The sequence below is a fragment of the Mobula hypostoma genome, chromosome 26, assembly GCF_963921235.1.
Source record: "Mobula hypostoma chromosome 26, sMobHyp1.1, whole genome shotgun sequence".
NCBI classification, from domain to species: Eukaryota; Metazoa; Chordata; class Chondrichthyes; order Myliobatiformes; family Myliobatidae; genus Mobula; species Mobula hypostoma.
This window is the reverse complement of record NC_086122.1, coordinates 26,969,056-27,041,144: the sequence shown is the minus strand read 5'-3', so window position 1 is coordinate 27,041,144 and position 72,089 is coordinate 26,969,056. Positions and strand designations below refer to the sequence as shown.

The window sequence follows — 72,089 nt, the reverse complement described above, 5'->3', positions numbered from 1 at the left end:
AGATACAAGCAAAATTTAGACATTTTCATATCCCCAATACTACAGAACTGAAATATTCCGCCGTGTATGGTGGGAAAGGCACCATAAGGCCAATCCGAGTGCAATGGGTTTAGGATCTGTTAAGACAATATGCCGGGGAAGACACTCTGTGTGCACTCAGCACAGCAACTGTGTGTGTGTGTGTGTGTGTGTGTGTGTAAATACGCTTGTGTAAGGAGTGTATTTACCGAGTGCTCTCCCTCACAGACATGAAGAGGAAGTTCACTTGGCCTCAACTCCTCAACTAGATGTGTTGCCCAGGTTCTTCATCTTCGGGGGTGCTGAAGCTGGCACATTCCACTCCATCCATCGGGAGTCTGAAGACCAGAATCATGTTTTTCATTACTGACATATGCCATGAAATTTGTTGTTTTGTGGCAGCCATATAGTGCAAACCATAAAAATTACTGAAAGTTTCACAAAATAAATAAATCGTGTAAGAACGGAATAGTGAAATAGAATTCATGGGTTCATGGACCGTTCAGAAATCTCTAACGGAGGGGAAGAAGCTGTCCTTAAAATGCTGTGTGTGGGCTCTTGTACCTCTTCCCTGTTGGTAGTAACGAGAAGAGGGTCATCATCATCGTTATGTGCCGTGTTGAGTGACATAAGCAATCACAGTCTACAACCATCTTTGTTCTTGGTGAATTTTTCTACAGAAGTGATTTGCCATTGCCTTCTTCTGGGCAGTGTCTTTACAAGACAGGTGACCCCAGCCATCATCAATACTCTTCAGAGATCGTCTGCCTGGCGTCAGTGGTCGCGTAACCAGGACTTGTGATATGCACTGGCTGTTCTTACGACAGTCCACCACCTGCTTCCATGGCTTCACGTGACCCTGATCGGGGGGGGGGCGCTGAGTAGGTGCTGCACCTTGCCCACGGGTGAGCTGCAGGCTAACAAAGGGAGGGAGTGCTTTACAGCCCCTTTGGTAGAGACGTATCTCCACCCCATCAACCAGTCCTAGATGGTAAGGGTCTTTAATGATGGATGATGCCTTCTTGAGGCATCGCCTTTTGAAGAAGTCATTGATGTTGGGGAAGGCTATGCCCGTGATGGAGCCCGATGAGTCCACAGCTTTCTGCAGTCTATTTCGACACATTGGATCCTCCATTCCTCCAGAATGCTCTCCACCAGAAAACTGTACAAATCTGCTAGCGTCCTTGGTGTCATACCAAATCTCTTCAAACTCTTTACAAAGTACAGCCACTTGCATGCCCGCATCAATGTACTGGGCCCAGGATAAATCCTCTGAGATGTTGACACCCCAGAATACACGTTTTGCTATTCGACCTACCAGATCGTTCAGCAGCATCAATGAATATGGTGAAATCGTTGACCAGATCAGCTTCAGTAATGGTGGGAGATGCTGGAATCCAGCCAGACGTTCTTTCTTCAGAACCAAGACTTGTACATTGATGAGTCAAAGCACAACGTTTTTTATATATTATGCACTTAAAGTTAAAGAATGACAGAGTTGCTTTCTTGCCTAAGGGTTTTCTTTTACTGCAATCGACATCATCACCAGCTTCTTCTGAAGAGTTGAGGACCGGGTTAGATGCACCATGGTTACATTGAGTGATAGGGCAGCCTTGGGGAGTGGAGTGCTCTTACTTTGGGTATTTTACATGAGTGAATAAATGAAATATAACTTAGAAGACTGTGATTCCAACACAATTCATGATACAACCCACACAAAACAAAAACTGATTTTATCATACAGCACAGAAACAGACCCACTCTGTCCGCAATGACCACCCAGCATCTATTATACAAATCCTATTTACCAGCATACGGTCCATAGACTTCTATGCCTTGAAAATTCGAGTGTTTCTCCAGATACTTCTTAAGAATTGGGTAAGTGTCTGCCTCTGCCACCCTCTCAGCAGTGCATTCCAAAGCAACACATACTAAATGCTGGAGGGAATCAGCAGGTCAGGCAGCATCTATTGAATGAAGAGATGGATAATGTTTTGGAGCAAGACCCTTCTTCAGGTACATTCCAACCTCCAAGTAACTCTAGCTGAAAAAAAATCCTTATATTCCCCCTCTACACCCTCTACTTGCAGACACCCCTGCTATGGGGGAAAGTTTACCACTTCCTATCCTATCTGCGCCTCTGATATTTCTGTACACAACCATTCATTACCCTCTCCCTTTTTCACTCCAAGGACAAGAAGCCCAGCCTATCCAGTATCTCCTCAGCGCCAACATACTCTAATCCAGAGAAAGTCCTGATGGATCAGATTTGCACCCTCTCCAAAGGAATAACATCCTTGCTATTCTGAGACCAAAGCTGTACACATTATCCTTAATGTGGCCTCACCAATATTTTATAAACCTATACGATAACTTCCCTGCTTTTATATTCTATGCTCTGGATAAGGAGAACTAGCATCCTAAATGCTTCTTGACCTCCTATCTAACTGTCGCCATTAATAGGCAGCAATGGTTCTGAGCTGTACAGGCCCCTTCATTGATTGATTAATTGCTACAGCATGGTAACGTGTCATCTAATTGCACCCATGACACCAACTAACCTACTAACCTGTACAACTTTGGAACATGGGAGGAAAGTGGATCACCTGGAAGAAACCCAAGTGGTCACAGAGAGAACGTATAATCTCCTTACATTGTTGTTGCTGTTTCTCTTCACACCTTGCGGCACTTTGTGTGGCATTTTTGCTGTTTCCGTAGCATTTGACTGTGTTTTACGAGGCCGAGTTGCTAGCTTGATGCTCAGCCCAGCGCGGTTGGAGAGCGTGGAAGGAGCCGGCCGGATTCGAACCCGGGACCACTCTCCTCGAAGTCCGGTGCTGATGCCACTACACCACCGGCCAATTACACCCACGAGACCAATTAATCTAATAACCTGTACGTCTTTGGAATATGGGAGGAAACTGGAACACACGGAGGAAACCCACGTAGTCACGGGGAGAACGTACAATCTTCTTACATACAGCGGTGGAATTGAATTTGGGTAGCTATGCTATTTCCCACACTTGATCTCCAATCAACTTTACTGCATTAGGAGAATTCGTGTTTAGTGTAATGTAGCAGAATCCTTCTCTATGTTCCGATAATCTGGGGGAAAAAACTGTTAAAAATAAAGTGAAACCACTTTATTTTGAAGAAAAACAAATCTATTTGTCAGCACATTGGGATTATATGTGTCAACAATATAAGTCCAATCTGTGAGCCCAGCCTCCAGCAGGACCTTGTAGCATTATCCAGACACCACTAGGGTCTGGCACAAGTCCACCGTGTCAAGTTATTTACACTCTGACGCTTTTAGCAAAATTTGATCATACAGGATGAGGCAGCATTGAAACCAATGCAAATGGAAAATCTCAACCTTGGGGCTTTACCGGCTGAAAACACTTGCTTAATAGTACACTCAATGGCCAGAACAAAGCGACCAGGAACACTACAGTCATCAAAACACAAATGACACATCTGTAAATTTGGGCACCTGAAGCTGATTTTCAATAAGAGAAATGTGATTTTTATTTACAGCTATTTGTGCAAGGATGTATAGAATAAATGGAGACAAGGTATCTTTTGAATTGGACAAAGATTTCCTATCAACAGAGAGGCTCCTATTACATACAGTGTATATGCAAGCATGTACCCAGTTAGTTATAGAACATAGAACATAGAATAGTACCGCACAGTACAGGCCTTTCGGCCCACAATGTTGTACCGACCCTCAAACCCTGCATCCCATATAAGCCCCCACCTTAAATGCCTCTATATACCTGTCTAGTAGTCTCTTAAACTTCACTAGTATATCTGCCTCCACCACTGACTCAGGCAGTGCATTCCACGCACCAACCACTCTCTGAGTAAAAAACCTTCCTCTAATATCCCCCTTGAACTTCCCACCCCTCACCTTAAAGCCATGTCCTCTTGTATTGAGCAGTGGTGCCCTGGGGAAGAGGCACTGGCTATCCACTCTATCTATTCCTCTTATTATCTTGTACACCTCTATCATGTCTCCTCTCATCCTCCTTCTCTCCAAAGAGTAAAGCCCTAGCTCCCTTAATCTCTGATCATAATCCATACTCTCTAAACCAGGCAGCATCCTGGTAAATCTCCTCTGTACCCTTTCCAGTGCTTCCACATCCTTCCTCTAGTGAGGTGACACTCTACAAGTGTTGGGTCTTAATAAGATTACCCAATTTAACTATTGGGCCATGTTCCAAATAATTAATTGTCACATGACAGTGAAAAACAGGGAATAATTACCTGGGAATATCATCTAGCCTAATGTTTCAGAGCAGTGGTGGGAGAGTACTGCAGTGCCAGATATATTGTTCTTCAAAGTCTTCAACCAACCCTCCAAGGATATGTGATCTTATTCTGGAGGACAGTACATATTCCACAGATTATTCAAAAACAGGTGGAATGTTGACCAGGATTCTGCCAATGATCAATTCCCAGTCCCACATATTCAAACAAATGGCACCACTTCATGTCTTCCGTTTCGGTGAGATCCTCCTATATACCAAATAGTTGCTATCTGTCTACATGTACGTTACAGCAGCAAAAAAAAAACTCTTCAATGTAATTTATTGCAAGTGAAATTACTTCAGGTATCTTGGAGATGTGATAAGTCATTATATAAACTGTGTTTTTGTTGCTAAATGGACATCTTCTTTTTAATCATCACATTTCCAGAAAGATTAAGAAAATTCTTAGGTTTATCAATTTATGCCTGTAGTAGCCATGTATCTATTTTTTGTCTGATTTTATTTTGTGTTGCACATTTATTATGGGTTTCGGTAACTTGTCACATGGGTTGGGGTGTGGTAGAAGCAAATAAGCATAGTCACATATTCACACTTTGTCTTAGCTATTTTAGTGTACTTGAGAGGGAGTGAGCCAGGGGTAATATTTATTTGTTGGCTGTTTAATTATGCTAATTTGAACACTAATTACTCTTATTTTGTTATATTGCTAATATAGTTTCATTAGTTTTATATTGCTATAATATTGTTTGTCTTTGCTGAATTCATAATAAAGAATCGAATGCAACACACACAAAATGCTGGAGGAACTCAGCAGGCCAGGCAGCATCTATGGAAAAGAGTACAGTTGACGTTTCAGGCCAAGACAATTCATTGGGACTTTGAGTTGTTTGGATTTCCAGCATCTGCAGATTTTCTCTTGTCAAGGATCGAATGTACTTGCCTTGACTTGGAACTCGGTTATTTGGAAGCGCTTCGGACTGTGTCAATTCCCATATCTCTCAGCGGTTTAGGTTTGTTTTTCTGTCACTGCTACAATGTCCATCTGTAACACTGAAAGTGATGGAATCAGGAATGTTTATCCACGTTTTACAAAGCTTTAATTATACAATCAGGATAGATTCCAGATTTTATTATTTTATTTATTTATTGAGATACAGTGCAGAAGAAGCCCTTCTGGCCCTTCGAACCACGCCATCTAGCAATCCCCCAATTTTATCTTCACTTAATCTCACAACAATTTACAACGACCAATTAAACTACCAGCCAGTATGTCTTTGGACTGTGGGAGGAAACTGGAGCATTTAATATCTTTTCCAGTATACAAGTGCAAAGGAGAATGAAATTATTTTTACTTTGGATCCAATGCAGTAAAAAAACACAAAAGATAAAGAACACATTAATAATAAAAAGACAATAAAGATAAATATGTAAGATAGCTTATATACATAATTGATTATACATCCATAAAGTGATGCTAGGCACAGGAGTGCCTGTACATAAGGTGACTGACAGGAAATAATAAAGTAGTGGTGGTTATGGGTGTGGAGGGGTGGGTTACTGGGTGGAGGTGTTGATCAGCCTTACTGCTTGGGGAAAATAACTGTTATTGAGTCTTGTGGCCCTAGCATGGATGCTACATAGCCTCCTTCCATCCATCATTAAGGACCCTCATCACTTAGAACATACCCTCCTCTCATTGCTACCATCAAGGAGAAAGTACAGGAGCCTAAAGACACACACTCAACATTTCAGGAACAGCTTCGTCCCCTCTGCCACCAGATTTCTGAATGGACAATGAACCCATGAACACGACCTATTTTATTTTTGCTCTCATTTTTGCACTGCTTACTTAATTAATGTATATATATGATTGTATTAATTTATTATTGTATTTTATAGATTTTAATTATTATTTATTGCTGCTGCAAAACAAACAAAAAAAATCTCCACATATGCCAGTGATATTAAACCTGATTCTGGTTCTGAATTCTGATTCCTCACTGATGGGAGAGGGATGAACACTCGATGAGCAGGGTTGGGTGGGTGGATGGATGGAATCCTGCATGATGTTATCAGCCCTTTTCTGGCACCTTTCTGTATATATGTTCTTGATGGAGGGCAGACTTCTATGATTGAAATTTGACCTAGTAATTCCTTCAACAAAAAGCTACTTACATATTGTTAGTATCCAGTAATGTTAAGGAACAACAAATAATAAATATATTCCTAAATAATAGTGAAAGTTACCAACTAGTTACTAATCATAAATTTAGCCAGATAAGCCTTCCACCTGTATCTTAGTGTTAGCTAGATCTATGTAGTCAGGCCAAAATTTAGAGACTCTTTCCTATGAGTGGATTTGTTATCCAAAAATATTGTGACATTTCTAAAATGTAGATTTCTTCAAGAAAACAATTCAAGGACATAATATCATTTAGAAACTATTTTTGTTTTTGTTTAATTTATTTAGTAGATGTGTGCTACTCTGGTGGGTGGCTAGGTGGAGATGAGTCTCTACCAAAGGAGGTGTGAGGTGCTCCTTCCCTCCACTAGCCTGCAGGTCACCCTTGGGCAAGGAGTAGCACCTGCTTAGCCCTCCCCCCCCCCAATCAAGGTCATGAGAAGCCATGGGAGCAGGTGGTGGATGGTCGTATGAGCAGCTGGTGCATGTCACAAGTCCTGGTTATGCGACCATTGACGCCAGGCAGACAATCTCAGAACGGTATTGATAATGGCCTGGGGTCACTAGTCTTGTAAAGATACTGCTCAGAAGAAGGAGATGGCAAACCACTTCTGTAGAAAAACTTGCCATGAACAATATGGTCATGGAAAGACCATGATCGCCTACATCATACGACATGGCACATAATGAACGAACAAATGTGCTTCTCTGGGAAAACTATCATTTATTACCCATAAGAAGGTGAAGTTGAGATCCCTTTTTGAGATTGGATGAAGCATCTTCCACATTGTGATCCACTGATAATGACAGAATGGTAATACTCCATGTACGTGTATTCATTTGTGGGAGAGAAAACATTTTCAACTATATTAACATATTTTAAAGAACATTTAATAGCATGAACAATGGTGTGGCCCTGTTGAACCAGCTACTGCCCTTTCTCATCTGTCAGCTATTATTCCCCAGTGAGAACTGCAGAGTGAGCGCAGATGACCCAGAAGGTGGGTTGACTCTGTTTCAATCTCTGGGCGGGGAAGGCATGATCCTTACTTCAGCTTGGGGGCTGGTCTCCCCAGCCCACAGCAATTGCTCCTCACCTGAAGGATAAAGTGACTCCATCAAGCCCGCTCTGGGATGGTCATTGACCTCTGAGACAAACAGCCATTCACCAATCCCACCACTCACTGGATCCCTGGATCAACATATTGGTGCTATAAAGCAGGCGAGACAGTGGCTATATTTCATTAGGAGTGTGAAGAGATTTGGTATGTCACCAAATACACTTGCAAATTTCTATAGATGTACCATAGGTAGCATTCTAGCCACATCACTGGCTGGTATTGGGGGGCTGCTGCACAGGATCACAAGATCACAAGACAAAGGAGCAGATGTAGGCCATTCGGCCCATCGAGTCTGCTCCGCCACTCCACCATGAGCTAAACTATTCTCCCATCTAGTTCCAATTTCCGACTTTTTCCCCATATCCCTTGATACCCTGACTAATTAGATACCTATCAATCTCCTCCTTAAACACCCTCAATGATCGGGCCTCCACAGCTGTATATGGCAACGAATTCCATAAATCCACGACCCTCTGGCTGAAAAAAATTTCTCCTCATCTCTGTTTTAAATGAGTACCCTCTAATTCTAAGACTGTGGCCTCTTGTCCTGGACTCATCCACCAAGGGAAACAGCCTTTCCACATCTACTCTGTCCAACCCTTTCAACATTCGAAATGTTTCTATGAGATCCCCTCTCATTCTTCTATACTCTAACGAATACAGTCCAAGAGCCGACAAACGCTCTTCATATGTTAGCCCCTGCATTCCAGGAATCATCCTCGTAAATCTTCTCTGAACTCTCTCCGACATCAGAACGTCCCTTCTAAGATAGGGGGCCCAAAACTGCACACAATATTCCAAATGAGGTCTCACCAGTGCCCCATAGAGCTTCATCAACACCTCATTACTCTTATACATTATTCCTCTTGAAATGAATGCCAACTAGCATTCGCTTTCCTTACTGCCGATCCAACTTGGTGGTTAACCTTTAGGGTATCCTGCACGAGGACCCCCCAAGTCCCTTTGCACTTACGATTTTTGAATTTTCTCCTCATCTAAATAATAATCTGCCCAATTATTTCTTCTTCCAAAATGTATAACTGTACATTTCTCAATATTGTATCTCACCTGCCATTTCTTTGCCTACTCTCCTAAACTGACCAAGTCTCTCTGCAACCTTTCCGTTTCTTCAACACTTCCTGCTCCTCCACCTATCTTGGTGTCATTCGCAAACTTAGCCACAAAACCATTTAATCCATAATCTAACTCATCGATATGCATTGCAAAAAGTAGCAGCCCCAACAATGACCCCTGCGGAACACCACTAGTAACCAGCAACCAATCAGAATAGGATCCCTTTATTCCCACCCTTTGCTTTCTGCCTTTCAGCCAATGCTCCACCCATTCCAATATCTTTCCTGTAATTCCATGGGCTCTCATCTTATTAAGCAGCCTCTTAAGCGGCACTTTATCGAAGGCCTTTTGAAAATCCAAATACAGGTGTCCCCGGCTTTTCGAACGTTCGCTTTACGAAACCTTACTGTTACGAAAGACCTACATTAGTTCCCTGTTTTCGCTAACAGAAGGTGTTTTCACTGTTACGAAAAAAGGCAGCGCGCGCCCCGAGCAGCCGCTCTCCCCCGGATTCGGAAAGGCATTCTCACCGGCATTGCTTAAACACGTGCCTGTGAGCAGCCATTAGCAAGATGAGTCCTAAGGTATTGGAAAAGCCTAAAAGAACTCGTAAGGGTGTTACACTTATCGTAAAACTGGACATAATTAAGCTTTTCGATCATGGTGAATGAAGTAAGGACAAAGTGAGTTTGGCTTATGGAAGTTGATGAAGATGATGTTGAAGAGGTTTTGGCATCCCATGACCAAGAACTGATAGATGAAGAGCTGATGCAATTGGAAGAGGAGAGAATAACAATCAAAACCGAATGAGTAATGATAAAGTACGACTTTAATTTTGAAAGGGTACGTCGGTTTAGGGCATATTTGCAGGATGGTTTGAGTCCTTACAAAGAACTGTATGATCTAAAAATGCGTGAGGCTAAGCAGTCAAGCAAGCCTTCCACATCAGCCACAGCAGACGACGAACCTCGACCTTCGACATCGAGGCGGGCAGCCATAGGAGAAGATGAACCGCCTGCTCTAATGGAAACAGACGACGAGATGACACCCCAGTGTCCCACCACCCCAACCCCTGGGCCAGGGACAGATAACGATTCGCGGAGAATGCAGTGGTAGCCGGGAGGCACACAGCACATCTTTAAGAAAAAAGCCGAAATAAACATGCTAATTAATTAGGTGCTGCCTGGCACGTAATTGTCGGCCCAGATCAGAGGCGATGTAGTATTCAGGGGGTGATACTTCAAAAAGGCGGCGTCCATCATTAAGGACCCCCACCACCCAGGACATGCCCTCTTCTCATTGCTACCATCAGAGAGCAGATACAGAAGCCTGAAGGCACTCACTCGGTGATTCAAGAACAGCATCTTCCCCTCTGCCATCCGATTTCTGAATGCACATTGAACCCACAAACACCACCTCACTACCTTTTTTCTGCAGTACTTATTTAATTTAACTATTTATATTCATACTGTAATTCACAGGTTTTTTCATCTATTATTATGTATGGCATTGTACTGCTGCCACAAATTTAACAAATTTCACGACATACGCTGACGATATTAAACCTGATTTTGGGTCTCTTCTTTTCAGACTGGGAATCCACGTGACAGATACAGAGAGACAGGAGGGAGTGAACAAGGTAGCACGCAGCACAGATAATCTGGCCAAAAGAATCTGTAAATTGTATTACATAAATCATATTTTTAAATCACCTGCTAATTTGGATTATCTCAAGAACGATTAAACGACAATAATTAAAAAGGTAAAAGATACACTTTCAAATGCACTGAAGCAATTGCATTTACCTCACAATCATAATGATCTGCTTAATTGTGCAAGTATTTCTGCTCCCTGTCATAACTCTCTTATTCTCAGTTGTATACATGCCCATTCTGTGACATCCCTTCAGAACTCTGTGCTAGAGACCCAAACTACAGGGAAAAAAATGCTTTTAGCGATAAGTGAATTAATGCAAACAGTAGGTCACAACTGATCAATAGACCATGCTCTAAAAATTGGTTTCCTTCATCAAAAAAATCTACAGTGAATAATCTAAAAGAAAACTTACTAGCTCTTGAGTTCCAAAAGTGTGGAATAGGAAGGAGAGCTTTCATCAAAATAATTTCAAAATCAGTATAAAAGCGGAAAGAAAATCCTTTTTTTTTGTCATTTCATCCCTGGGAGTTTGAGTTTACAAAAACGCAGCACAGGCTGAACACAGCTCCCAGTTAATTATCTGCCAACACTGTTTATCTTTTCCGTTGTGTTATTTTAATTAATGTCGATTTCCTCCAAGCGAAGCAGCTGTCGTGTAAATAGTGAAATCATGCCATCCCTTCCATGTTCTGGAACTCCTGAGAAGGGACGATTCATAGCCTTTATTTTGTTTCCCTGATGTACGCCGGGGGGGGTGGTCAGATCTCCTCCACCTATCCACTCACTCACAGCACTCACTGACATCCCAGAAACAGAACAACATTACACTTGCTTTTCTAAGAGGAAAAAAAACTTATTTTGTAATTTTATTTAATAGACAAGGAGAGAGATTCATTTCAAAACCCCATTCTCAGCTTAGATCAACTCCCAGGAGGCTGGAGAAGACCGTTCTTTCATTATGTGCCGTGTCGTCTGACGTGGGCAATCCTGGTTTTTCCATGATTATGATTGTTCTTGGCAAATTTTCCTACAGAAGTGATTTGTCAGTGTCTCTTCAAGCTGGATGACCCCAGCCGTTATCAATACTCTTCAGAGATTGTCTGCCTGGCATCAGTGGTCACATAACCAGGACTTGTGATCTGCACCAGCTGCTCATATGACCATCCACCACCTGCTCCCATGGCTCCATATGACCCTGATTGGGGGCTAAGCAGGTGCTACACCTTGCCCAAGGGTGACCTGCATGCTGGCAGAGGGTAGGAGCACCGTACACCTCCTTTTGTAGAGACGTATCTCCACCCCGCCACCCAGATTATGCAGATATACATAAAAATATTAAATTTAAAAAGTCATCTTCAACAACATTGCTCCTTCTCCAGTTTTGTAGGTTCCAAAGTGGCTGATGGAGGCAATCTGGAAACTGAGAACATTACTGCAAGTGGGGGAGGAGATTTTTAAACAGCTGGGGAATGGGTCAGTATGTTTCTTCTGTTGTTTATACTGGGTGTCCATGTGCTTCTAATGAATAGATTTGTGATTCTTAATGCCATCCTGAGAGATGCTTCTTCATTTTAAGGGGGTGGGTGGGTGGGGGTGGGCCAGGGATTCCCATGAAGCCTTTTTCTGGGAAGTTATGAAAACACCTTTGAATTGTTCCTCTGTGCACCTGGTAATCTCTTGCTCTGAATAGAGTGTCTGCTTCAGCTGCCTGGCTTCAGGTGATGTGGCCTGCCCTTTGGAGCAAAGAGCCATCAGTGCTGGGGATATTGGCCTGGGAGAGGACACTGACATTGGTTCCCGAGATATGGAGGATCTTACAGATGTATCTCTCTGGTGCTTTGAAGGGATTCCCGTTTATAGTCCATGTCAGAAGCCAGATCACTGCAGTTGGGTAGATCATTAGCTCGGTGTTGAGTCTGACTTTTTGGTCATCAGATATTCTCTTCCTTATCCAGAGGCCTAGACAGAGTAGATGTGGAAAGGATGTTTCCCATGGTGGGGGAGTCTAGGACAAGAGGGCACAGCCTCAGGATGGAGGGGCGTTCATTTAAAACGGAGACGTGGAGAAATTTCTTTAGCCAGAGGGTGGTGAATTTGTGGAATCAGTTACCACAGGCAGCTGTGAAGGCCAAGTCGTTGGCTGTATTTAAGGCAGAGATTGATAGGTTCTTGACTGGACATGGCATCAAAGGTTACAGGGAAAGGCTGGGGAGTGGGGCTGAGGAGGGGAAAAAAAGGATCAGCCATGATTGAATGGCTGAGCAGACTCAATGGGCCAAATGGCCTAATTCTGCTTCCGGGAATGAGACGGTTAACATATGAGGAATGTTTGTCTGCTCTTGGACTGTATTCCTTGGAGCTTAGAAGAATGAGGGGGGACCTCATAGAAACATTTTGAATGTTGGAAGGCATGGACAGAGTGGATGTGGCAAAGTTGTTTCCCATGATGGGGGAGTCTAGTACGAGAGGGCATGACTTAAGGATTGAAGGGCGCCCATTCAGAACAGAGACGCGAAGAAATTTTTTTAGGCAGAGGGTGGTGAATCTATGGAATTTGTTGCCACGGGCAGCAGTGGAGGCCAAATCATTGGGTGTATTTAAGGCAGAGATTAATAGGTATCTGAGTAGCCAGGACATCAAAGGTTATGGTGAGAAGGCGGGGGAGTGGGACTAAATGGGAGAATGGATCAGCTCATGATAAAATGGCGGAGCAGACTCGATGGGCTGAATGGCCGACTTCTGCTCCTTTGTCTTATGGTCTTATACAGCCACACTGAAGGCAATGGTGAATTTGACTGAGAGGTGTTTCCTCATATGTGAAGTAGCTCACATTATGCAGTGTGTTGTCACATACCTTCATTATTTTGCGGAGGTGTTGTACAAAGGAGGCAGCCTTTGTTCTGTGGATGTTTAGGGTATGGCTCACATATTTGTGTGAGTTAACCTGGAGCTCAGCTTCAGAACATGGACACGTGCAAGATTTGCCTGAGTCCTCCTGCTTGAAGGATGACCCTAACTGAGAGTGGAGGGCGATTCACGTTGAAGATTTTACTATTTGTCACGTAAATGGCCCCATTCTCATGGGAAACAAGTTGGAAGTGAGGTACGGCATTGCAGGAAGAGGGAATGAAGAAGGCACAGCTTTTGTGTGAAGGTACAGGCTTGCTTGACGTCAGTCAGCACCAACATTTGTTGTGTTGGGTACTTCCTTATGATTATTGCTCACTTACTACCAAGTTGGAGATTTAACATGGAGAGAAATTTCTACAGCCAGCTAAATTTTGAATAAGATGTAGCACAAACCTTCTCAATTGATGGAGTCAAAGGCTGTTATGAGGTTTAATAGACCTTGTAAAATGGTTGATGCAACTCTTTGGATTATTCTTGGAGTTGGCATGTCCAATGTGCCTGAAAATGTACAGAATTCACTCCGCCATTCAGGGACAACCCTTCAGCCTCTAGGAGAGGGTAGTTGAGAAGGGCCCTTGCAATGACGTTTCCCTGTTACAGAGCACAAGGAGACCTCTCTATAGATACTACCATTGAATGGTCTCCTGCCTTGATGGTAATCATGAATACAGCATTCCTGAGGCATGTCCTTCTCTTCCCAAATGTAGGAAGTAAGGTTGTGAAGTTGCGGTTGAATTTCCTCCAAGAAAACAGACCAGCTCAGTGGAGTTAACAGAATGGATTAGGTAGTACCACTGCTACTTAACACAGCACAGGTGATGTGGCCATCCTTGCAGCTCAGACTAATCTAACCACGCCGAAACCTGGATGAGTGGAGTATCACTGGGAAGTCTTGTGTCAGTTTCTCTGATGTAAAAGGAGTTCTGGTTATGACAAGATCATGCTCCAACATTGATGCCAGTAGAATGACTGCATCAGATTTCCCTTTCCTCGCTGCCCTTGCCAGCTGTGCAATGCCAGAGGGTTGCAGCTTTTCTGAGCCTGGCAGTAAAGTTGCCCAGGAGGATCAGTTTGTTTTCCTCTGAGAATAGGGCCAAGGTGGCGAAGCATAAGTCCTCCTTGGCCACTCTGTAGCTTCCAGAATATACACTGATGAGGATTCAGCATTGGGGCGTGTATTATATTTAATAACTACTTAAATATGAGTCTCCTCCAAGAGGACCACAATCTTGTCGTTGGGTTTGTGTGCCTATGACTCGGAGATCTATGTTGGCTGGCGTCTGGGCTTTATACTTTGGCTCTTGGTAGGGTCACCAGACAGGTTAATAGTGGTCCACAGGTCCTCCAGGTGTGGGAGTTCAGCTCAGGGCTAACAACGCTGACTGGTCAAGCAAAACGGTAATGGAAACAGCAATGAAGATTCCTTCTACATCTGAGTGCAACGGGATTGCTGAGTCGCCACCCAGGACTTGCAAGATCGACAGCAGTGAAAACCGAGTGGAAGCTCCTGACATAATGAAGGAAACCCTGAACACCGCCAGAGATGGAGGACCTTCATTACTGCCCTAAACACCAGTGGCATAATGGGCAGGAAGTAAGTAAATATTAGTCTATAGACTCCATACTTCAAGGAGAAGGATTTCACTAACTACAAGCAGGAAGCATTGTCTTTTATTGGCTGTTCATGCTGATCTACTCCTTACAGCTATAATGGCTTTTAGCTAGCAGAGTGATTTCAACATCTGGTAGAAAAATATGTTCATTTACCCACAGAGGAGAATCAATAAGGCACTAGACCTGCACATTGTTGATGACCAATTTCAAACCCATGAAGATGGTGCTTTAATTCTATTTTGTCTTTCCAGTAGGTGCTACAGCCACCAATCATCCTGTTCATTGAACTATCTCCTGCCCATTCGGGGCATTGGTGTCAGCATTAAGGTGTCTGAGTGGCCGACCTATTTTATTAGAATGATGTTGAGGTTACAGAGGCATCAAAAATGCACGTCAAGAGAAATTAACCTTTGAAGCCGAGGTGTGGATTAATAAATATCAATGAAAATTCTTTGTGTTACAATAATTAAAAACTCCAGGATCAAGAAAGCAACACAATATACATTAATTCTTTAAATATTACCCAATATTTATTTCACTTAGACAGGAGAGGTTCTTCGAGATGAAGACTTTCCACTTACTGCAAGCAACCATTCATTGCTGCTAGGTCTGCACAGACTTTTATTGATGATACCTGCTGGCCGGCTGCTTACAACCTTAATAGCTCAAAGCTAGCAGAGTGACTTCAACATCTGGCAACATAAAAACTGCTGCTGATCTTGCCAAAGCAGCTAATAAATACAATCAGTAGGTGGTAAACGATTAACTTTCGAGCTTCCTTTTACAATCTAGATTAAATTATTAAAACTAACTCATGTTAGTAACTGGATACTGAACGAGTGCCTGATATTAAATACAAGCTGATTGAAACCTGGAGATTACATTGGATGCCCTTTAATTAATACAAACTGCTATAGACTTTTGCATTTACCCAGATCATTATCTAAAACACAGGAACTTCATACGGGAGAATGAGGTAAAGGACAGGAGCTACAAGGAGGCAGTCACCTAGAATTTGTAGGGAGCATGTATCTGAGTGACTGTCAGGAGAGGGTAAGGGAATAGGCAACCAGTGCAAAGTACCCCTGCCGCCGTTCCCCTCAATAATTAGTGTAACACTTTGGATACTGGTGGAGGGGGATCCTACCAGGGGCCAGTCACAGCGACTGGGTCTTCAGCACTCAGTCTGCCTCAGGAGCACAGAAGGGAACGTGGGAGGGAAAATAGGAGAGCAGCACTTACAACACGCTGGAGGAACTCAGCAGGTCAGGTAGCATCCGTGGAAATGATCGGTCGACGTTTTGGGCCGGAAGCCTTTATCAGGACTGCAAAGGGAAGGGGCAGAGGCCCTATAAAGAAGGTGGGGGGAAGGTGGGAAGGAGACGGCTGGGAGGTTCCAGGTGAAAAACCAGTAAGGGGAAAGATAAAGGGGTGAGGGAGGGGAGGCAGGGAGGGGATAGGCAGGAAAGGTGAAGAAGGAATAGGGGAAAACACAATGGGTAGTAGAAGGAGGCGGAACCATGAGGGAGGTGATAGGCAGCTGGGGGAGGGGACAGAGTGACATAGGGATAGAGGAAAGGAGAGGGAGGAAATTACCGGAAGTAATTCCCTCCCCCTCCCGCCTCCTTCTACTACCCATTGTGCTTTCCCCTATTCTTTCTTCACCTTTCCTGCCTATCATCTCCCTGCTTCCCCTCCCCCACCCCTTTATCTTTCCCTTTACTGGTTTTTCACCTGGTACCTACCTGCCTTCTCCTTCCCACCCTCCCCCCACCTTCCTTATAGGGCCTCTGCTCCTTCCCCCTACAGTCCTGACGAAGGGTTCCAGCCCAAAACATCGACTCATCATTTCCACGGATGCTGCCCGACCTGCGGAGTTCCTCCAGCGTGTTGTGAGTGTTGCTTTGACCCCAGCATCTGCAGAGTATTTTGTGTTTAAAATAGGAGAGCAGTTGTGCTCAGGAATTCCATTCCTAGGGAGACGCAGACAGGAGATCCTATAGATGTGAAAGGATGGTATATTGCCTCCTAGGTGCGAGGGTCAGGGATGTCTCAGAGTGGGTCCCACAGCATTCTAACAGGGGAGGGTGTGCAGCCAGAGTTTGTGGTACATTTTGGTACCAACGCCGTAGATAGGAAAAGAGAAGAGGTCCTGCAGAAAGAATATAGGGAATTAATCAGAAACTCGAAAAGCAGGATTTCCAGGGTAATAATCTCTGGACTGCTACCTGTGCCACATGCCAGTGAGGGAAAGAATAGGATAATCTGGCAGATGAATGCATGGCTAAGGAACTGGTGCAAGAGAGCATTTCTGATCTCTGGAACACTGGGATTTCTTCTGGGGAATGTATGACCTGTAAAAAATGTTGGTTTACACTTGAACAAGAGAGAAACTAATATCCCGGCAAGCAGGTTTGCTGGAGCTGTAGAAAAGGGTTTAAACTAATTTGGCAGGGGGACGGGAACGGGAGTGATAGAGTTGAGGATAGGCAGTCAATGCAATGTGTAGTGAGACTGTGAGGAAGAACAGGCAGATGATAGAGAAAAATTGCAGTCAGTGGGCTGAGTTGAAGTGTAACATGACAAAATTGAAAAGAGTGATGAAGAATGGACTAACGGTGTTATATTTGAATACACGCAGTATATAGAATAAGGTAGATGATCTTGTAGTGCAGTTATGATGTCATGGCTGAAAAAAACATCATAGTCGGGAGCTTAACACCCAAGGATACACATTGTATTGAAAGCACAGACAGATAGGCAGAGGGGACGGGGTGGCTCTTTTGGCAAAAAATAAAATAAAATCCTTCGAATGTTAGATGTAGAAGGATGGCCAAAGGTGGGAGGATAAAGTGTAGGTTAGGGTATGTGTGGGTGTGTGATTAGGTGAAGGGATTTAGAATGTAAGTCTATTGCACACTCCGGAGCAGAAGGTGGCGGTAATGCACCATTAAGCTGGGTGCCAACCGCCGTAAAATAAGATGGAGAGAGAGAGAGCCCCTGATGGGAATTAATTAGAGACCTCCAAGTAGTAGCCAGGATATGGGCTACAAATTACAATGGGAGATAGAAAAAGGCATGTAAAAAGGGAAATATGATAATCATTGGGCATTTCAATATGCTTGTGGATTGGGAAAACCAGGTTGGTGCTGGATCCCAAGACAGGGAATTCGTAGAATGCCCATGAGATTTTTTAGGGCAGATTGTAGTTGAGCCCACTTGGGGAAAGGCAATTCTAGATTGGCTGTTGTGTGATGAACCAGATTTGATCAAGGAGCTTAAGGTAAAGGAACTCTAAGGAGTCAGTGATCATCATATGATAGAATTCACACCATAATTTGAGAGGGAAAAGCTAAAGTCAGATGCATTAGTATTACAGTGGGGTAAAGGGAATTAAAGAGGCATGAGAAAGGAGCTGGACAAAGTTGATTACAAGGGGACGCTGGCAAAGATGACGGCAGAACACCAGTAGCTGGAGTTTCTGGAAGCAATTTGGAAGATGCAGGATAGATATATCCCAACGATAAAGAAGTATTCTAAAGGGAGGATGATGCAACTGTGGCTGATAAGGGAAGTCAAAGACAACACAAAAGCAAAAGAGAGGGCATGTAATATAGCAAAAAATAGTGGATTGGGAAGCTTTTAAAAACCAACAGAAGGCAACTAAAAAAGTCATAAAGAGGGAAAAGAAGGAATATGAAAGAAACCTACCCAATAATATTAAATAGGATATGCAATGTTTTTCCAGACATATAAAGAGTAAAAGAGAGGCAAGAGTGGATATCACACCACTGGAAAATGGCAATGGAGACAAAGAAATTGTGGACAAACTTGCATTTTATGTCACTCTTTACCGTGAAATTCAAGAGAATCGGGGGCAGAGAAGCTAAAAGAACTGAAGATAAATGATCACCTGGACCAGATGGATTATACCCCAGGGTTCTAAAAGAGATAGCCGAAGAGATCGTAGAGGCATTAGTAATGATCTTTCAAGAATCACTAGATTCTGAAATGGTTCCGGAGGACGGGAAAATTGCAAATATCACTCCACTCTTTAAGAAAAGAGGAAGGCAGAAGTAAGGAAGTTATAGGCCAGTAAGCCTGACTTAGGAGGTTGGGAAGATCTTGGAGTGCATTACTAAGGATAAGGTTTTGGGGTACTTGGAGGCACATGATAAAATAGGCCAAAGTCAGCATGGTTTCCTTAATGGGATATCTTATCTGGCAAACTTGTTGGAATTCTTTGGTGAAATAATAAGCAGGATAGACAAAAGAGAGTGAGTGGATGTTGTTTACTTGGATTTTCAGAAGGCCTTTGACAAGATAGTGCACAAGAGAGAGACTGCTTAGCAAGTTAAGAGCACATGGTATTACAGGAAAGATACTAGTATGGATAGAAGATTGGCTAACTGGCAGCAGGCAAAAAGTGAGAATAAAGGGGGAATTTCCTGGTTGGCTGTCGGTGACTGGTGGTGTTCCCCTGAATTTGGTGTTGGGACCACTTCTTCTCACACTATATGTCAGTGATATGCTAGGTTTGCAGACGATACAAAGATAGGTGGAGGGGCAGGTAGTGTTGAGAAAGTAGGAACTCTGTAGAAGAACTTAGACAGATCAAGAAAATGGCAGAGATGGTGGCAGATGGAACATAGTATCGGGCAAAACATTATTCACAGTATTAAATGTTTTTAAAAAATAAGATGTTAATATAGTTGAAACTGTTTCCACTCCCACAAATGAATATGCCTACATACAGTATTACCATTCTGTCACTTTCATTGGATCAACATTCTTGAAGATGCAATATGGAAGTCACTTCCTCAAATCTCAAGAAGCAATCTCAACACCATCTTGTTATGGTTAATAAATGGTAATCTTCCTAAAGAAGCACTTTTGCACATTCATTATGTGCCATGTCATGTACCTTAGATGATCATTGTCTCATGACCATGATTAATCTTGGCAAATTTTTCTACAGAAGTGCTTTGCCATTGCCTTCTTCTGAGTTGACTCTAGCCATTATCAATGCTCTTTGGAGACTGTCTGCCTGGCGTCAGTGGTCACATAACCAGGACTTGTGATATGCACCAGCTGCTCATGCAACTATCCACCAGCTGCTCCCATGGCTTCATGTGACCCTGATCGGGGGGCTAAGCAAGTGCTACACCTTACCCAAGGGTGACATGCAGGCTAGTGGTGGGAAGAAGCACCTTACACCTCCTTTGGTAGAGGCATACCTCCACCCAGCCAGCCACAATAATGATAAAACATAGTTATACTCAGTCACGCAAAGTAAAACTGAAAGATATTAGACACCTGCAGCATCTCATACACGAGCAGCATTTTCAAACTGAGTAGATACCTGGGTCTCTTGTTACCTCCAACCAAGAGATACACAACCAACACCCAGGTAAAGAAGTACCTCGAAAACCATCCTGATATATTTTCAACAAAGCTTCTGGAGATCATGTTTCATTATGCTCATGGAAATTTTGAGCCAGATGTGAGAGAGGTGATGAATTTACATGAATTCAGAGTGCCCTAGAAATTGAATCACAAGGAATCCAGCATCAGTTAGATCACTAGTAAGACAGCGGAAACGCAGTCAACTGACCTCATGTGTACGTCCCCAAGGAGTTGCAGGTGCCAGCCGTAGTCCCATGGGCAGCTCACCCGTCCAATCAGGCACCTAGCTGAAACAACTCAGGAACTGCTGAACAGGTCACAATTAAAGCCTGCTTCATTAACTCACAGTTCAACATAGAAGGGAACACCACACTCATAGTAGGGGTGAGGAGGCTCAGGTGGGTGGGGAAGGGGAGCAATCAGAAGATGGATGGATAAGCTTGCACCTTCTCTGCCTGACCACATGGGTTTCTTCCGGGTGCTCCGGTTTCCTCCCTCAGTCCAAAGACACAACTGTTAGTAGGGTAATTGGTCATTGTAAATTGTCCCATGTTTAGACTAGGGTTAAGTTGGGGGGACTGCTGGGCAGCATGGCTCGAAGGACCAGAAGAGCCTGTTTTGCACTGGATATGGATAAAAATAGAGCTCTCTGTAAACTTGGGTTTAAGTTGAGCAGAGAGAGTACCCAAGCAGAAGCAATGACCTGAAGTTAAATCCATCCACACGCAGTCTTCAGCAGACACTTAATGTACTGTTAGTTTACAATGAGACTACAGGCTGTACGGTGTGAATATATACAGTATATGGCACAGTCACTCACCAGTGGGTTTCATAAAAAAACTTTCAAACAGCTTTACATCCCCTGTTTACAGTTGCAAGGCAACTTAAGGCAAGAAATTGGATTGGATAAAATCCATTGATACCTTCGCTTTTTGCATAAATGCTGGATAACACACGGCACTGTGCAAGCTTGCAGTTGTGGCAGATATTGTCTAGTGAAATCTCACCAATAATTGCAAGTGAGCTCTAGCACCAGTGTCATTTCTCTGTCATATTTTGTGCAAATAATGACAATATCAATGTGTTCAGAGTATATATCATCTACTTAACAGCAGAGGCTGGATCGAAAAGGTCACAGTTTACAACCTGCTTTACTAACACACAGTTCAACATGGAAGAGTACTCCACATTGAGGACAATGAACCCTGCCTGATTTAACTTGTCTCCTCAGGATACTAACTTTATATTACCCCCTGTAATTTTAATTTTATAACACATTGTGCTGGCAGTCTTCAGTACCAAACAGGACTTCTGTAAACTGATGAATACTGTTATAGATCCCTCACTCTGTGACTCGGTGCTGCTGTTGACTACAGGTTTCGGGACCACCCACAACCCATCCCAATCCATGTTCAGGTCACAATTAAAGCCTGCTTCATTAACTCACAGTTCAACATAGAAGAGAACATCACGCTCATAACAGGGCTGAAGAGGCTCGGATGGGTGGGGAAAGGGAGCAAGCAGAAGGTGCAGGGATAGGCTTGTACCATCTCCGCTTGACCGTGTGGGTTCCTTCTCCTGGCCCATTTTTGTCATCATACCAACCCCTACTTTGGCCCGTCCCCAAGAATCCAGCTTCATGGAGACCTCAGGCAATACTGACCCTTTCCCATGGATCAATGAGCAAACACCATGGCAGCTGCGGGCTTAGCAAGTGGCAAGGTGAAGTGCGCGCAGTGAGTTTTAATTCTTTTAAGGAGTTTGAATCATGGTAACACTTTCTTAAAGCAAGTATGGGTTTTTTTTTTGGTGATGTCTAATTGATGTCAGGGTTAAACTAAGCACAGATTCAATGCACCAAAAATGTGTGAAATCCAAATTCTAATTTTAATATACATTTCAGATACAGGCTTTCAATGGCAATGGATGACTTTATAAACCAATAGCCAGCATTATTTTTGCACCCAACAAATGCACCGTAGCTGCCATCAGATTTTATACAATATGTTACTTAATAAGGACTAAAGACAGATATTGAATTAGAAGCTGGCTGCATTTTACATGCAGAAAATGCTAATAAAAGATCAGAAGTCTCTTTGAGAAATGGAGAGATTCACCATGTTCATCAGAGAGATGGATGATGACAGTGGAGGAAGTGTACCTGAGTTCACAGACATTATAAACATTCGTGTGAATGTTAAGACCAGAGATGAATAAAATAAGTTGTAAGACACCTGTGGGCAACTGGCAATCACAAGAAAGTCTGCAGATGCTGGAAATCCAGAGGAACTCAGCAAGTGAGGAAGCATCAATTCTTCAGGACTGGAATGGAATCCAGATCTGAAGAAGGGTCTCGTCCTGAAACATCGACTGCTTATTCATTTCCTTAGATGCTGCCTGACTTGCTGAGCTCCTCCAGCATTTTGTGTGTGTTACTGTGGGCAACTGGTGATAAATGTAGCATTTTTCAAGCAGTTGAGCTTATGACATGAAAGTGCAAACAATTCAAGATTATAAATGAAGAAACAATGAAGTTTCTAACCAAACTCCTGAAGTCATTACTAAGATTTTTCATGTTCCTTTCAAGGTGTCTCATCCTATCTAGGGGTACCCTTGGTTTAGTCACCAACATCAGAAAGTGAAGTTAATTTTTGCACAACAACCTCTAATAGCAACAATATGATAAAATCGGATGGCATGTTTTGTATAATGTAGAAAGACAGGTAAGAAATAACCAAAATACTCGGAATAACTTGCTTCTAAAAATTGGCCTAGAAAATTTTGCATCTGGTTTCGATTTCTATCTCACCCATAAGACATCAGCTTCATCTGTGTTCTACTTCCTCCTTACTGGATGGATTGATATAGTGTATTTTTGCACCATAGTCTCTGGAACTGAGCTGGAAACAATAACCTTCGATAGACCAAATGGCCTAATTATTCTCCTATGTCTTATGGTCAATGAACTCAAAGGGAAGACTGCCAAATATTAAAGGCATGAATGGCTATATTTGTCACATGCATATCAAAACTGGGTGGCAGGTTGGAGATTCGTCACTACCAAAGGAGGTCTAAGGTGCTTCTTTCCTCTGCTAGCCTACAGGTCACCCTTAGGCAAGGTGTAGCACCTGCTTAGCCCCCCAATCAGGGTCACATGAAGCCCTGGGAGCAGGTCATATGAGCAGCTGGTGCATTTCACAAGTCCTGGTACTGCGACCACTGACACCAGACTATCTCTGAAGAGTACTGGTAATGGCTGGGGTCACCCGTCTTGCAAAGGCGCTTCCCAGAAGAAGGCAATGGGCAACCACTTCTGTAGAAAAATTTACCAAGAATAATCATGGCCATGAAAAGACCAGCATTGTCCACATCATATGACATGGCAAATAACAAATGAACGAACATCAAAATGTCAAAATATGCAGAGAAATGTGTCATTCCGCGTTATCGTTCCTGCGCAGCGCTGGGGGGCAAAGTGTCACTGTGCTTCTGGTGCCAACATAGCATGTTGACGACTCACTAATCCTAACAGTAGGTCTTTGGAATGTGAGAGGAAACAGGAGCAGCCGGAGGAAACTCAGGCGGTCATGGGGAGAACATACAAACTCCTTACAGACAGCAGCAGGAATACATTGCCAATCATTGATCGCTGGCGCTGTAAAGTGATTGTACTAACCACACGTTACCCTGCTGCCCTATATGCTGCCATTTCACCCCATGCGTTACCACGCCAACCCATTTGTTACCATGGCAACCCATGCACTACCATCTGAATCATAGCTAACCTACATGTTATGATATTCACAGGTCATGCAACATGGACACAGGCTCTTCAGCACCTCCATGTTCCTGCCAACCATCAGGTATCCAGGTACCAACAATTGGCCAATGTTTTCTATCCCTTGCTGATTCAGGTGCTCACCCAGATACTTTTTAAAAGTTATGAAACTACCTGCTTCCACCACATTCTCAGGAAGTGCATTCTCGCTACCCCTGGGTGAAAAAAGATTCTTCAGATCCCCTCAAACCCTTTTGCTCCTCACCTGAAAACAATGTGTCTAGTTTTAGCCATAAATACAAACAGGATTTGGAATATTGCCTTCTGCTGAGCTCAAGAAGAAAACAGGGACCAGTTTTGATCTTCTCATTTCAAAGTCACAGAGAAAAATTATACCATTGTCCATCAGCCTTGAAGGACAATAGAAAATTTATTACCTTTCCAGGGCTCAAGCCTGGGAAGAATGTACGGAGATCCCAGTCATTAAGATCCCCCTCTTGTCCTCACCAGTGTAGTCCAAAGGAAAGCTTATGAAGCAATACATTTGGCACCTTAAACATCTGGAGAAGAAGGATGCTTATGTGAGAATGCTGTTTTTGGACTACAGTTGAGTATTCAACACCATAATTCCCTCCAGGCTCAATAAGAAACTCAGAGACCTCGATCTGCACCCTGTCTTGTGTAGCTGGACCTGCACGCAGGTGGTAAGAGTGGGCTCCCTCACCTCTGCTCCTTTGTCCCTCCACACAGTTGCCCCTCAGGGTTGTATCCTCGTCCCCCTCCTTTACTCTCTGTATATCCATGACTGTGTCGTCACCCACAGCTCCAATCTGCTAATTAAATTTGCTGATGATACTACACTGATTGATCTAATCTCAAATAATAATGAGGCAGCCTAGAGAGAAGAAGTCTACACAGTGGTGTCAAGAAAACAACCTCTCACTCAATGTCTCAAAATCGAAGGAGCTGATTGTGGACTACAGGAGGAATGGAGACAGGCTAGCCCTTGTTGACATCAATGGATCTGGGGTTGAGAGCGCGAACAGCTTTAAGTTCCTCGGCATACACATCATCGAGGCTCTCACATGGTCTGTACATATTGGCTGTGTGGTGAAAAAGGCACAACAGCACCTCTTTCACCTCAGATGGTTGAAGAAGTTTGGTATGAGTCCCCAAATCCTAAGAACTTTCTACACAATTGAGAGCATCCTGACTGGCTGCATCACTGCTTGCTATGGGAACTGTACTTCCCTCAATCGCAAGACTCTGCAGAGAGTAGTGTGGACAGTCCAGCGCAACTGAAGATGTGAACTTTCCACTGTTCAGAACATTTACAAAGACAGGTGCGTAAAAAAGGTCCAAAGGATCACTGGGGACCCGAGTCACCCCAACTACTAACTGTTCCAGCTGCCACCATCCGGGAAACGGTACCACAGCATAAAAGCCAGAACCAACAAGCTCCGGGACAGCTTCTTCCACCAGGCCATCAGACTGATTAATTCATGCTGATACAATTATATTTCTATGTTATATTAACTGTCCTGTTTTACACATTATTTATTACAAATTACTATAAATTGCACATTTAGATGGAGATGTAATATAAAGATTTTTACTCCTCATGTACTTTGTATATGAAGGATGTAAGTAACAAAGTCAATTCAATTCGGCTTGGCTGCAGGAGCTGCCGGAAGGATGTTCAATGATGTCCAGCCACCTTAGGGTCTCCCTCTGGATTTCTATCTTGTTTTATTCCCACAGACTTAGACCCTCCCGAGGCTGCCCACAAGGCAGTGGGACTATTCACCCATAGCTGGGGATCTGGTTCACGAGCACCAGGATGTGTCTACACACCAGTGGGCCTGTGTGCTACATGGGCAGGGGCCAGACCTCCTCCCTGTCCTCTGCAGTTCAGCCTGAGTCCGAAGGGTGTTCAGTTTCCGTGTGTCGCCAGAGAGGAGGGACCACGTGAGGTTTGCTGTTGGAGAGGCTGTGTACTGGCAGGGAGAGACTCACACATTCAGCTCTCCTCTTCACAAAACTGCCGGCCAGCGGTGGAAGCTGAAAGCGAGAGTGACAAGCACTACCCACTACACTACCACACAAGACGCATCACAACAATCATCTTGAGCATGATAACAGATACCTTAAAAGCCCATAACGACTGTAGATAATTCAAAAGTCCATCGATAACACAGTAGCAGTAAAATACCAAACTTTGTTGTTGCTCGTGTGAAAACGGTGATATTACAAAAGCTTGGTTGAAGCATGAAAGATGATGAGAAGATTAGTCTGTGCCACGTGGTACTTTGCCTCAGTCTTTACTGTGGAAGATATTAGCTGTATGCCAGAGGTCGGAGAGTGTCAGAGAGCAGGAGTGGGTGCCATTGCTATTACAAAGGAAAAAGTGCCAAGCAAACTGAAAAGTCTTAAGATGGATAAGTCACCTGGACCAGATAGAGTACATCCCAAAGTCCTGAAAGAAGTTGCTGAAGTATTGGGTAAGTCGGGAGAACCAAAGAACATGATGGGTTTTGGAAGACTGCTTTTCTTTTTCACAGAAAGCCACCATCCTGTGGAAGAAACTGCCAGCTTATACAATGAATGGAAATTCACAAAATATATTCAAAGGTAATCGCATGTGTTTCTAACTGTAGTTGACATACAGTGCATAGGACAGGCAAATCTCCCATTCAAATATGCCTTGTTCTATCAGCCTCAGGAACTGGACTGGAACTTCTGAGAATGTTTTTTATTTGTCTTTACGTGCCAGGATTTAATTTCTCTTTTTGTTTCTACGCTATGCCAATAAGTTGCAAAGTCAGCTGATGAGGAATGGTATAGAAGTGTCGTTTGGACCAAGTGACGCAATGAAGAGGCAGGCTTGATTACTTACTGACTTAAGCCCATCACCCCTACTGGGACATTGACCGTCAACGGCAGCTCACCAGAGTCCTCTGATCTGGGCCAGTTGTTCAAGTTGTCCCCCAGTGCCGCCCATCATTTGTCTTCTAGGTGAAGATCCTTACTCTCCCAGGGATGAGGTCATTGGAGCTTCCTAGCGGGAAGGTCTCCTTGTGCTGTACGGTGGGGTTTAAACTAGAGTTGCAGGGTCTTGGGAACCAGAGTGTCACAACAGCCAGTGGAGAGGTTGTGGAGACAGATGTTGGTAAGACCTCAGACAAAGTCAAGAATCAAAACATTGAGCATGGTGGAACGAGTTTCCTGAGCTGTGTATCTTTCAATGAAAGAAGTATTGTAGGAAAGATGGATGAGCTTAGGGCGTGGATCAACATCTGGAATTATGATATTGTAGCTTTTAGTGAGGGCTACAGAAGGGACAGCACCGGCAGCTCAACAGCTGGGGTCCTGTCATTTTAGACATGACAGAGCAGGAGGGATTAAAGGAGGAGGGGTGGTGTTATTAGTCAGGGGAAATGTCACAACAGTGCTCCATCACACCATACTGGAGAAGTCGTCTAGTGAGGGAAAAGAAAGGTATGGCCACATTAATGGGGCTATATTACAGACCACCCAACAGTCCGAGGAATTTAGAATAACAAATTTGTGGAGAGATCGCAGACTGTTGCAAGAAACAGAAGGTTGTTATAGTCGGTGATTTTAGCTTTCCACATATTGACTGGGACTCCTATACTGTAAAAGGACTAGATGGGATAGAGTTTGTCAAATGTGTTCAGGAAAGTTTCTTTAATCAGTGCACAGAAGTCCCAAAAAGAGAGTGTGTGAAACTTGATCTGCTATTAGGGAATGAGACAGGGCAGGTGACAGAAGTTTGTGTAGGAGAATACTTTGCACCTAGTGATCACAATGCCATTAGTATCAAAGTAATTATGCAAAATGATATATCTGGTCCTCGAGTTGAGGTTCTAAATTGGAGAAAGGCCAATTTTGTTGATATAGATATATAGATACTTTATTGATCCCAAAGGAAATTACAGTATCACAGTATCAGAAATGATCTGACAAATGTGGATTGGGACAGGCTGTTTTCTGTATACTTGGTAAGTGGGAGACCTTCAAAGTGAAATTTTGAAAGTACAAAGCTTGTATGTGCCTGTTGGAATAAAAGGTAAAGATAACAAGTGTAAGGAACCTTGGTTTTCAAGGGATAGTAAGGTCCTGGTTAAGAAAAATAAGGAGGTGCATAGCAGGTATAGGCAGGTAGGAACAAAAGAGTTAATAGAGGTGAGGCAAAGCGGCATTGACTTCATGGACCCTATACAGATGACAGAGGAGGAGGTGTTTGCTGTCCTGAGGCAGATCAGGGTGGATAGGTCCCCAGGGCCTGACAAGATGCTCCCTCGGACCCTACAGGAGGCAAGTGCAGAAATTGCTGGGGCCCAAGCAGAGATATTTAAAATATCCTCAATGACGGGAGAGGTACCAGAGGATTGGTGGATAGCCAAAGTATTTAAGAAAGGCTGTAAACATAAACCAGGAAATTATAAGCCAGTGAGTCTGACAAAAGTTGTGTGAAAGTCATTGGAAGATACTCTAAGGAACTGGATATACAAGTATTTGGATAGACATGGACTAATTAAGGATTGTCACCACAGCTTCTTGTATGGTAGGTCGTGTCTATCCAATCTTACAGAGTGTTTTGAGAAAGTTACCAGGAAAGTGGATGAAGACAAGGCAGTGGATGTTGTCTACACGGACTTTAGGAAGGCATTCGACAAGGTCCCACATGGGAGGCTGGTCAAGAAGGTTCAGTAGCTCAGCATTCAGGACGAGGTAGTAAATTGGATCAGACATTGGCTTTGTGGGAGAAGTCAGAAAGTGGGAGTAGAGAGTTGCCTCTCTGACTGGAGGCTTGTGACTAGTAGAGTGCCACAGGGATCGGTGCAAGGTCTGTCGTTGTTTGTCACCGATGTCAAATTCGCGGATGACACCAGGACTGGGGGTGTAATGGACAGTGAGAAAGGCTATCATGACTTGCAGAGGGGTCTAGATCAGTTGGAAAAATGGGTTGAAAAATGGCAGATGGAATTTAATGCAGACAAGTGCGAGGTGTGGCACTTCAGTAGGACCAGCCAGGGCAGGTCTTACACAGAGAAGGGCACTGAGGAGTATGGTAGAACAAAGGGATCTGGGAATACAGGTCCATAATTCATTGAAAATTACGACACAGGTAGATAGGGTCATAAAGAAAGCTTTGGGCACACTGCCTTCATAGATCTAAATATTGAGTACAGAAGATGGGATTTGAAATATTGTTTGCTGTTTTGGTCACCTACCTACAGGAAAGATGTAAGTAAGATTGAAAGAGTATAGAGAAAAATTGAGAATCAGAATCAGGTTTATTATCACCAGCATATGACGTGAAATTTGTTAACTTAGCAGCAGCAGTTCAATGCTATACATAACCTAGCAGAGAAAAAAAACAATAATAATAAATAAAATTTAAAAAATAATAATAATAAATAAACAAGTAAATCAATCACATATATTGAACAGATTTTTTAAAAAAAACATTCAAAAATAGAACTACAGTATATTAAAAAAAAGTGAGGAGGTGTCCAAAGATTACAAGGATGTTGCTGGGACTGGAGGGCCTCAGTTATGAGGAAAGATTGAATAGATCAGGACTTTATTCCTTAGAATGTAGAAGATTGAGAGGAGATTTGATAGAGGTATATGAAATTATTAAGGGTGTAGATAGAGTAAATGCAAGCAGGCTTTTTCTACTGAGGTACGGCAGGACTACCATCAGAGGACATGGGTTAAGGGTAAAAGGCAAAGAATTTAAGGGAAAAATGAGGAGAAACATCTTCACCCAGAGGGCTGTGAGAGTGTGGAATGAGCTGCCAGCACGAGTGGTGCTCAGCTTCAACATTTAAGCAAAGTTTGGATTGGTGCATGGATGGTAGAGGTTTGAAGGGCTATGGTCCCATTGAACAGCGATGGGAACAGGCAGTTTAAATGGTTTTGGCATGGACTAGATGGGCCAAATGGCCTGTTTCTGTGCTGTACTTTTCTATGACTATGACTCTATGTTGCTATTTCTGTAGGTCTAGGTTTTTAAATGACAGAGTTGCTGGTCCTCTGCCCAACCCTCCACCATTTCCAGCTGGGCTTGGGACGTCCACGACGGAGATAAGCATGAAACCCGCTTGCTTTTTTTTTTAAACTTAAGCAATGTATTTCCATGATTTTCTTGTGATGGTCTAATTTTTTAAAAGCAACAGAAATTGGTAATGCATGTCCCACACCCACACACGTGACATTGCTGAATCTGTGAACACTCCTGGGTTTCAGTGCATACACGTCCGCTGGGTGATTGCCATATGTGAATTGATGCTGCAACCAGATCAGGAAAGTGTAGTTGTACACTGCTGCAAGCCTTAAAAATCTACAGCTGTGCACATGCCTCCCAGTCGTTTGACCCACTGGCTGCTATGAGAAAGAACAGCTACTTCGCCTCCAGCTTTGCTGCACTCTATAAGTAAACATTCCTGAAGTTGCTTGCGAACCCTTCCAGCTCAGTTCAAGGATACCAGCAATATCCACTGTCCACTTTCTTTGTCTGCAGGTAAGAATCCACAGCTCTAGACTGAGAAGGAAATTAATTACTTGGACCCAAGACTGACAGGAGATTCTAACCTATTCCAGAGATGATGTGGTGTCAGACATAAAGGGACAGACATCTGGCATTGCAAGCGTGTGTTCCTTCCATGTTACCATAGAAACATAGGGACATGGACCCTTGGAATGAATTGAGCCAGCTCTCTTCAGTTATTGGGTTAAAGTAACATCTCTGGGGAGAGAAACAGATTTAAAATGGAAGAAGTTAAAAGAATTTTAAAGATGCAGAACATGGAGAAAGGGAGTTGAGAATACAAAGGAGGGATGAAATAAGATGACAGTGCAGGCTAAAAGAGAGTTTTGTATGTAAACCTGCTCAATTTCTGATTTCCAATGTTTGAATTTTCTTAAGGCACACAAAATGCTGGAGCAATTCAGCAGACCATGTAGCATGCAAACATGAGGAAATCTGCAGATGCTGGAATTTCAAGCAGCACACATCAAAGTTGCTGGTGAACGCAGCAGGTCAGGCAGCATCTATAGGAAGAGGTACAGTCGACGTTTCGGGCCAAGACCCTTCGTCAGGACTAACTGAAGGAAGAGTGAGTAAGAGATTTGAAAGCTGGAGGGGGAGGGGGAGATCCAAAATGATAGGAGAAGACAGGAGGGGGAGGGATGGAGCCAAGAGCTGGACAGGTGATTGGCAAAGGGGATGTGAGAGGATCATGGGACAGGAGGCCTAGGGAGAAAGACAAGGGGAGGGGTGAAGCCCAGAGGATGGGCAAGGAGTATAGTGAGAGGGACAGAGGGAGAAAAAGGAGAGAGAGAAAAAGAATGTGTGTATATAAATCAATAAATAACCGATGGGGTACAAGGGGGAGGAGGGGCATTAACAGAAGTTAGAGAAGTCAATGTTCATGCAATCAGGTTGGAGGCTACTCAGACGGAATATAAGGTGTTGTTCCTCCAACCTGAGCATCTATTGAAGGGAATAAAGAGTTGATGTTTCAGTCTGATGAAGGGTCTTGGATGAAAACATCAGCTTTCTATTCCTTTCCAAGATGCTGCCTAACTTGTTGAGTTCCTCTGGCACTTAGTATGTGTTATTCTTGATTCCCAGCATCTGCAAAATCTCTTGTGTTTATGAACATTTTGTTCTTGAGCTAATCATGTTGTAGAAGTTGTAGGAATAGGTGACTTTGTCTTCACTGTCTGTTGCTCAAGTTCTACCTGTGCAATATGCAACAAGTTCTAAAACATTTAAAATGTATATATTTTATAAAAACCTACTGTATTGTGCAAAAGTCATTGGGAAAGCAAGAGTGCCTATGACTTATGCACAGTACTGTAGTCATTTTATAAATTGCACTGTACTGCTGCAAAATAAAACCGATTTCATGGGATACCTGAGTGATGATAAACCTGATTCTGATATGTGGACTGAGAGTGGGAAGGGGGCAGGGAGAAGAAAATCATGGTTAGGAAAGGGGGAGGGGAGAGGGGAGGGAGCAGACAGCTCCAGAGAGACTTTCTGTAATGACCAATAAGCACGAGAAAGTCTGCAGATACTGGAAATCCAAAGCAACACACACACAAAACGCTGGAGGAACTTGGCAGGTCAGGCAGCATCTATGGAAATGAATAGGTGGTCGACGTTTCGGGCCGAGACCCTTCTTCAGGACTGAGAAGGAAGGGGAAGATGCCAGAATAAAAAGGTGGGGGGAGAGGAAAGAAGCTAGTTAGAAGATGATAGTTGAAGCCAGGTGGGTGAGAATTTTCAGGGACTGGAGAGGAAGGAATCTGATAGGAAGGAGGATTGACCATAGGAGAAAGGGAAGGAGGAGGGAACCCAGGGGAATAATAGGCAGGTGAGAAGAAGTGAAAGGTCAGAGTGGGGAATAGAAGACAGTTGGGGTGGGAATCTGTTTACTGGAAGGAGAAACTGATATTCATGCTACCCAGATGGAATATAAGGTGTTGCTCCTCCACCCTGAGGGTGGCCTCATCTTGGCACAAGAGAACTCCCTGGGTCAACACATCGGAATGGGAATGGGAATCAGAATTAAAATGTTTGGCTACTGGGAAGTCCCACTTACGGCAGATAAACCAATTGTTTGGAAGTAAATGGCCTTGCCTGGTGTCTCAGGGCTGCATGTCTGCACCCCACTCCACGCCCACCCCTGCCCTGACACTCCTTCCCTGCCACCTGTCCCACACTGCTTCCACTGCGCTCCACATTCACCATTCCTGGCATCCTTTCCTCCCGCCAGATTTACAAACTCACTCTCCACTCCACATTGACAAATGTAGTACTGTGCTAAAGTCTTAGGCACCCAGCTATATACATGTACCTAAGACCTTTGCACAGTACTATAGCCAGGCTTTCCATGACAACCCTTGCATGTGAACCCCTGGAATTATGCACAAAATCTATATACACGCACACGGTAGATTTATCATAGAAGGAAGTGGAAGTAACTATCGTCCAGTAGCACTCACATCTATGGTGATGAAGTGCTTTGAGAGGTACTTTGCCTAGAATTAATTCCAATCTCAGCAAAGACCTAAACCCACTCCAATTTGCCTATCGCCACAATAGGTCTACAGAGGACACGATCTCATTGGCACTTCTTGTGGCCTTGTATCAGCTGGACAATACAAATACCTATGTCAGGATGCTGCTTATTGACTACAGCTCAGCATTTAACACAATCATTCCTACTGTTCTGATCGAAAAGCTCCAGAACATGGGCCTCTCTACCTCGCTCTGCAACTGGATCCTCGACTTCCTAACTGGAAGACCACAATCTGTGTGGATCAGAAACAATATCACCACCTCGCTGACAATCAACACTGGTGCACCTCAGGGATGTGTGCTTGGCCCACTGCTCTACTCTCTCTACACCCATGACTGTGTGGCCAGGCACAGATCAAGTGCCACCTATAAACTTGCTGATGATACAGCCGAATTTCAGATGAATCCGTGAGGCCGTACAGGAGTGAGAAATATCAGCCAGTTGAGTGGTGTCATAGTAACCTGCACGCAACATCAGCAAGACTGAAAAACTGATTGTGGACTTCAGAAAGGGTAAGACGAGGGAACACACACCAGACCTCATAGAGGGATCTGAAGTGGAAAGAGTGAGCAATTTCAAGTTCCTGGGTGTCAATATTTTTGAGGATCTAACCTGAACCCAACTTATTGCTGCAGCTACAAAGAAGACACAACAGCAGCTTTATTTCATTGGGAGTTTGCGAAGATTTGGTACGTCTCCAAATACACCTGAAAATTTCTACAGATGCACTGTGGAGAACATTCCAGCTGGCTGCATCACCGCCTAGTGTGGAGGGGTTACTGCACAGGATCGAAGTAAGCTGCAGAAAGTTGTAAACTTAGCTAGCTCCATCATGGAAACTAGCCTCCGTAGTATCCAGTACATCTTCAAGGTGCAATGCCTCAAAAGGGCAGCATCCATCATTAAGGACCCCCATCACCCAGGTCATGCCTTGTTCTCATTGGTACAATTCAGGAACAGCTTCTTCCCCTCTGTAAATCATAACTCTTTTTCTCTATTAGATTAGATTAGATTATGAAGACACGTAGTCCTCTTTTATTGTCATTTAGTAATGCATGCATTAAGAAATGATACATTATTTCCTCTGGTGTGATATCACAAAACACAGCACAGACCAAGACTGAAAAAACTGACAAAACCACATAATTATAACATATAGTTGCAACAGTGCACAATACCATAACTTGATGAAGAAGTCCAGGAGCACAGTAAAGTTCAAAGTTTCTCAAATGTCCCACATCTCACGCAGACGGGAGAAGGAAGAAAAACTCTCCCTGCCATGCCCACCACAGTCCGACTCTGAGTCATCCGAAAACTTCGAGCTCTGATCAGCTCTCTGACACCGAGTACTGAGCACCATCTCTGTCCGAACGATTCGACCTCAATCTCGGTCGCCAAAAAGCAGGCAAGGCCGGGTATTTTGAGGCCTTCCCTCCGAAAGATTCCCGACCGCGCAGTAACAACAGCAGCGAACGGGTGTTTCAGAAATTTCTCCAGATATTCCTCTGTGCTTTCACGTCCATTCTCCATCAAATCAGAATTGTCCATGGCCCCTATTTAACAGATACGATATCATTTTTCACTGGAGGGCTGCGCACACACAGGCGCGCTGCCACCTTCTCCTCCCACCTTTCAATGTTATATATTGAATTGTACTGCTACTACAAAACCAACAAATTTCAAGACATATGCCAGTGATATTAAACCCGATTCTGATTCTAATTCTGAGATCACAAATTCAACTTTATTCAAAAGTTATGAAAAAAACTTTTTACAGCTTCCACTATAAAAGCTAATCAAACGTCATTGTTTCTGCTTTCGGTTACCATGTCGCCATGGGACAGAAGTTTATAGATGGCCATTAGCATTAACCAGTCAGTTATGTTGTACACGTATCCTGACAGGGATATGCACTGAAGAGCAAATTATGTGACCAAGGGCACTCAAGGGCCAGTGGGGAAAGTGAGAAGGGTAACAATTCCATAGCAAAGATGGAAGCTGCACAAACACATTGGGCAAATTCAAATACAATATGTGAGACAGAAAAGCTCAGAATAAGCAAGGAAAGCCTCAATATCAAAGGGTGTCCACAATAAATAGGGTCAAATTATTTAAGACTTTAAGACCACAAGACATAGGAGCAGAATTAGGTCATTTGGCCTATCGAATCTGCTCCACCATTCGATCATGACTGATCCTTTATGCCCCTCCACAACCCCACTCCCTGGCCTTATATAAAACTTAACAATGAGAGTGACAAAATGAGAGCACTCTTGTGAATAAAATGACTAAAATCAGAATGGCTCCAATACAGGTGGTAACCTGTATCATGTATAATCATTTATGAACTATATGACCATATAGTCTATCACAGTTCATCCATCCAACATGAAACCTAACCTACCCTTTAATATGTCAAAGCCTTTTACCTCCACTGCCTTGCTCTTTGAACAAAGTGAATCTGTCTGACTGTACATTTCAAAGTACGAGTAAATGTGATTATCAAAGTACAGGTCAGACCTTCACTAATCCGACTACCCGTAATCCGGTTCCTTCGATAATCTGGCACTGACTATGCTTAATGTGATCCTTCCGTAATTCGGCATTTTCACTAATCCAGCACTCCTCAGGTCCCAATGGTGCCGGATTAGTGAAGGTCGACCTGTACATATATGAGGGGTGATTGATAAGTTCGTGGCCTAGGGTAGAAGGAGTCAATTTTAGAAAACCTAGCACATTTATTTTTCAACCTAGTCCCCTCCTACATGTACACACTTAGTCCATACGGATCCCTTCTTTGTAAAAGTGGTCCACAGCAGGGGTGATTGATAAGTACGTGGTCTAAGGTAGAAGGAGATAACTTACACAGCTCTCGTTACATGCACGTGCAGTTCAACTCTTTGAGTGAAAATGCAGAAAGTTTGAAGATTCTCCTCATCTCCTTCTATTTTAAGCCATGAACTTATTAATCACCCCTGCTGTGGACCACTTCTGGAGGTCCAAGACACCAACTTCTACAGAGAAGGGATCCATATGCTCCACGACCGCTGGACTAAGTGTGTAAATGTAGGAAAAATAAATGTGCTAGGTTTTGTAAAATTGACTCTTTCTACCTTAGACCATGAACTTATCAATCACCCCTTGTATGTCACCATATACAACTCTGAGATTCATTGTCTTGCAGGCATACTCAACCAATCTATAGAATAGTAACTATAGCAGAATCAATGAACAATTGCCAGGCTAGGGCTTTCAACCAGAGTGCAGAAGACATCAAACTGCGCAAATGCAAAAAAAAAAGTAGTAAGAATAAATAAGCACTAAACTTCAAGAACACGAGATGCAGAGTCCTTGAAAATGTGTCCATTGGTTGTGGGAACATTTCAATGATGAGGCAAGTGAAGTTGAGTGAAGACTGGTATGATTGTGGACAAAATGTACCACCAAGGAGTAATGAATAATGGATAAGTAAGCATATAACGATGTATAGGAGATGTATCTCAGTATCAAAAAGTCAAGATATTCGATGTCATTCAATTCTTTGTATTTTTTATATAATAATGTGACTTTGGAATTTTGGTACACTATACTGGAAAGATTAGTCAGAATTTTTTACATCTAACCACTAGTGTTTGTAAATAGAAGAAATAAACTTATTTCTATAGTTGTTATAAATTTGACTCGGAAGTTGATGATCATGCCATGCCGAAAGCTGGCATTTGTGAATGTCCAAACAACAGCATTGCAAGTTATAATTCTCTTGTGAGTAACATTTGACCCTTACATACTGTTCCGGGTCAAATTTGACCGTACCATACTGTGCGGGTATAGAATATGAACAGTATGTAAGGGTTAATGCAAGAACCCAAGGAGCAGCAGAAGGGACATGGATTTGTACAGTGCAGGTGATATTCCCAAAATCCTAGGATTAAAAACAAGTCAAACTATATACTCTTCCCTAGAAACACCCAAATAATAGAGGCAAAAGAGCAGAGCGAAAAGGTGAAGATATGTTTTTAATATTAGGAACTGCTCAAATGGCCAACAAGTCAAGCTGTACCATTTGATTAACATAAAAATAAGGATTAGTTTTATTTGTTTCGTGCTCGTTAAAACACATCATGAAATGCTTCAAATCAGATCAGCAAGGATTGTGCTGGGTGGGGACAGCCTGCGAATGTTCCCACATTTCCAGTGCCAACATAGCGTGCCCACAATTTACTAACCCCAACCTATATGTCTTTGGAATGTGGGAGGAAACCAGAGCACCCGGAGGAAACTCACAGAGTCACGGGGAGGACATACAAACTCCTTACAGACAGGTGCGGGAATTGAACCCCAATCAGTGAATGCTGGTGTTGTAAAGTGATTGCGTTAACCACCACACTACCATGCCTCCCTTATTGGAGTGTTTTTAGGAAAGATTATGTCCTTTAACTTTGAGGATATCAGCTGCACTGTACAAATCCATGTACATCTGTTCCTACTGCAGCTCCTTGGGTTCTTCAATTTGATGGCAATCTGTCACCTCAACCAAAGCATGTTATCGGCTGACTAATCATTTGGCATGTGCGAAGATGGTTGATTGGTGTCAAAAGTTAGAAATTAGCACAATAATGTTAACCTTGATACTTGCAACCTTTGTCATGACAGACTCTGGCACAGAATGTCATGGGCAGACACTTGAAAGGTGTCAGTAACATAAAAGCTGAGATCTCCTGTGATGGCCACTGAAGATTGGCTCCAATTTTGCTCCTTAACTCTTACTAGGAGGTAGCAACGGTACTGAGTAATAATTTCATTGATGTTCATAAACTCTGTACCAAAACATTATCTCCATCCTGGCATTTATTTATATCCATCACTCCAGTCCCAATAATGTCAGTAAATTTGACTTCTGAGATTAACACTGAGTGGCATAAATGAGCAAAAGTATTCAGAGTTTGACACAGGGATTGCCCATTACTGCAAACCTATCTTGATTGCTCCCCTTAATCAAAACAGTTGAGTAAGGCAAATATCTGGGGCTTTTTGAATCCTGTTAAAATAAGCACATTGGCCACAACAAAACATACAAAAAGAACAGAAGCTTCTTTAACTGAGAGCCAAATAAAATAATTTAGTTGGCAGCCTAGATTTATCGTATTATTGCATAGCTTCTATTGAAACGAGTTTTTTTTGAAGATGTTGAGACATTCATTATTAAGATGTTTTTAATGAGGATTATAGATGAGAATTAGTAATGCAGAGGCACTACACAATAGCCTGCTGTGGTGTTTGTGCAGAGATATTTACCTGGGAGGAAATTAAACTGAGATAACACAATCACTGGTTTCAAATCATGTCATATTATCATACTTCATAAATGCCAATTTACTGCTGCTGCCTTCACTCACCGTTCTTTATACTAATGCTCAATTATTTATATGTTTTAACTATGTGGGGTTTTCTACAAATTATCTCTTGCCTTCACCGTTCCTAGGTTTTACCATCTTACCTCTTCTCTTCACCCTCCTATCTCCTTCCCCAGGTGCCCTTTCTCCCTCGATCCAGTCTCCTCTCCTATCAGATTCCCTCATCTCCAGCCATAGAAACCACAGAAAAACTACAGCACAGAAACAGGCCTTTTGGCCCTTCTTGGCTGTGCCGAACCATTTTCTGCCTAGTCCAACTGACCTGCACACGGACCATATCCCTCCATACACCTCCCATCCATGTATCTGTCCAATTTATTCTTAAATGTAAGAACCCACATTTACCACCTCGTCTGGCGGCTCATTCCACACTCCCACCACTCTCTGCGTGAAGAAGCCCCCCCCACCCGCAATTATCCCTTTAAACTTTTCCCCCTTCACCCTTAACCCATGTCCTCTTGTTTTTTTTCTCCCCTTGCCTCAGTAGAAAAAGCCTGCTTGCATTCACTCTATCTATACCCATCATAATTTTATATACCTCTATCAAATCTCCCCCTCATTCTTCTACACTCCAGGGAATAAAGTGCTAACCTATTCAACTGTTCTCTGTAACTGAGTTTCTCAAGTCCCGGCAACATCCTTGTAAACCTTCTCTGCACTCTTTCAACCTTATCAATATCCTTCCTGTAACTTGGTGACCAAAACTGAACACAATACTCCAGATTCGGCCTCACCAATGCCTTACACAACCTCATCATAACATCCCAGCTCTTATACTCAATACGTTGATTAATAAAGGCCAATGTACCAAAAGCTCTCTTTACGACCCTATCTACCTGTGACGCCAGTTTTAGGGAATTTTGTATCTGTATAGTCCTTTGGCTTTTCCACTTATCACCTCCCAGCTTCTTACTTCATCCCCCCATCCCATCTACCCACTTGGCTTCACCTGTCACCATCTAGCTTACCCTCCTCCCCCTCCCCCAACCTTCTTATTCTGGCCTCTTCTCCCTTCCTTTCCAGTGCTGATGAAGGGTCTCAGCCCGAAACGTTGACTGCTTATTCATTTCCCTAGATTTTATGTTTTGTGACTTCAAAACATTAAACTAATTCAAAGGAAGACACAGGAGTCTGAAAATGCGGGTCTAACTTTGTACTTACTGCAAGTGAGGCATGCAAGTATCTTGTGGTAGCGTGATGACATATGCAATTCACATATTTATATATGAATTACTCAAAAATTGCTGAAATTTTAAATACACAATAGATGCTGCCTAGCCTGCTGCGTTCTGCCAGCATTGTGTGTGTGTGTGTGTTGCACTGGATTCCCAGCATCTGCAAGTTCTCTTGTGCTTCTAAGTTTTACCGTTCTTATTTTCGGTGATGTCAAATAGATCAAGTGAAGTATTAACCCGTATGTTCTGCTTAAGTTACAACCCACTTTGCTTTGAACCAAATGGTAAAATTAGATCCAATTTCAAAGCTCTGTTGTTCTCTTTTCTGCCCCTGAACAGTTTTGGCAACAGTTGCATTGAGTTTGATTTGAGTGCAAATATCAAGCATGAGTTCCAGATCTGTGTTAACAGGTTGAGAACACTTCAGGGGTGGAGAAAAATTTGAACTAGGAGAGGAAGAATCCAGTTGCTACAGCCCTATCAAAGATATTCTGAAGGAATACAGGCAGCCATAGCCCAGATCCCCACCTCCTTCCCCGTCTTCCATGATCCACTCTCCTCTCCCATCATATTCCTTCTTCTTCTTCAGCCCTTTACCCCTCCTATCTATCACCTCCCAGCTTCTTACTTCATCCCCCCTCCAACATCTGGTTTCACCTATCACCTGTCAGCTTGCACTCCTTCCCCTCGTCTCTCCTTCTTATTCTGGTTTCTTCCCCATTCCTTCCCAGTCCTGATGAAAGGTCTAGGCCCAGAAATATTGATTATTTATTCTCCTGCATAGATGCTGCATAACTTGGTGAGTTCCTGCAGCATTTTGTGTCTAATAATGTAATAATCCCTGAGTTACTGTTTGAACAACATGCCTATTAGCACAGGGGAAATAAGATCAGAGGATTGAAAGCATGGCTCAAAAATTGGTGCAGGAGAAGTGTGTTTCAACTTCTAGGTCACTGGGGAAAGGAAAGAGCTGCCCGCTGGGATTGGCGTCACTGGAATTAAGCTGAGGCAAGCAGCCAACAGAATTGGCCGTAAAAGTAAAGGATTTGAAACTAAACAGTTGAGGGAAGGAGTTATGGTGAGGGGAAATTGTTGAGGAAATCTGGTGTGGGTAGAAATGTAGGTACTGTCAGGAAGGAGTACAGCATAGAAATGTAAGAATATCTTCCAATCACAAAGCTGAAGGTTCATTATATGAATGAACACAGCATTTATAACAAGCTAGGTAAACCAACAAAGTAGAGGGAAATAAATGAGTACAATCTAATAGCCAATGGAATCGTGATTCCAACATTATCAAGGCTAACAATTAAATATTCCAGGATATTTAGCTGTTAGAAGACGTAAGAAATTTAGAAACAGAAATGGGGTAACCTTGATATTACAAATGGGATAAAGGCAATAGAGGAAAATACACTACACTCGAAAGAAACAAAAAAGAAGAATCAGTTATGGTGCAGTTAAGGAAAGCATTTATGTGAGTTGTGTCTGAGCTTTTCACTGAAATCGACGAAGTTCTTTCAGAGCTTGTCAAGACTGATACAGGGATAATTATTCCTTTAACTGGAGTGTCCAGACCAGGGGATATAGCCTCAATGCACATCAGGACAGAGCTGCAACGTTATTTCTCGCCTGGACCACAGTAGTTCTTTGGAATTCAGGGCCCAAGGAGAAAATGAAGGCTCAGTCACAGCATATATTCAAGACAAAAATCAATAGGTATCAAAAGATATTAATTGAATTAAAGGATTTGAAGTTGCATATAGTGGAACACAGATCAAAGATCACCCATGCATGAACTTATTGAATGGTGGAGTAGACTTAAACGTCACATCAGCCAGAAAACATGCCACAACAACAAAATCATATTTGTTTTATGCTTGTTCACATACTCGAATAATATTTAATTATGGGAGAACATTAGCATCGTTTGTAAGCTCAAGTAGCTCACAGATCTTCAATTATCAATGCACCATGTTGAGGACCTTGCTGGGCTGAAGAGATTTCAATTTATTTTGAAAGCTTAAAGTCTGAAATGTAATTCTCGGCAAACTCAAGATTCAACTTTCATTATTCAAGATTGTTTAATGTCATTTCCAGTGCACAAGTGGAAAGGAGTCCATCACAGGTAAAGCCCTCACCACCAATGAGCACACCTACATGAAAGGCTGTCACAGGAAAGTAGCATCGATCATCAGGGACCCCCAACACCCAGGTCATGCTGTCTTCTCATTGCTGCCAACAGAAAGAAGGTACAGAAGCCTCAGGACTCGCACCAGCAGTTCGGGAATAGTTACTACCCCCTAACCATCAGGCTCCTGTACCAAAGGGGATAACTTCATTCAGCTTCACTTACTCCATCATTAAAATGTTCCCACAACCAATGGACTCACTTTCAAAGACTCTTCATCTCATGTTCTCAATACTTATTGCTTTTTTATATATTATAATTATTTATTTCTTTTTGTGTTTGCACAGCTAGTTTTCTTCTGCACCCTGGTTAAGCACCCAAGTTGGGAAGTCTTGCATTGATTTTGTTATGGTTATTATTCTATAGATTTATTGAATATGCCCACAAGAAAATGAATCTCAGAGTTGTATATGGTGATATAAATGTACTTTGATAATAAATTTACTTTGAACTTTGAAATAATTGTTACTCTGGATTCAATGCAGCACAAACAAACACAATAAGATAAAGAACACAATAATAAAAATAAACACAATAAATATAAATACTTAAGATAGCTTATAGACATAGATTGTTTGTATGTCCATAAGGTAACACTAGGCACAGGAGTGTCTGTACTTTAAGGTGACTGGCAGGAAATGATAAAGTAGTGCTGAACAGGTTGTAGGGAGGCAGATTACTTGGTGGAGGTGTTACTGCTTGGGGAAAGTAACTGTTTTGAGTCTGGTGGTCCTGGTGTAGATGCTACATAGCTTCCTCCCTGATGCGAGTGGGACAAACAGTCTATGAACAGGGTGGGTGGGATACTTCATAATATTCGTGGCCCTTTTCCAGCGCCTTCTGTATACACAGTATGTGTCCTTGATGGTGGTTAGGCCGGTGCCGATGATGTGTTGAGCAGTTTTAACTACCTATTGTAGAGCCTTCCTGTGCATCACAGTGCAGCTTCCATACCTTGCATGTTAAGGTGCTCTCTACTGCAGACCTGTAGAAGGATGTGAGTATAGGTGTGTATAGTCCAGATCTCTTCAGCCTCCTTAGAAAGTAGAGGCATTTGTGTAGGATGTGTTCTGGTGTGAGATTTGCAATCTCAAGAGTTCCAAACTGTGTGCAATTTCCACTGCTGTGCCACCGATATAAAGAGGTGTGAGTTCTCCTGAAGTCAATAACCACCTCTTTTGTCTTGTTGACATTGAGGAAGAAGTTATATGCCTTTGTCAAATGTTTCAAATATGGGGGCAATTGGATTTCTGATTTGTTTCCTTTTCTCCTTGATTTCCTGAAGTTATTTTCTGCGGTTCAGTTAGACAGGTCTATTCTACTTTTTGAGATTCAGAGTTAATCTTGCACAGGAGTCACCAAGTTTGCAAAGTCAGCGTACAACATCTTTCTTAATTTCACTTGCCCCACATGAATGTCAGTATTTAAGGACACGGGAGGAAGTCTATGTCTCTTGATTTCACTTAAGAAATTTGACCCCACGGCTTTTTTAGTAGCTGGCATTCTCTTAATGATTGAATGACTGCCTTTGGTGCCAAATCAATTTTATGATTTTCTTTCATTCTCCTTTAACCTATTGTGTGGACCTTTATAATGAGTTTTTACTACATGGGCATCAAAGCCAAGCCTATTCGCATTCTTTACCAACAACCACAGATACATACCTTCCAGAAAGACACAATGAATTGTGGAGTGAACTTATGCTGATCTTTATTTTCTCCTAATTATGGGGGAATTAGTGCCAACTCTATTGCCTGAACCCGTACCCAGGCGTGTTTGTGACTTATCCCACAGCAAGTAGTGTCTTTATCTAGTAGGTTATCGACTGAATGATATATTCTTTACAAAATATGCAGTATAATCCTTGGTAATGAAACCTGTGCCACAAGGAAATAGTCCCTGAAGTAAGCATTCAAATGCCCAGCTGGGGAACTGGAAAACAAGTGTACATAGCTGCATGGTCCTACATCTTCTAAATCTACTAATTATCGGCACTCAGTGTACAGTGGATGCCATAAGCAAAAGGCTGAAGATGGGAGGAAAATTAGAACGGTCCTACATGAAAAGTCCCCCATGAAAACTAACTCACTAATTTTTGCAATCAATTTTTGAACTACTTATTTTAATTTATCTATTTAATATACATATTTATACTGACAGTAAGTCAGGTTTGTTTCTTATATTTATCATGTATCGCTTTGTACTGCTGCTGCAAAGTTAACAAATTTCACGACATATGCTGGTGATATTAAACCTGATTCTAATTCTGACTGATCTGAGAAGAGGATCAATTAAGTTCAGTTAATACCATGAACTAGCACAAAATATTAATATCAGCAGCATATATAACTATATACCTTTGGAAAATAAGTTATATTCATATATACAGCACTTTGCAAAAGTTTTTGATATATACGTGTGTGTGTATATATATAGTTAGGGTGCCTAAGACTTTTGCACAGTACTGCAGTAATTTTACGTTTTACACTATACTGGTGCCACAAAAAAAAATTTCATGACAGATGTGAGTGATGATAAACCTGATTCTGATACGAGTTTCTATTGTGGACTGAGAGTGAGAAGGCAGCAGGGAGAGGGGAATCATGGTTGGGGAAGGGGGGAGGGAGCGAGAAGAACCAGAGGGACACTCTATTACGGTCAATAAACCAATTGTTTGGAATCAGATGACCTTGACTGGCATCTCAGGGCTGGGTGAGTCTGCACTCATGCCACCCCATTGCCCTGGCACCCCTCCCCTCCCACCTGTCCCACACCCCTCCCATGGCACTCCACTCTCACCATTCCCAACGTGCTTTGCTCCCACCAGATTTACAAATTCGCTCTCCACATTAAGAAATACTGTACTGTGCAAAAGTCTTATGTACCCTAGCGCGCGCTCTCTCTCTCTCTCTCTCTCTCTCTCTTTGTATGTATCTATATGTATATACATACATATACATACATACACACACACACACACATATATAATATGTGCCTAAGACTTTTGAACAGTACTGGACCAAAGTGAGCCTGTTACATAGAACACAGAGCAGTCCAGCATCAGAAAGAGCCCTTTGGCCCACAATGTTGTACCAAAGCAGCTAAAAAGTAAATTTTTAAAAACTCAAAAACAAATTCCTTCTACCTACACAATGCCTATATTCTTCCATCTTCCTCATATTCATATGTAAACGTCTCTTAAAAGCCTGTAATGTATTTGCCTCTACCACCACCTCAGGCAGCACATTTCAGGCATCCATGACTCTCTGAGTAAAAAACTTACCCCTCACATCCCCCTTGAACCTACCACCTCTCACCTTCAATGTATATCCCCAGTATTAGATATTTCTACCCTGAGAAAAAGATACTCCCTGTCCACATCTATCTATGCCCCTCATAATCTTATAAACCTCTGTCCGATCTCCCCTTAGCCTCCTCCACTCCAGAGAAAACAACCCAAGTTTGCCCAGTCTCGCACGGTAGTACATGCCCTCTAAACCAGGCAGCATCCTGGTAAACCTCTTCAGTGCCCCCTTCAAAGCCTCAACATCCTTCCTATAGTGGGGCGACCAGAACTGTATGCGATACTCCAGATGTGGCCTAACCCGAGTTCTACAAAGTTGCAACATAACCTCTTGACTTTTGAACTCAATGCCTCGACTAGGGAAAACAAGCATTCCATAGGCCTTCTTAACCACCCTATTGACCTGTGTAGCCACTTTCAAAGAGCTATGAACTCACAAAAAAGCAGGCAATATCTGGAATGAGTGAAATAGAATGAAGGACTTTGGTGGAATTAGAAGGTCGTTGAGGAGGCGGGAAAGGCTACGATAATGGAACTTGGTGAAATTGTACTTCATGTGCCTTCATCATCATTCTGCTTATTGTAGAAGAATATGTTCCAGTAGGATAAACCCTTCACTTCAACAGCACATTCCTTTCCCTGCCGCCTGCCAAACTCATCAGGAGAATTTGGATGATGATCCACAAAAATAAACATTTGTACAACTATCTATCAGTCATTGGCTTTACTTGTTTTCAACTTCAGCTTTCTGTTTTCAATTCTATTAAGTTTAGTGGATCTGGAAGCAAGGAGATGAACATAATTGACATCTGATACTCACACATACCTTTAGTTCTGGAAACCCAAGGCAAATTTTTCTCTTGTTGTTCTTTTAAAAATATAGACTGAAGCAATTTGCTGTGTTAACTTGATACTGCAATGTTGTCAACTAGAGGAAGGAGGAAAGACTCATCCAAGAACAGAAGTGAAGACATTAAACATTCTTTTCATTAACATTTTTCACAATGAACTTTTTTCTGTTAGAAAACCTGGCAAATAAACAATGGATTTAGGTACATACTCACTAAATGCATTAAGTCATTTTTGTTGTTGAAAGTTTGTAAGAACTAAATTGGTTAGCCTATATTTTATTTACTTATTCAAGTTTTCAGCATTGTTTCAGAGCTAAACAGTAGTGGAAATCAGATATAGCGAGATCAAGGTGAAAATTGGAGAGGTTGTTACCACAAGACCATAAGATACAGGAGCAGAATTAGGTTATTTGGCCCAGCGAGTCTGATCTGCCATTTCATCATGGCTGATCCAATTTTCGTCTCAGCCCCAATCTCCTGCCTTCTCCCCATATCCCTTCATGACCCGACCAATCAAGAATCTAAATTGCCTACTAATCGCTTCTGAGTATTTCCTTTTGCTATGTTTTGTAACTCCAAAACATAAAACAAATCAAAAGAAAAACATGGGGAGACCAGGAGAGGTGTGCGTTTTGTTTTTACTTTAAGTGAGGCGTGCACTTGTGATATAATAACGTATGCCATTCACATACTTCTCACATATAACTCGTAATGAATTATGTAAACAAAGAATGCTTAATTAGGCAATATATTTACAATATTACTGAAGTATTTAATACACACCTTCACCTTATCTCAGAAGAGAGACTGGGGAGTAGAAGTACCTAATTCTTTAAGTGGAGGGATGTTTCTGACTCATGCAGAAAATTAAGATGAGAATTTCCACTGAAAAAAAATGTTATTTGTCGTGTTTTCTCCCAATCACCTCCACGTTTATTTAAAGAAGTCACATCAATCTCCTTATATTAACCTCAGGATAAATTACATATACAGTGTACATGTAACATGCCTTTGAAGCATGTATTTGTAGAATGGTTTATGACATCTACAGTATACAGAGAAATGGAAGCAATGCTGCCATCACATGAACTTTTGTCAACATTGGATATATATTACAAGAAATTATTTAACTGAACTACATTAAGTACAAAGACAATCAAATTAAAGGCTTGACAATGCCTCTCTTTCCACTCCCCATTGCTTACTCCTTCTTGAGTTTTTAATGAGCTCAGGATATTTCAGATATATTAATGATACACTGGCATCACTGTCCTTTGGAGATTGCTTCAGCATTGAGTTCAGATTTCTCCTCACCCTGCCTATTACTTCCCCCTGGGTCCCCTCCCCTTTCTCCTATTGCCCATTCTCCCCTGCTATCCTGGAAATTCCTTTTTCTCCAGCCCTTGACCTTTCCGACCCATCTGGTTTCACCTATCACCTCCCAGCTAGCCTCTTTCCCCTCCCCCCCCACCTTTTAATTCAGGCATCGCACCCCTTCCCTCCCAGTCCTGAGGAAGGGTCTCGGCCTGAAACATCAGCTGCTCACTCTTTTCCGTAGATGTTGCCTGACCTGCAGAGTATCTCCAGTATTTTGTGTGTTTCATTAAAATATACATTTTGAAGTTATATGAATGGGTTAACCTTACAATATTTTGGCTGAACTGGAGTAAAACCATAACAGATTCTAAAAATTAGTTCTTCTACTATTGGTGAGCTACCAGGAGGTGAGTCTATGAAAGAATGTTAGAGCCACCAACTCCTGACTCAGGAGTCTCCCAGAGCACCTTTGTTGGATAAGCTTAACTAGACACCAAGTGTAGATTTGTACTATATCTGTCAGGATGCTAGAGCAGGGATCCAATCGCAGACCCAGTACTGTGCACACAGTGATACTAATTGAGTAACAAATCCCAAGGTGCAAACAAAGTCGGCATCAAAGTTCAGGCAGAGATCAAAACATCCAGAGAAATCCAAAAACCAGGATCGGGAAACAGGCAGAGTCGATATTCAGATGGACAGAGTACAATCCCAAGGTGCAAACAAAGTCAGCATCAAAATTCAGGCAGAGATCAAAACATCCACAGTTTAAGAATAAGGGGTAGACAATTTAGAACGGAGTTGAGGAAAAACTTCTTCACACAGAGGGTTGTGGTTCTGTGGAATGCTCTGCCTCAGAAGGCAGTGGAGGCCAATTCTCTGGATTCTTTCAAAAAAGAGATAGATAGAGCTCTTAGAGATAGCGGAGTGAAGGGATATGGGGAGGAGGCAGAAAAAGAGTACTGATTGTGGATGATCAGCCATAATCACAGTGAATGGTGGTACTGGCTTGAAGGGCTGAATGGCCTACTCCTGTATCTATTGTCTATTGTCATCCAGAGAAATCCAAAAACGGGAAACAGGCAGAGTTGCTATTCGGACAAAGTACAGATACAAATGTTGGAAAGGCTCGGGAAAATTCACTGGCACAATCTGGCAACGAACAGGTGAAAACACAGGACTGAAATACACTGAGCAATAAACAGAGAGGCAGATGATAGGTGGAGCGCATGAAATGCAGGTGGAAGCAGTACAGGTAAAAATGAGAAACAGATGAGAGACAGAGTACTCAGTAATACAGGGGCCGGAGCACAGCAGGAGCAGGGACAAGAGCACAGTAGGAGTGGAGACAGGAGCACACGGCAATAAAAAAAACACTGACTGACAGCTAGGGGAAATACACAAAAAGACGGAGTTCAACAGGAGGCACTAACATATATCCTCCCTGTGCACAAATGTAACAAGCCCTCTCCAGACTTATGTCACATGAGTAATCATTGTTACATCCATAATAGCACACAGCCTTTCCTACCCCAACTTAATGTCGATACCATAACACTTCAATTAAAATCGTTAATTATTGCAAGAAACGAACACAGAAGATTTTACTTCATCTTCCCCCATCTACAATAATACTTTCTACAAAGTCTGTTATCGTCAGTACAGTCTTCTATGCGGTGGTGTGCTGGGACAATGGCATCAACGTGGGTGATGCCAACAGGCTCAATAAACTGATTAGAAAGACTGGCTCTCATAGGAGTCAAACTAGACAACTGAAGGCTGTGATAGAACAAAGGACCCCACGGAAAATCCTGGCAGTTCTGGACAATGTTTCTCACCCTCTGAATGCCACCTTGGCTGAACAGAGGAGCACTTTTAATAATAGACTCTGACAACTGTGCAGCTCCTAAGAGAGTTATATGAGGTCATTCTTAGTAGTTTTCTGCATACAGTATAATCTGTCACACTAACATACAGTACAGTGCGAAAGTCTTAGGCACATATACTCTTTATAGCTGGAGTGCCTAAGACTCTTGCATAGTACTGTATTTGTCAATGTGGAGCAGAGAACAAGTTTGTAAATCTGGCAGTAGTGAAAGTGGTGATCTGCAGGAGGGGTGTGGGACAGGTGGCAGAGAAGGGGTGTCAGGGGCGCAGGGGTGACGCGGGTACAGACTCACCCAACCCTGAGACACCAGGCAAGGTCATTGAATCTGAAACAATTGGTTTATTGATCATTACAGAACGTCTCTCTCATGCATTCCGCTCCCACCCCTCTCCCTTCCCCTTTCCCCAACCATGATTCCCGTCTCCCTCCCCTCTTCCCATTTTCAATCCACAATAGAGACCCATATCAGAATCTGGTTTATCATCACTCACACGTCGTGAAATTATATATGTATGTATGTATTTCTTATACTTTAAGCCAATACTACATGAACACATTGATATATTTGCTGAAATGTCCCAAAGTCATTCGTGGTCTATATAATGTTAGATGCATTATATATCACAGCATCTTGCCCTGTCATACATGTAACAGATTCCCACTACTCTTATGAGTCCTTGCACTTTTTGACATTGCTAACGAACAGACTTGCCTTTTAAGTTTAAAATCTACAAAACAAAAGGTCAACAAAGAGAGAGTGACTCTTTCGACCCTGCCTATGGATAAAGATTAATTCGTTTCTTGATTACTGAAAAGAAAACTAATGTTTCAGAGTGATAATTGTCCTCTGCTGTGACCCTTACCCCCTGCTATTCTGCACCTTGTTCTCCATATGTACACAGGTCAATCCCATCAGCAGTGACTGCAGAATGTGCTGTATTGCCTGGAGCACAATCCACTCGACAGCCTGGTGCTTCCAAATGGCTTTTAACTCATTACAAACACACGGAGGCTGACAGTTGGCAGAAATCACACACAGCGTCTTTAGAAAGAGATTGTATCCTTTTTATTTTAAAAAAAACTCTCAGGTACAAGGAACAAAAATATTTTATATTTGCTTCAACAGAAATATTTTGTAATATTCATGAACACATTATATGTTACGCCTAATGAACATTTTAGGTGGGCACAGACTATTATATAATTTTAAAATAGACTTTAAAATAAGACTTTATAGATACCCACCCAAGGGGAGAAGAAAATATTACAACTAAAACATCCACAGTTAACCTGAGCTGAGAATTCTGGAAATCAGGGACATAGTCAATGAAAGAGAGACAAAAGACATAGAATACCACAACTGAAAATTTTGACTTTGACAGGAGCATGATTTTGAGAGGATTTTGCTTTGTTTCTCCAGCACTGAAAATTTAAGGCAGTGATAATGATAGATTTGTACTATACTTGCGGCTTGAATTTTCCAGTTATATATGACTATTCACTGAGAAGTATCCTTCGATGATTTACCTGGAAAACCATGCCTTATTTGTTTTACACACTATTAAAATTCTATGTTGGCAATAAATATTAACCATGGAGAATTTACCTTTTCATTCTATTTTGCTTTAAGAATGGTGCAGGTCTTTCAATGTATGTTACGAACCAATCCGTTCGCTCATGGTGTGTGCGAGTGGAGCAATAATGATAACTCGAAGAACAAGACCTGAGAATCAAAACTTTAGGCTGGGGTGCAGATAAAAAGAAGAGTTTGGAATTACATGACAATAAACGAAGATCTTGTCAAAGAAGCAATTAGGGTAAAGTCTGATCTAGACTAGTTTTTTTTATTTCAGTGAATGGCAGCTGTATTAGGTCCTGATTGAAGTTGTTTTAATAAATTAAAATAAGTAATTCTGCCAAAATTAATAAAACTCCAAAAAAGCAAAGAAATCAAATCAATTTGTTTTCTTATTACTAAGAAAAGGTGATCCATGCATTGGAGATATCGACAAACACGGGAAAATATGCCGATGCTGGATACCCAAAGCAACTTGATGAAGGGTCTCGGTCCGAAATGTCGACTGTATCGTCATTTCCATAGATGCTGCCTGCCTGGTGAGTTCCTCCAACGTATCGTGTGTGTTGTTTTGGAGATCAGAATCAGAATCAGGTTTAATATCAACAGTATATGTCATTAAACTCTAACTTTACTGGAGCAGACAATGAAACACATGGTAAATAAATGTAGAGAAAATAAATACTGAATTACAGTAAGTATATATATATATATATAAAACTATTAAATAGTTATATTCAAAAACAAGTAGTGCGAACAAAACTGAAATAACTTTTTTTAAAAAGTAGTGAGGTGGTGTTCATGGGTTCAATGTCCATTTAGGAATCTGATGGCAGAGGGGAAGAAGCTGTTCCTGAATCGCTGAGTTTGTGCCTTCAGGCTCCTGTACCTCCTTCCCAATGGTGGCAATGAGAAGAGGGCTGTTCTGGGTGGTGGGGGTCCTTAATGATGGACGCCGCCTTCCTAAGACACCGCTCCTTGAAGATATCCTGGATACTACCAAGGCTAGTACCCATGATGGAGCTAACTAATTTTACAAGTTTCTGCAACTTACTTCGATCTTGTGCAGCAACCATCCCCACCCACCCCCCCCCCACATAACAGACGGTGATGTAGGCAGCTCTCCACGGTACGTTTGTAGAAGCTTTCGAGTGTTTTAGTTGACAAACCAAATTTTCTCAAACTCCGAATGAAATATAAGATACCAATAATGCTTCTGTGCCCAGGAGTTGTGTTGGAACAGTCATAGGATAGATAATACTAATTTGTTGCTCACAAGACAATTTTTATATTCAGTGCTGAAGAAAGGTTTTGACCATAAATGTTGACTGTTTATTCACTTCCATAGATACTGCCTGACCTACTGAGTTCCTCCAGCATTTTGTGCCTGTTGCTTTGTATATACATATACAAGATAAACTCAGCTTTCTTCTTCTGTTAAGTACTAATTTTCTATATACAGTTTACTCCAATACGATATTCAGCATTTTCATATTTCAATATATTTTTATATATTGGTTAGAAAACACTGAATTATAATATCATCTATTCTTTTCCCAATGAGTGTTGTGAGAAATTACATGTCACTGAATAGACTGATATCCAGACTTAGTGGACGGCAAGGTATGGAAGTGAAAAAACTAAAGAGGGCAGGCCTGACCATTCTCTTATCCCTTTATAACACTGGATTTCATTTAATATTCATAGAACAGTACCTCACAGGAACTGTTAGTAATCAAATGGCCAACTAAACTAATGTCTTCTGCCTACACAGTGTCCACATCCTTCCATTTTCCTCAGATGTATGTGCCTGTTTAAACAAAATGGTAGGGGATTCCAGGACAAGAGGGCACGACTTCAGGATTGAAGGACGCCCTTTTAGAACTGAGATGCGGAGAGCTTACTTTAGTCAGAGGGTGGTAAATCTGTGGAATTTGTTGCCACGAGCAGCTGTGGAGGCCAAGTCATTGGATGTATTTAAGGCAGGGATAGATAGGTTTTTGATTAGCCAGGTTATGGGGTGAAAGCAGGGGAGTGGGGATGACTGGAAGAATTGGATCAGCCCACGATTGAATGGCAGAGCAGACTCAATGGGCCGAATGGCCTACACCTGCCCCTATATCTTATGGTCTTATAAAAGTCCCCATTGTATCTGCCTCTACCGCCTCCCCAGGCAGCATGCTCTGTGTAAAAAACATGCCCCTCATATCTCCTTTGAAATTACCCCCCCATCTTAAATACATGACTTAACGTTATATTTATAGTCTAACTTCATTTGATTTACTCACAGAATGCATAATAGATGGCCAAAATAATATCAATTGCTCTTCCCAAGATAAATTTCCTAGCATATAATTCTCTGACAAAATATCAAACAGCTGACATTAGTATCCTTGAGTTTAAATGGCAGTTTCAATGCAGATGTTAAATAAAGCACTCTGTATATTCTCTACCTATTATATAATTAAAAATATTTGTATAATTAGTATCATTTATCTATTGCATTTTGAAACCATTAAACTTATATACTTGAACATATCAGCAAATTAATTAATCGAAACAAACCTTAGAACTCAGATTCACTGCAAAATAAGTTGTTTGGGAAATCTTTATAAATGAATCGAGTACATGTTAATTTTAATAATGGCTGTAATGGTTTTATTCAATTTACTGAAATTTCTGGTAATCAAATTACTCCCAACACTGAGAACACTGTACTATCAGTTAAATTGGAAATTACATTTTGAGCTTCCTTCATGTTTAATGATGCACACTTCATTGCTTTTAACTTCCAGCAACCCCACTTGCCCAGCAGGAGCGTAAATGCAAAGCAAAATTGCCCCCAGTGTGCAGTAGAGAACACACAGGTTCATCGAGTGGATTTGCAGCCTGCTGCATGGGATTAAACCCGTACTGTGGACCAGCTGCCCGCTGGAGAAAGCAGCCAATTTTCTGACAGCTTTCCAGCAGAGGCTAACCCCCAGTTTCGGCATGATAAAGTATAGGGATAACCTGTTAGGATTTCCCTGTCCAAGGAGCAAATTAGTTAAAAAATCTTCCTCATGAAGGGTCTCGGCCCGAAAGGTTGACTGTTTACTCTTTTCCATAGATACTGCCTGGCCTATGGAGTTTCTCCCACACTTCGTACGTGTTGCTTTGGATTTCCAGCATTTGCAGATTTTCTCGTGTTTGAAAAAAAATCTTCCTGATAGTTTGAAGAGCCTGTCATTCAATAGATCAATGCTAGAAAAGGGCACAACCTACGAATACTGATCCGGATGCAGTCTCGGGGTGATGGTGCAAGTGGCTGGTCTAGATTTGAGTTCATTGGTAAAGGCAGTCTCACAGACTCTGCATGGCTGCCTATCTAATATGCTGGAATGGGTTAAATGAGCCTTTTTACATCACCAGTGCCCCTGGATGTGGCCTGGAGGACATTTCCTTCTGAAGTCTTTGCTTCCTAAATAAGAACAGTTCTTTCCTGGAGGCTATGCACAGGCAAGCTTCAGGCTCATTCAAGCATGCGGCCATTTATGCTCCCACTTCACAAAGCCAAAGCAGACATTGTGAACAGTTCATTCTCTGGATGTCTAATTGAAACATTCAGGGCAAGCTTGATGCCAGTGATGCTTATCTAGAACAAACAGAAAAGGGTTTGTTTTCCCCAGAAATGAATGGAATTAATGTTTATTTAAGAAACTGGTGGAGTGGGAAATGACCATTTCTAGTCATGATTCTATTTCCTTCTTGGATAAAGGCCATCTCCTGTGCTTTATGTGGGAGGGATGGAACGTGGGGTTGGGAGTAAGCTAGGAATTTTATAGAAGAAAGTCCTCTTCAGTCAGTTTTTTTTCATACTATTAACCCATACCATCTGTGCTAAGTATCCAGCCCAAGTCAACACCTTATTTTTCAGCTGAATGTAGTATAAAGGTTTCTGGCGCCACTATCAACCTGTGACAAGTCAGCACACTTGTTGCAGGGATACGTGGTGTTTACTTTAGCTAAAAGGTAGGATTACCGTGTGACAATCCGGCATGAACTGTCACAACAGTTTGCTGAGCTAATCTCAGCGAGCACCCTGTTTTCAAAGTTCAAAGTAAATTTATTACCAAAGTACATATACGTCACCATATACAACCCTGAGATTCATTTTCCTGTGGGCATACTCAATAAATCTACAGAATAATAACTGTAACAGAATCGATGAAAGATCGCACCAACCTGCGCGCTCAACTAATTTGCAGAAGACCACAAACTCAGCAAATGCAAAAAGAAAGAAATAATAAATAAATAAATCGGGAGATAAAACAGAAAAAGCATCACACATTTCCCTCCCATTGCCATGGGTCAGTGCGCAGGTCGCTTCCTTATCCTCTGAGACAATGGATCTGCCAGTAAGGTTAAGTTGCCAACCAACCAGGTACTTCTCAACAACAAACCAATTGCTGCAGCAAAACATATAGTTATTTAATTCACCTGTTCCCTTTATTTTTGGGTAGATAGGCATCCAACTTTTACTTAGCTCTCATCCAGTGACTTGGATAATGACAAACCAAAACCACACTTAAGTACTTTACGGCAAGGATCATTGCATAGTTCTGAAAAGCAGGAGCCTCATTTGATATTTCCCACTCAATGAAGCATGGTCTCTGAGACCACATTTTTACCACTCTGAACTGTCATCACAGACCAGGAGCCATGTGATCTTTGTAAAGCTATCACTGTACAGGTCTTGCACGTCCACTACCCATGAACTTCAATCCCATGAAAAGCCAATTAAAGAAAATATATCTTTCTGCCTGGTGGCTTTAGCAAATGCAGCCAGTTCATGCAGAGATTAATGCCAGCTGCAGAAAACATGTGATTCAAGAAGCAGAAAAATTAATGCTCTCAGTGGCATCAATGTCCAAAGCAAAGCTCTTCTTGCCCCACTTGATCGCTTTTGTAAATGCAAGGCTATCTACTCAAAACATCTCCCATTCAGTTACTGTGCTTGCTGAGCACACTAGATCCTAATCTAACATCAAAGTTCTCATCCCTACTTCCAAATTTCTTTCCTTCCTATTTCCTTAATCTTCTACAGCAGGGTTTCTGAACTCTTTTTAATGCCAAAACCAATACCATTAAGCTAAGGGTCCATGGACCCAAGGTTAGGAACCCCTGTTCTACAGCCATGCAGCCCCCAAAAGTATCTGCAGTCTTCTATTTTGGAAATCTTAATTACCCTTTAATTTTAATTGTTCAAATATTATCAGCCATGAATTTGGTTGCCTTGGCCCGAGCTTTGAAATTCCTTCCTTAAACCTCTCTACCTTGCTCCTCCTTTAAATCATTCATTAAAACTCACATCTTTAACTCCCCTGCCTTCTCCCCATACCCTTTGGTGCCCTGGCAAATCAAGAACCTACCTCAACCTTAAATGCACCCATTGACATGGCCTCCACAGCAGCTTGTGGTAACAAATTCCACAGATTTACCACCCTCTGACTAAAGTAATTTCTCTGCATCTCTGATCTAAATGGATGTCCTTTAATCCTAAAGTCGTGCCCTCTTGTCCTAGACACCCCTACCATGGAAAATAATTTTGCCATATCTAGTCTGTTCAGGCCTTTTAACATTCGGAATGTTTCTATGAGATCCCCCCTCATTCTCTTGAACTCCACGGAATACATCCCAAGAGCTGCCAGACATTCCTCATACAGTAACCCTTTCATTCCTGGAATCATTCTCGATAACTTGTTGCCTGTTGCCTATGACAAGCTGAATTTCAGACCAATGCACAGAATCACAGCCACTTATGATTCAACTGTCTTTGTTGGCGAATCAGAAGTAGAGAAGGAAAATTAAAAAGGCATGGACCACAAATATAGAGAGAGTGAATTTGAACTATGATCATCATTTTGACCTAATCCAACCATGATGGGAATGTAAATTGCTATTGAAGTGCGCGTATGTCACAATATACTCCCCTGGGATTCATTTTCTTGCAGGAATTCATATATAATAGAATCAGTTAAAAACTACACACAAAGACTGATAAACAACCACAGTGCAAAAGAAGACAAGCCTTGCAAATACAATAAGACAGATAATTAGATAGATAGATAATTCTGAGAACATAAGCTATGGTGTCTGTAGGTTGTGGAATTGGTTCAGTGTTGGGGTGAGTGAAGTTATCCACACTGGTTCAGGAGCCTGATGGTTGAAGGGAAATAACTCTTCCTGGACCTGGTAGTGTAGGACCTAGGGCTCCTGTATCTCCTTCCCAAAGGCAGAAGCATGAAGAGAGCATGGTCTGGATGAAGGGTGTCCTTGATGATGGAGGCTGTTTTCCTGTGGCGGCCCTCCTTGTAGGTGTGCTCTATGGTGGGAAGAGCTTTTCCTGTGATGGACTGAGCTGTAGCCACCACTTCTGTAGGCTTTTCCGTTTTTGGGCATTGATGCTTCCATACCAGCCAGTCAGGATACTCTCCACTGTGCATCTATAGAAGTATATGGAAGTATAAGAAAGAAGAGGTGCTGCTATGCCTTCAATGTATTGGCTCCTACTGTATGTGCTGGTCCTACAAGAAATCCCAGGCCAGAAAGTTAACCATCCAATGTGCATCCCATCTTATTTGACTTCAGTCAACAGGTTCTACAGCTGGACAAATTATTAAGCAAGTGGCTGAGCAGATCCCTTCAGTCTTCCATTGATGTTAGCTGACTTCGATTTTACAGCAGCTAATTGGAATGTTTCCTTGCCCAACACATCAACTTGACTGGCTGCTTACTTGAATCAACTGGACTCTTAAGAAATCCCACTTTATACATGCTGAGCTTTGACTGTTTTAAAGCAACAGTCCTGGCTGGAAGCCTCACACAGTGAAAAAAAACGTCAAGGAAAAAAAAAATATTCTGAACCAATTATCAGCATCAATCTTCGAATAATGTAGAAAAAATACAAGGTTAAGAATTGTGCACGTCAATCCAACTGTGTTCTTATGCTGTTTATTTTCTGTTCTTGGATAATAATATCATAGTTTATTCTAGTGTTTGTATCTGGTGAAATAAGCTTATCTGTGAAGACTGCTGTTGATAGGCTGAAAGCAGAAATTTTATAGCTTGCTTCTTAGTTCCAGTTTTGTCATTTTCCTGATAACTTGAGGATTTCTGATTTGATCAACATGACCTAACGATGGACTTGGAGGAGGGGTTATTTTAACCCTGCTCGGGAGGAGAATGGACGGCTCTACAGTTAAAATTGCCAAAATAATTACCTGGCATGAGGCTCCCTGGAGCCAAATCACCAGAGCTCTAACCTGCTGAAGTGAGCAAACAGCAAGAACATCTGCCCAAGGTCCATTGCTGCCTACACACATAGCCTTGATGTTCTCTGGTCACAGTTCTTATGGCGTTGCAGTGACAAGTGGTTTGGGGTAATAAAGCTGATGCATTTTTCAGTCTATTTAACTTGGCTGGTGGGGGCAGGGGGAAACAGGAAGGGTCTGATGAGTCAACCACTGACCTGGTATCCACAGGTATTCTGCAGGCTCGATACGTTGGCCTCTGTTACCCCACAGGTTAGTGGAACACAAATCAGACTGCACAGTGTGAAACTGATTGCACGTTCAAATCCAAGCTCAGCCCTAAGAAAGTCAAGAAAGCTCCTGTCAGCACTTGTAATGGTGCTGATTGACCAAGATGTTCAAAATTCTATCCCGTCACTGCAGCCACTCTGTCTAAAGCAGCTATCAAAGATGAAATATAAGATACACTCAGTGGCTCCTTTATTTAAGTACAGGAATGGAACCGGTGTGGCCTGCTGCTGTAGATCACCCACTTCATGCTCTGGCAAGTTGTGCACCCAGAGGTGCTCTTCTGAACACCACTGTTGTGACATGTGGTTATTTGAGCGACCGTTGCCTTCCTTTCAGCTTGAACTAGTCTGGCCATTCTCCTCTGACCTCTCTCGTTGATAAGACATGTTCACCCACACAACTGACGATCACTAGACTTCTTATTTTTTTGATTTTCACTCCATTCTCTGTAAACTCTAGAGACTGCTGTGCATGCAAATCCCAGGAGATGAGCAGTTTCTGAGATACTCAAACCACCCCGTCTGGCGCCAACAATTATTCCACAGTCAAAGTCACCTAGATCACATTTCTTCCCCATTCTGATGTTTGATCTGAACAACAACAGAACCTCTTGACCACGTCTACATGCTTTCATGATTAAGTTGCCGCCACATGATTGGCTGATTAGATATTTGCATTAACGAGCAGGTACGCAGGTGTTTCTAATAAAGTGGACACTAATTGTTTATAGTCACCTTGGCGTCGTACTTCAGCTTACCAAAAAGAACACACAAATAAGTAATTTGGTATTAAATAACATTGGCAGCTGCTATGAATAAATCAAAATACTCCCAGATTGATTACTAGTATGATGCATATTGCAATGGCATTTGCTGCTTTAAATCAATTTCAAAGTATAATAAAAAAACAATGATTTTTTAGTGTCAGTCTTGTTATGGTTCAGTTCCCGAAAACCAACCATTTACTATGGCAACATGAAAAGTCTGTACATATTTCAATGTAATTGTATAATATGTTTAATATTAATATGTCATCTTGAAATATCTAAATTTTTACTTGTGCTATACTGTAAACAGACAATTAAATAGTGGTGGGGGGTAGAGAAACAATACTCAGAAGGTGAAATTGCACATGACCATGATCATTATAAAACATTTTTGGTTAGTTTGTAAGAATGTTACCTTAAATTGCCCCTGGGGCTGTTTCTTCATCCACTGCAGGATTATTGGATCTTCCACAGCTGAAAATAAAATGATTGTTTCTGACGCTGTAACTTTAACCCAGAATCAGAATCAGGTTTAATATCACTGGCATACGTCATGAAATTCATTGTTTTGCAGCTGCGACACATAATAATAAAAACTATAAAATACAAAAGAAGTATATATATAAAAAAATTAAATTAAATATGCAGTGCAAAATGAGTGGGAAAGAATACTGAAGTAGTGTTCATTGTTTTATTGTCCATTCAGAAAGCTGACGGCGGAGGGGGAGAAGCTTCTCTTGAAGTATTGAGTGTGTGCCTTTAGGCTCTCGTAACTTGATGGTAGCAATGGGAAGAAAGCACGTCCTGGGTGATTAGGATCCTTAATGATGGATGCTGCCTTTTGAGGCATGGCCTTTTGAAGGTGTCGTGGATGCTGGGGAGGCTGGTGCCCATGATGGAGCTGGCTGATCTCACAACTTTCTACAGCTTTAACCCTGTGCAGTGGCCACCCCCATGCCAGTCGGTGATGTACCCAGTTTGACTGCTCTCCATGGTACACCTATAGATATTTGAGTGTGGCTTTGGTGACATACCAATTCTCCTCAAGCTCCTGAAGAAATAGAGCTGCTGCCGTGCCTTCTTTGTAATTGCATCAGTATGTTGGATAGATCCTCAGAGATGTTGAAACTTGAAACTGTTCACCCTTTCCACTTCTGACTTCTCAATTAGGACTGATGTGTGCTCCCTCGACTTCCCCTTCCTGAAGTCCACAATCTATTCCTTGGTCTTACTGACAGGTAGTTGCCCTGATACCACTCAACTAGCTGATCTATCTTGCTCCGGTATGCCTCCTCATCATCATCTGAAGTTCTGCCAATAGTCGTGACATCAGCAAATTTATACTGTAGATTGTGTTCGAACTGTGCCTACCCACACAATCATGGGTGTAGAAAGAGCAGAGCAGTGGGCTAAGCACGCATCCCCGAGGTGTATCTGTTTTGATTGCCAGCGAGGAAGTCAAGGACCCAGTTGCAGAGGGAGATACAGAGACCTAGGTTTTGGAGTTTGTCGATTAGAGCTGAGGGTGTGTTTATGTTGAACACTGAGATGTAGTCAATAAACAGCAGCCTGACATAGGTATTGCTATTGTTTGGGTAATCCAAGGCCAAGTGGAGAACCAGAGAGATTGCATCTGCTGTAGACATATTGCGGCCACAGGCAAATTGCGTAGGCAAGAGTTGATTCTAGCCGTAACCAACTTCTCAAAGCACTCTAGCACACTAGATGCGAGTCCCAGTGTGCGATAGTTGTGGAGGCAGCTGGCCCTGCTCCTCACATACTGCTGTCACATGCAGATGTCGAATATTTGAAGTCTTTTGGCCTTTGAAGGGTTAAAATCTAATGTAAGTAGGCCATCAAAATGGCTGCTGATGCTTTCATCTCTACATTACAAGCAGCCTGACCTTGCGGTTGTCTGGTGTGGGATGGGGCTAGGAGTATAGCCAGTGGCAAAAAGTTCTGTATACAGTTCATTGGAGCAGTGGATTTCTTCAGCAGCTCCATGAAGCCTGTAATTAGCTGCATTTTCATGTTAATTAGTCTGCTCTTTCAAAACCTGCAAAAATCTCTCGAGGTGTGCTGTAACCTAACAAGGTTAAAGCAACAGTAACCCGTATGTTGCACAGACAGATTGGATCTAGGTGCTACAACCAGTCAAAGCAGACTCGCTCCATTATAAATCACGCCCTAGGAAGTAAGAGCGATGACAATTACACGTTTAAAGTATTTGATTTTTAACAAAGAAGGTTGAGACTTTGAACACTAGCTTTTAATCTCATTCACTCTTATTACTCTAGTTTGGAGAGGTATTTCCAAGCTGGGGTAATGCATAACCGTCTGAAATACAGGGTACCTGATCCATAGTGACAATTATGGAGAACAGGAATACGGAATAACAAATAGACTTGACTAACGGATCCCTCCATTGAAGGAACAAGAAGAAAAAGGGGATACCCCAGCAGCTGAAAGGAGAAATACATCACATTTGACAAGAGGGAAATAAAGATTTTTTTAAGTAGCAAATTTGAAAAAAGTCAGATAATGAAAATTAAACATAAAGGTAAAAACAGGAAAATAAATCAGAGTATAGCAATAAATAAACTATTTTAAATATATTTCTGTATGATTAACAGAGCAGTACAATTGCTCATAGGGGCCTCTTTGACCGCATAGACAAAGCAGTGACTCTTCCGAAGCTATGGAGCCACAGTTGGCAGTGTTGCATTGATAACAGTCAGACTGACGCAAGACTCTCTTGCCTTCCTACATGGTCCTGGACTTGTCTGAAATCATTCAGTGGAAAATTCCGCATTCCCTATTCTAATTTCTCAACAGCTGTTTGGAGTAGTACACAAAGAGATTCCTGAATTTTAAAAAAAAGATAAGATGCCAGAAATGGGCAAAGTCAGTAGAAAGAGAAAATGTTAACATTTTAGATATGTCAATTCTAGTGCAAAGTCCAAAACATTTTGACTCTCTCCACAGATACTTGCCTGATACCTGCTTCCAGCATTTTCCCTCTTCATTTCAAATTCCCAGCAGCTGAAGATTTTTATCAAGAGTATTCTTCAGATTTTCCTCATCCTTCCACTTTTGGCTCACTTGCAGATAACGCAACTAAATCAAGAAGTCACTGCCTCTCACCTCAGATGTGAAATAGCAGCCTGCCTCACTCCACGAGGCACCACTCAGTCACACAAGATACTGCACCCCATGACCAGTGGACTTTTGTCGTATTTTGTGAAGACACTAACAAGGTAACTGCAAAAGAGTTCCAGGTGGCCAATTGTGTACATTAGCTAATTTCAATCACATGAAGGCTGCAGTGAAAAGAACACATTGGTGCAACTTACAGCATGCACACTCCTTCTCCGATGAAAATCCACATTATATTGGTCAGAATGCACGGTAATTGAGCGGATCATTACTAAAAAAAAAACCTGCAGCATTTTCCCCAATTGCCCACCATTGCTGCAAAGACTCCATGCATGCCCAGAATTCCCTGGCAAGTTCAGGATCAGGTTTAGTATCACCGGCATACGTCATGAAATATACATTCCATAGACTTCCCAGTGGACTCGAGATCCAGAGTGCTTCCTGACTTATCCCACTGCTTACAGTGCATGCAGGAGGTAAAACCGTCTTGGAAACAGTTAGTGGTTGCTGGTTTAGTGCCGTGGACAGCACTTACAGATGGGAAATGAGTAGCATCAATATCTGTAGAGCTGAGCTCCCAAACATTTGGGGATTATGAGAAATATTGCATATAATTATTTCTGTCCTATAGTTCATGCTCTTTTCTTAATTATCAGCTTTACTTAAAATTAGTTATAAATTATAAGCATACTTTAAATATTACAATTATATTAAATCACATAAAATTCATATTTTATGTTTTTTTAAAGAACATTCAAACCCAGTTCTTGACTTTCCAAATCATTGGACATCCTACGTGAAGTGGTAGTTAGAACATTCAACACAGAACAGTATAACACAGGAACTGGCCTTTCAGCCCACAAAGTTTGTGCCAACCATGTCATGGTTAACTAATCCGAGCTAGCTACCTGTGAATGGCCTATATTCCTCCATTCCCTGTCAGTCCAGGTGCCTTTCTAAGAACTTCTAAACGATTACTATCATAACTGCTTCCACCACTACCCACAGGAATGTTACAGGCACCTATCTGTCTGTGTAAAAAAAAGTGGCCTCATAAATATCCTTTAACCTTCTCTCTGCTCAACATAGAGTTATGCCCCCTAGTATTTGACATTTCCACACTGGGTAAAAGACCCTATCTATCCTCTTTAAACCTCTCATAATATATAGATGCTGTGCAAAGGTGTTAGTCACATACTGTATATATAGCTGGGGTACCTAAGACTTTGGCATAGTACTGTATATATTTTGTAGCCTGGGGAAAAGTATACACTCAGGACAATAAATACTTTTCTCGGGTTTTAATTCCTTTATCTGGTTTAGATGTTTAAGTGCCAGAAGAGGGTCTCAAAACAAAATGAATGAATTTACAACCAGTTCTTGGCGTTACAATCTCAGGTTAACTTTCGATCCACATACGAGGAGATGGTGGAGATGGTGATGTCATTACGTGGAGGCAGTGATGTCATTATGCATGCGCGGGATAGTGGAGAGACCAGCGTCTTCAGCAGAAAACAAAGTGGTCTCCCCACTACCCTGCGCGTGCATAATGACATCACCATCTCCATTTAAAGGCACAGACAACTATACTAGCATTACCCGGATGGATGCCTAAGTACATGGTCTTAGATTCAATGGTCACCCGGTTACGTATATATAAAAAATACGAGGCCTTTTGTTGGTCAGGGTCACCGTGGATGTTGTGACCAAGCAGTCTGTGTGAAATGCACACCAGGGCAGTACAATATGGAGAGCAAGCTGTTGCACATACAGCAGGGTCCTCTCATGCAGCCGATGAACCCAAAGGAACGGCAGAGACCGATACAGTTCGGCACCAGCAGCGTCGCAGGAGTTGCAGATCAGCATTGAACTCAATGGAGACTGCCTCAGGGTCTCCAGCGGCAGATTTTTCCCTCGGGGTTTACTCCCAAAGCCTTCCCCATGAGTGGGTATAGCCGCCAGGCAGTGGAGCTTGGAGGTCAGAGTTTTCCCTCTCCTAGCTGAGCTGCCAACACGGCTGGCGACTTGTTATCAGGCTTCGTCTAATCTAATGAGTTGTGGTGAAAGGCCACCAACCCAAAACGTTAATTCTGTTTCTCCCTCCACAGATGCTGCTTGTCTCTCTGGTTATCTCTAGCATCATGTGTTTTCACTCTGGGGTGATTGCTATGGAAAGGACGCATTTCTGTTTTTGGGGTTCCCTGGCCTTATTGTTGATGCTATTACATTATCTATATCATTTTTGAATTCTGCTTTTTTCTCTCTGGGTCTCCCATTCAAAGTATACTTTTTATAAAAGTATGTATGCAGTATGCAACCCTGAGATTTGTCTTCCCACAGACAGCTACGAAAAATATAACAAGAACCGCGGACACGAGGAAATCTGCAGATGCTGGAAATTCAAGCAACACACATAAAAGTTGCTGGTGAACGCAGCAGGCCAGGCAGCATCTATAGGAAGAGGTACAGTCGACGTTTCGGGCCGAGACCCTTCGTCAGGACTAACTGAAAGAAGAGCTAGTGATGGTCAGGACGAAGGGTCTCGGCCCGAAACGTCGACTGTACCTCTTCCTAGAGATGCTGCCTGGCCTGCTGCGTTCACCAAGAACCGTGGAACCCATTCAAAGAAAAAACATCAATCTCTCCCATGTGCAAAAATAAATCATGAAAACGGCAACAAAAGTAACAAGCGAAAACACAGAATATAAAACACAAAGTCAGCACATTCAAATAGGATTGAACATGAAACATCTATTATATGTGCTTATGAGCATCGCCCTGCTGTGACTCCTGCTGTACTGTTCCTACACTGGCAATAAGTTAATGAAATTAATTAATGCTGAACAATTTTTACTGACCTGGAAGTAAAGATGGCAGTTGAAAAGAGCAACAATGAATTTTGTTACTTCTCACATTATTAAATCAAAAGCTAAGATTAAACTCTCTGGAAGTTTCAAGAATTTTGCTTTATTTTATGGAGATGTGTATATATCAAAAGCCCATCACATGAAGTAGATATTGTGTAGATAAGTCATTTTGCAATTATCAAAAGTTTCTTTCCCTCTGAAGCAAGTCAACTTATTAATCTTTGGACATCTAAAGCTCTATAACATAATAGAAAAAAACATGTATTTTTCTTATAAGTGGGAGGGAGGAAGAGAATAAATATGGGATGGCTCCCTGTGCTCATTGTATGTGTGAACATCCATTGAATAGGCAGATGTCAGTTTGATATGTTCATATCTGTTTAACACAGGTAACTAGAGACTAATTGCCACCCCATGAGATCTTCATGTTTTTGTTATTTTAATACATTTTTTCCTGCACCACGATGTCAGCCCGCCAAATATGTTAAAGGCAACAGAAATGTTGGTGCTCAGTTTAACTTAGCTTCATATATGTTTACTTTTGATGTATCATGACCCCCCCACCCCCACTCTCTAATCAATGTACATCATCACTTAGCATTCACCTGGTTAAGGGATCAGTGCTGCAACATTCAGGTGCTACAGAAAGGAGCACGAACTCTATCAACAACAAAACCAGATCGGCACTCAACCAAAGATCGTTAGCTAATGAACAATCATTAACATGAAAGCTTAATGTTGTTCCCCTTTCCACATACTTTGCATGACCAGCTGACTATTTCCAGTATTTCCTGCTCCTGTTTCAAACTTCCAGCATCAGCAGTAATTAGTTTTCAGAGGTCCATCTATTGTTGCATTTGCTGATGGCTCATTCTTCATAAACGCATTAGGACTGAACATGACTGAATTAATGTTAACTTAAACACAAACTCTACAGAAATAGTTCACGTCAAACAAAGCTGGAGAGATCACTTTCTAATTACCATTAATGTATCTCAGCATTAAACAGTGGGAATCTAAAAGATCTCAGAATCTTTTTCTGGTCTAAACAGCTTCAAAGCAAGCTGAAGTCAGCCACGGCTTCATCTTGGAATCCTGTTCCCAAAACTTCTTTAGTAGAATTCAAAGGAAAAATGAGACATCCTACTGTAGTGGGTTTTGCCCTTTAAAATCTCTGCTGAAATCATTACAGTGTGAGAGTCGAGAGGACAATTTATGTGTCGTGCTCATGCAACTCTATCTACCTTCGTGATACTTTCCTACTTAAGTTCATAACTCCACTTTAAGAAATAAGGAGTAAACTTTTTCTGACGTCCCAAAGTGCTTCCCGACCACTGAAGTACTTTATTAGTATAATAAATACTTAATCAGTATAACACAATAGGGAAGGCTAATTAGCATTTATTTTATAGGATGCTGATGACATTAGCTAGGCCACCATTTGTCGCACTTGAGAAAGCGATGTTGAATCATTATATTACCACAGTAGAATTAGATAGCTAGTGTCAAGATCTAACAAAATGTCAATGAGAAATGATAATGTATTTCCACTATAGGATAGTATTTGGTTTGAATTTTTTTAAACTGCAAAAGGTAGAAATATTAAACATAAGCAGAAAATACTGGAAATATTCAACAGGTCCAGCAGCATCTGAGTATGGAAACAAAGAGTTAAATGAAGGCAAGAATGGGACCTTGCAGATGTCAGTTCATTCACCTTCTGCAGTCACATTTTTAAAAGATGATGTCAAAGACACTTGGAGAATTACCAGTCTTGCACTGCATTCTGGACTCTGGATGTGTTGGTGATGACAGGTATGACTGCTTAAAGTGGAAACAGTGAGCTGATTAAGCATGCTTCTTTGCTCTGGATAGTACTGAGCCCTTAAAATTTATCAGACAATTACTTCTGGCTTGTTTCTCTCAGGAGGTTAGTTACTCTTCACAGCCATTGCTGACCTGCTCTTCCAACCACGGTAATTATGGTAGAGCTAACTTTCCTGCATTTTTACCAGCTAAATGACTCATTAACTGCTTAGGAAGCATTAAATTATTATAGTGGCTGGCTGCTAATTTTCATTGTCACTAGTAAAAAATTGCACCTTGCAGAATATTCATTTGCACAATTTCTTTAACTGTTTCTTACACCTGACCATCGAAAATATTTTGCCCATTTGCTAAAAAAGGGACTTTCAATCTTTTTATTATTATTCATTTCAGAAGGAAATAAACCATAAGTTATACTGAGATGCAATGGATTTACTACACAAGAAAAAAATAAATGGAAGTCCCCAATTCAGCTAAAGCACCAAGTAAATAAACAGGCGGAAACATTACTCCAGGTTGTTTCAACTATCTGGCACTATTTTGGACACTATGCCACTTAATTGGGACAGATGTTTGTTGCCGAACAGTTTCTACAGTAACTAGCAAATAGTTTTTAAATGGCATCAGTTGCATGTGCTTTGTGCTCAGAAAGCAGTGATTTTTGTCACTGATTGTTGGTGAGGAGTAAGCAGTAGGACTATTCAGAACTGTTTTGCTCACTGTGGTTTCATGCTTCCAGGCTTGGAGCTTCAGAAATGGCTGAGAGTGAAAACAAAACGATTTCATTACTTCAACAAGCTAGGAGTTATGAAGAATTTGAAGGTATCGACAATCAACTTGAATGTCACAATGAAAACGAAGATTTGAAGGATAGAAGCATCAAAAGCATTATATGAATGTAGTCCATTGTCTGCACTGATATTGTTCATTTACAGTCAATCGAAAGAACACGGCAGCACACACTGGATGAATTCCTCTGGGAATAACTATTAGGAGCTAATACACAGCTTTACAGTACTAATATGTTCTGTATTTTATTTAAGTACATAATTTGTTAGTTAAATGGTAGTTTGCCTTTTTTATACTTCTTAAACTTTTTCCATGAAATTTTGTCTAATTGTAGCTGCCTCTTAACTGTGTATAATGGACTGGCCCCCGAGTGTCCTATGTAATGTTTTTATGTATATATATGTAAAACAGATATGCAGATGCAAACCTTGGCTCAATGATAGCACTCTCACTTATGATTTAGAAGCGCGGTTTCAAGTTTCATTCCAGAGATTTCAACACATAATCTTGGCTGGCATTTCGGTGCCAGCAGCGCTGTCTTTTCGGTTAAGCATTAGTATCAAAGTCATTCCTGACATCTCAGGTGAAAGTGAAAGTTTAAAACACTAGATAACAATGTTCAGGACAATTCTTTTAGTGTCTGAACAGCTCTAACATGCACACTATCTGGTCCTCATTTCTTTGATGTTCGTTGATCCTTGCTTATTCCGAAATTGCTGCCTTTCCCTACATCAGAACAGCAACTATACATCTAAGATACTTAACAAGGTGTAGACTTAAACTATAAAAAGTCCCTTTGTAGTGCAATTTCCTTTTTCTTTGTAACAGTTTTACCCCTACTAGGTGAAGAATAAGTTTAGCTAACAAATTTATTTACGTCAAGAGCAATCACGGATTGCAGCTGCATAAACCACATTATTTTGATCACATTTAGGAAGATATAATTTGCACTTTGTTCCTAGAAGGCAAATGAAAGAGTTAACTACTTTTTCTTTTAAATCACAGAATTATAATTCATGATGCCTGGAAACATAACTATGCAGGATGAAGTTGAAGATTAAAGTAAATGATTAAAATAATTAAATACTTCAAGTTGACAAGCAGAACCGTAATTTTGCCTTCAGACATTTGTCTGTAATTAGTTAATTAATCCTAACGCAAATTAGGAACAATAATGAGCCAGTGAAGCTGAACACATCAGGCATCTCTGAATTTGAAAAAAAATCTTTTTCTTCTGCCTGGTCTATGCTTTGGTCTTCTGCTAAACCACCCTTTAGCTGAGATACAATTCAAAATCATTCATGTCAAAATGACAATCAAGGGCGAATTATACTTTGGCAGTACTGGATGTCTTGTTACAGACTTTTGATTTATCATTCAGTTAATATTGGTGTCCTCTTTGTCCCAATTATTGGACTTCATCAGAATGGATAATTGAAAAACTCTGCACCTTTCTGACTGAGTACGTTAGGAAATGTAAAATTAAAATCTGTCCTGTCTAGCCTGGGTAAGTTATCTGAGAGCAAGTCATATAATTGCTGCTCCCTGAAATAAAAACTGAAAGCATTGTACTACATACTTAAACTATATATAAATTGAAATCAATACTTCAATGGGTTCAATTTAATATCAGAAAATGCAGACAGAATACAACCTGAAATCCTTGCTCTTCACAGACAGCCACAAAACAGAAAGAAAAAAACCCAAAAATGAATGACAGAAAACATTAGATCCCCGAAGTCCCCTCCCCCTCCCATAAACAAGCAGCAGATAAAGCATCAACCCTCCTCCCTCCTTATCCCCCACTTGCTCCAGTAAAAGCATCAACGCCCCCCCACCACCCACCATGCAAGCAACAGCAAAGCCCCCCGAGACCATGATCTAGAGTCCATCAAAAACTACTGTCCATCCCAACACTTCGACATCTCAGACAGGCTCTCTCGCTTTCACCTGCGAGGGAGAAAGAGGTATCACACCTGCCGCAGCAAAAGGGAAATAAAGACAACACAGAGAAGAAATCTGCTTTGCCAATGAATTGGAAGAAGTCACCCAGATCTGCAAAACCTCTTACACTGTCTCAGAATATTTTAAAAATAGAAGTAAAATATCTGAAAAATAGCAGTAAAAGACTGTATTGAATGGAAATACTCAACATGTCGGACAGCATCTATGGAGAGAGGAAAGCAGTTAACATTTATATTTTGTTATTCTTCATAGCACATGTTCAGAATATAGTGTTTGAAGGAAGATCAAAGAGTGAATTACTGAGTAAATTATTATATCGTGGCCTAGTATATACAATATATACCCAGGAATTTTAAAGCCATTTATGAATCACACCATTGCTATGCATCATAATGACAAGAACACCCCTCTGTCAAATGGAAGTTGAAAAATCGGAGCTTAATGGTCACCTGTCATTGATTACAAGCCAATAAACTAATCATAGGAATCAAAGTCATTGTAGACTATTTTAGTGAAGCTCATATTGTTTAATAAACATAATGTAAACTCTGGGATTAGATTATAGTTTTACAATAATCATTCTAAGCATCTCTTACCACTTATACAACCACACTTTCCATTTTATATAGAAGGTTTAGTCTGATATTATGCAAACAGTGACTGCCAGTGTGCTCCTCATTAATGTATGATAATGTTCTCCCTAAAGGATCCACAACTAGAATGTCATTAAATCAGCCTGCTGACTATCAATTAGATATGACTGAGGCTAAAATTACTTCTCTGGTCTGAAACACACTTACACTGAAATGTGATACCAGTGCCATGAAGGAATCCAAAGTCTGTCCCAAGACTGGCAGGGATCAATGATTTAATTACAGAGGATCTATAATTGTATCATCTGCCTCGTGATTGTGGGCCGAGCTTAGGTGGGATTGGGAGATGAAGGGTAATTGAGTGGGTGGAGGGCAAAGTCTGTATGGAATCTTAGGAGATGACCCCCAGCACATCCCAGTAGCGATGCCATTTTCAGCATTATGAGGTAGGCTCAGACTGGAGGTATGATTATTGTGCTTTGGGCATCAAGCTGATATAAAAAGCAGTATTCCACGAATTTTTAGAGGGCATATAGAGTGTACAGATCAAATCTGCTAACAGCAGTGTTAGTTTTGTTTGCTTCGCGCATTTGCATCTGCTGAATAATCAACAGACCCCCAAGATGACCACAAACTTGTCGCTAGATTTGGAAGCTTGTGTGCCTTAATGACCCAGAGTACCATGTTGGCTGGAGTCAGGGCCTTGTGCTTTGGCTCTTGGTAGGGTCACCCAAGTCAAACAGGTCAAAGGATAAAGGCCAGACTAAGAGCAGTTCGCTGGTCATCCAGGTTCGGGGGTGTAGCTCAGGGCTAAAAATCTTAACTGGTTAAAAAAAAATTATTATGGAAAAAGCAATGAAGAAAACTTCTACATCTGTGTGAGACTGTGTGGACAAGCAAAGATGGAGGACCTTCATTGCTGCCCTAAATGCCAGTGGCGTAACGGGCAAGTAAGGAAGCAAGTAATAACCAATAGATTTCCTCATAAAAACAGTAAAAGCTGAATTTATTCAGCAGGAAAAGAAACGGCTGTGGAGAGCCAAAGAGAGTCGACATTTCAGGTCAAAGACCTTTTATCAGATTTTGACAACTTTATTAAAGTTCATATAAAAGTATTGCATGTTCAATTTCTGCTGAAAAGGGGAGGCAGGTCATCATGTGACACTGTTACTGTTCCTCCTCTCCACGACTTGTGGCACATCAGGCACCAACCTCCCCGTTTCTTTAGAATTTGTCTGTTTTTTTTTTACGAAGTCAAGTCACTAGCCAGATTCAAACCCTGGACTACTCGCCTCCAAATCCAGTGCTGATGCCACTACACCACCGGCCGGCTATCTAACACTGTGGCCTTTGAATACAAAGCAGGAAGCTCACCAGCTTACAGTTGTCCATGATTTAGAGTGATCAGAGGCCACACAATGGTAATCATGAAGTGGATGAGCTGTGTTGTCAGCAATTTGCCAGGATCACGAGTGCCTAGCACACACAGGGCAAGCCTGATCTGCTTAAGTCTCTTCTGCTCCTCTTAGTGGCTGCAGAGGTGCTGTCGATTGTTCAGTACATTAATTGAATGTAAGAAGCATAGAACATTCACAGAACATTTGGGCGGCTGTTGAGGCCTATATGGATGAGCCGGAAAACCAGGAGAGCCATCCTGTGTTAGGTCAGAGGG

General features: G+C 41.8%; 1 long non-coding RNA gene across 1 annotated transcript; it reads left to right on the top strand.

Annotated features, from left to right (window-relative positions):
• Positions 1–30,472: 30,472 nt before the first annotated feature.
• On the top strand, positions 30,473–68,885 carry LOC134338035 (uncharacterized). The gene is made up of 3 exons (XR_010016123.1): positions 30,473–30,586; positions 67,810–67,892; positions 68,865–68,885. It is a non-coding gene; the product is annotated as an uncharacterized LOC134338035 (long non-coding RNA).
• Positions 68,886–72,089: the final 3,204 nt, after the last annotated feature.